We start from the raw sequence: 72,089 nt of genomic DNA, 5'->3' as shown, positions 1-72,089 counted from the left end.
GCATCTGGGCCCACTAGCGGCCACAGGACGCTTGTGGGGCCCATTGGAGCCACAGGACTCCTGAGGGGCCCACTAGCGGCCACAAGAATCTTGTGGGGCCCACTAGTGGCCACAGGACTCCTGTTAGGCCCACTAGCGGCCACAGGACGCGTGAGGGGCCCCACTAGCGGCCACAGGACGCGCGAGGGGCCCCACTAGCGGCCACGGGACGCGCGAGGGGGCCCACTACCAGCCACAGGCACGTGGGAGGCCCACTAGCGACCATAGGACGCGTCGGGAGACCACTAGCGGCCACAGGACGCGTGAAGGGGTCCACTAGTGGCCACAGGACGCGTGTGGGGCCCCACTAGCGGCCACAAGACGCGCGAGGGGCCCCACTAGCAGCCACAGGACGCGCGAGGGGCCCCACTAGCGGCCACAGGACGCGCGAGGGGGCCCACTAGCAGCCACAGGCACGTGGGAGGCCCACTAGCAGCCACAGAACTCCTGTGGGGCCCTCTAGCGGCCACAGAACTCCTGTGGGGCCCACTAGCGGCCACAGCACGCGTGAGGGGCCCACTACCGGCCACAGGACGCGTGAGGGGGTCCACTAGCGGCCACAGGACGCGTGTGTGGGCCCACTAACGGCCACAAGACGCGTGTGGGGGCCCACTAGCGGCCACAAGACGCGTGTGGGGGCCCACTAGCGGCCACAAGACGCGCGTGGGGGCCCACTAGCGGCCACAAGACGCGTGTGGGGGCCCACTAGCGGCCACAGGACGCGTGAGGGGCCCACTAGCGTCCACAGAACGCGTGAGGGGCTCACTAGCGGCCACAGGACGCGTGTGGGGCCCACTAGCGGCCACTGGACTTCTGTGGGTCCCACTAGCGCCACAGGACGCGTGAGGGGGGCCCTCTAGCTGCCACAGGACGCGTGAAAACGCCCACTAGCGGCCACAGGACGCGTGAGGGGGTCCACTAGCGGTTACAGGACGCGTGTGGGGGCCCACTAGCAGCCACAGGACGCGTGTGGGGGCCCACTAGCGGCCACAGGCCGCGTAAGGGGCCCACTAGCGGCAACAGGACGCGTGTGGGGCCCACTATCAGCCACAGGACGCGTGTGGGGCCCACTCGCGGCCACAGGACGCGTGTGGGGCCCACTCGCGGCCACAGGACGCGTGTGGGGCCCACTAGCGGCCACAGGCCGCGTGAGGGGCCCACTAGCGGCCACAGGCCGCGTGAGGGGCCCACTAGCGTCCACAGGACGCGTGAGGGGCCCACTAGCGGCCACAGGACGCGTGTGGGGCCCACTAGCGGCCACAGGACGCGTGAAGGGCCCACTAGCGGCCACAGGACGCGTGTGGGGCCCACTAGCGGCCAGAAGACGCGTGTGGGGGCCCACTAGCGGCCAGAAGACGCGTGTGGGGGTCCACTAGCGGCCACAGCACGCGTGTGGGGGCTCACTAGCATCCACAAGACGCGTGTGGGGACCACTAGCGTCCACAGGATGCGTGAGGGGGCCACTAGCGGCCACAGGACGCATGTGGGGCCCAATAGCGGCCACAGAACGCGTGTGGGGCCCGATAGCGGCCACAGGACGCGTGTGGGGCCCACTAGCGTCCACAGGATGCGTGAGGGGGCCACTATCGGCCACAGGACGCGTGTGGGGCCCAATAGCGGCCACAGGACGCGTGTGGGGCCCACTAGCGGCCACACGATGCGTGTGGGGGTCCACTAGCGGCCACAGGATCCGTGTGGGGCCCACTTGCGGCCACAGGACGCGTGTGGGGGCCCACTAGCAGCCACAAGGCGCGTGTGGGGCCCACTAACGGCCACAGGACGCGTGAGGGGTCCACTAGCAACCACAGGACGCGTGAGGGGGTCCACTAGCGGCCACACGACGCGTGTGGTGCCCACTTGCGGCCACAGGATGCTTGTGGGGCCCACTAGCAGCCACAAGACGCGTGTGGGGACCACTAGTGGCCACAGGACGCGTGTGGGGGCCCACTAGCAGCCACAAGACGTGTGTGGGGTCCACAAGACGTGTGTGGGGTCCACTAGCGGCCACAGGACGCATGTGGGGCCCATCTAGCAGCCACAGGACGCATGTGGGGGCCATCTAGCAGCCACAGGACGCGTGTGGGGCCCACTAGCGGCCACAGGACGCGTAAGGGGTCCACTAGCGGGCACAGGGCGCGTGTGGGGCCCACTAGCGGCCACAGGACGCGTGTGGGGGTCCACTAGCGGCCACAGGACGCGCGAGGGGTCCCACTAGCAGCCACAGGCACGTGGGAGGCCCACTAGCAGCCACAGAACTCCTGTGGGGCCCTCTAGCGGCCACAGAACTCCTGTGGGGCCCACTAGCGGCCACAGCACGCGTGAGGGGCCCACTACCGGCCACAGGACGCGTGAGGGGGTCCACTAGCGGCCACAGGACGCGTGTGTGGGCCCACTAACGGCCACAAGACGCGTGTGGGGGCCCACTAGCGGCCACAAGACGCGTGTGGGGGCCCACTAGCGGCCACAAGACGCGCGTGGGGGCCCACTAGCGGCCACAAGACGCGTGTGGGGGCCCACTAGCGGCCACAGGACGCGTGAGGGGCCCACTAGCGTCCACAGAACGCGTGAGGGGCCCACTAGCGGCCACAGGACGCGTGTGGGGCCCACTAGCGGCCACTGGACTTCTGTGGGTCCCACTAGCGCCACAGGACGCGTGAGGGGGGCCCTCTAGCTGCCACAGGACGCGTGAAAACGCCCACTAGCGGCCACAGGACGCGTGAGGGGGTCCACTAGCGGTTACAGGACGCGTGTGGGGGCCCACTAGCAGCCACAGGACGCGTGTGGGGGCCCACTAGCGGCCACAGGCCGCGTGAGGGGCCCACTAGCGGCAACAGGACGCGTGTGGGGCCCACTATCAGCCACAGGACGCGTGTGGGGCCCACTCGCGGCCACAGGACGCGTGTGGGGCCCACTCGCGGCCACAGGACGCGTGTGGGGCCCACTCGCGGCCACAGGCCGCGTGAGGGGCCCACTAGCGGCCACAGGCCGCGTGAGGGGCCCACTAGCGTCCACAGGACGCGTGAGGGGCCCACTAGCGGCCACAGGACGCGTGTGGGGCCCACTAGCGGCCACAGGACGCGTGAAGGGCCCACTAGCGGCCACAGGACGCGTGTGGGGCCCACTAGCGGCCAGAAGACGCGTGTGGGGGCCCACTAGCGGCCAGAAGACGCGTGTGGGGGTCCACTAGCGGCCACAGCACGCGTGTGGGGGCTCACTAGCATCCACAAGACGCGTGTGGGGACCACTAGCGTCCACAGGATGCGTGAGGGGGCCACTAGCGGCCACAGGACGCATGTGGGGCCCAATAGCGGCCACAGAACGCGTGTGGGGCCCGATAGCGGCCACAGGACGCGTGTGGGGCCCACTAGCGTCCACAGGATGCGTGAGGGGGCCACTATCGGCCACAGGACGCGTGTGGGGCCCAATAGCGGCCACAGGACGCGTGTGGGGCCCACTAGCGGCCACAGGATGCGTGTGGGGGTCCACTAGCGGCCACAGGATCCGTGTGGGGCCCACTTGCGGCCACAGGACGCGTGTGGGGGCCCACTAGCAGCCACAAGGCGCGTGTGGGGCCCACTAACGGCCACAGGACGCGTGAGGGGTCCACTAGCAACCACAGGACGCGTGAGGGGGTCCACTAGCGGCCACACGACGCGTGTGGTGCCCACTTGCGGCCACAGGATGCTTGTGGGGCCCACTAGCAGCCACAAGACGCGTGTGGGGACCACTAGTGGCCACAGGACGCGTGTGGGGGCCCACTAGCAGCCACAAGACGTGTGTGGGGTCCACTAGCGGCCACAGGACGCATGTGGGGGCCATCTAGCAGCCACAGGACGCATGTGGGGGCCATCTAGCAGCCACAGGACGCGTGTGGGGCCCACTAGCGGCCACAGGACGCGTAAGGGGTCCACTAGCGGGCACAGGGCGCGTGTGGGGCCCACTAGCGGCCACAGGACGCGTGTGGGGGTCCACTAGCGGCCACAGGACCCGTGTGGGGGTTCACTAGCGGCCACAGGACGCGTGTGGGGGTCCACTAGCGGCCACAGGACGCGTGTGGGGCCTCACTAGCCGCCACAGGACGCATGTGGGGCCTCACTAGCGGCCACAGGACGCATGTGGGGCCCACTAGTGGCCACAGTACGCATGCGGGGCCCTACTAGCGGCCACAGGACGCATGCGGGGCCCACTAGCGGCCACAAGACGCATGCGGGGCCCACTAGCGGCCACAGGACGCGTGGGGGGGCAACTAGCACCCACAGGACGCGTGTGGGGCCCACAGGACGCGTGGGGGGCCCACTAGCGGCCACAGGACGCATGTGGGGCCCACTAGCGGCCACAGGACGCGTGGGGGGCCCACTAGCGGCCACAGGACGCATGCGGGGCCCACTAGCGGCCACAAGACGCATGCGGGGCCCACTAGCGACGACAGGACGCGTGGGGGTCCACTAGTGCCCACAGAATGCGTGTGGGGCCCAGTAGCGGCCACAGGACGCATGCGGGGCCCACTAGCGGCAACAGGACGCGTGGGGGGCCCACTAGCACCCACAAGACGCGTGGGGGGCCCACTAGCGGCCACAGAACGCGTGTGGGGCCCACTAGCGGCCACAGGACGCGTGGGGGGCCCACAAGCGGCCACAGGACGCGTGGGGGGCCCACTAGCACCCACAGGACGCGTGGGGGGCCCACTAGCGGCCACAGGACGCATGCTGGGCTTACTAGCGGCCACAGGACCCGTGTGGGGCTCACTAGCGGCCACAGGACGCGTGGAGGGCCCACTAGCGGCCACAGGACCCGTATGGGGCCCACTAGCCGCCACAGGACCCGTGTGGGGCCCACTAGCGGCCACAGGACGCGTGGAGGGCCCAGTAGCACCCACAGGACGCGTGGGGAGCCCACCAGTGGCCACAGGACGCGTGTGGGGCCCCAATTTGGCCTTAGGATGCGTGGTGGGGCCCCACTAACGGCCACAGGACGCGTGTGGGGCCCAATAGCGGCTACTGGATGCGTGTGGAGCCTACTAGTGGCTACGGGTCCCGTGGGGGCCCACTTGAGGCCACAGGACGTGTGTGGGGCCCACTAGCGGCCATAAGACGTGTGGGGGGACCACTAGCGGCCACAGGACGCGTGTGGGGCCCACTAGTGGCCACAGGACGCATGCGGGGGCCCACTAGCAGCCACAAGAAGCTTGTAGGACCCATTAGTAGCCAAAGGACGTATGCTGGGCCCACTAGTGGCCACAAGACGCATGCAGGGCCCTCTCGCGGCCACAGGACGCATGTTGGGCCTACTACTGGCCACAGGACGCACGTTGGGCCCCACTTGCGGCCACAGGACGCTTGTGGGGCCCACTAACCACCACGGGACGCGTGTGGGGCCCACTAGCGGCCACAGAACGCGTGTGGGGCCCACTAGCGGCCACAGAACGCGTGTGGGGCCCACTAGCGGCCACAGAACGCGTGTGGGGCCCACTAGCGGCCACAGAACGCGTGTGGGGACCACTAGCGGCCACAGAACGCGTGTGGGGACCACTAGCGGCCACAGGACGCGTGTGGGGCCCACTAGCGGCCACAGAACGCGTGTGGGGACCACTAGCGGCCACAGGACGCGTGTGGGGCCCACTAGCGGCCACAGGACGCGTGTGGGGCCCACTAGCGGCCACAGGACGCGTGTGGGGACCACTTGCGGCCACAGGACGCGTGTGGGGCCCACTAGCGGCCACAGGACGCGTGTGGGGCCCACTAGCGGCCACAGAACGCGTGTGGGGCCCACTAGCGGCCACAGAACGCGTGTGGGGACCACTAGCGGCCACAGGACGCGTGTGGGGACCACTAGCGGCCACAGGACGCGTGTGGGGACCACTAGCGGCCACAGGACGCGTGTGGGGACCACTAGCGGCCACAGGACGCGTGTGGGGACCACTAGCGGCCACAGGACGCGTGTGGGGACCACTAGCGGCCACAGGACGCGTGTGGGGACCACTAGCGGCCACAGGACGCGTGTGGGGACCACTAGCGGCCACAGGACGCGTGTGGGGACCACTAGCGGCCACAGGACGCGTGTGGGGACCACTAGCGGCCACAGGACGCGTGTGGGGACCACTAGCGGCCACAGGACGCGTGTGGGGACCACTAGCGGCCACAGGACGCGTGTGGGGACCACTAGCGGCCACAGGACGCGTGTGGGGACCACTAGCGGCCACAGGACGCGTGTGGGGACCACTAGCGGCCACAGGACGCGTGTGGGGACCACTAGCGGCCACAGGACGCGTGTGGGGACCACTAGCGGCCACAGGACGCGTGTGGGGACCACTAGCGGCCACAGGACGCGTGTGGGGACCACTAGCGGCCACAGGACGCGTGTGGGGACCACTAGCGGCCACAGGACGCGTGTGGGGACCACTAGCGGCCACAGGACGCGTGTGGGGACCACTAGCGGCCACAGGACGCGTGTGGGGACCACTAGCGGCCACAGGACGCGTGTGGGGACCACTAGCGGCCACAGGACGCGTGTGGGGACCACTAGCGGCCACAGGACGCGTGTGGGGACCACTAGCGGCCACAGGACGCGTGTGGGGACCACTAGCGGCCACAGGACGCGTGTGGGGACCACTAGCGGCCACAGGACGCGTGTGGGGACCACTAGCGGCCACAGGACGCGTGTGGGGACCACTAGCGGCCACAGGACGCGTGTGGGGACCACTAGCGGCCACAGGACGCTGTGTGGGGACCACTAGCGGCCACAGGACGCGTGTGGGGACCACTAGCGGCCACAGGACGCGTGTGGGGACCACTAGCGGCCACAGGACGCGTGTGGGGACCACTAGCGGCCACAGCACGCGTGTGGGGACCACTAGCGGCCACAGCACGCGTGTGGGGACCACTAGCGGCCACAGGACGCGTGTGGGGACCACTAGCGGCCACAGGACGCGTGTGGGGACCACTAGCGGCCACAGGACGCGTGTGGGGACCACTAGCGGCCACAGCACGCGTGTGGGGACCACTAGCGGCCACAGGACGCGTGTGGGGACCACTTGCGGCCACAGGACGCGTGTGGGGACCACTAGCGGCCACAGAACGCGTGTGGGGACCACTAGCGGCCACAGAACGCGTGTGGGGACCACTTGCGGCCACAGGACGCGTGTGGGGACCACTAGCGGCCACAGAACGCGTGTGGGGACCACTAGCGGCCACAGAACGCGTGTGGGGACCACCTGCGGCCACAGGACGCGTGTGGGGACCACTTGCGGCCACAGAACGCGTGTGGGGACCACTAGCGGCCACAAGAAGCTTGTAGGACCCAATAGTGGCCACAGGACGTTTGCTGGGCCCACTAGTGGCCACAGGACGCATGTGGGGGCCCTCTAGCGGCCACAAAACGCACGTGGGGGCCTACTACTGGCCACAGAACGCACGTTGGGCTCCACTTGCGGCCACAGGACGCTTACAGGCCCACTAGTGGCCACAGGACTCTTGCGGGGCCCACTAACCACCACGGGACGCGTGTAGGGCCTCACTATGGGCCACAGGACGCGTGTAGGGCCTCACTATGGGCCACAGGACGCATGTGGGGCCCACTATCGGCCACAGGACGCGTGGGGGGCCCACTATCGGCCACAGGACGGGTGGGGGGCCCACTATCGGCCACAGGACGCGTGGGGGGCCCACTATCGGCCACAGGACGCGTGGGGGGCCCACTAGCGGCCACAGGACCCGTGTGGGGCCCACTAGAGGCCACAAGACACATGTGGGGCGCACTAGTGGCCATAGGATGCATATAGGGCCCACTAGCGGCCACAGGACGCGTGTGTGTGGCCCACTAGCGGCCACAGGACTCGTGTGGGGCCCACTAGCGGCCTCTGGACGCGTGTGGGGCCCCACTAGCGGCCACAGGACGCATGTGGGGCCCACTAGGAATCATAGGACTCGTGCGGGGTCCACTAGCGGCCACAGGACCCTTGTGGATCACCCACTCTCGGCCAAAAGACGCGTGAGGGGCCAACTATCGTTCATAGGACGCGTGTGGGGACCCACTAGCGCTCCCAGGACGGTTGTGGGGCCCACTAATGCCCAGAGGACGGGTGTTGGGGCCCACTAGCTCCCACAGGACGGTTGTGGGGCCCACTACCACACCACAATATAAACTATAGGAACAGACAAGCAAAACCTGGAGACGCAGATATAATTAAAGCTTCGTAGTCCATTAACAATGCTGTAATATTTTATCACAAAGACTATAGTAACTAATATTAACGTGCAAATATTTAAGAGAGAAAATAAATTATTAATTGATAATTAAAGTTATCAACTTATGAAACGACAAAATTTTAAGTGCAAGGTTTACAAAATTTTGTGAAATTGAGAGTCTAGTTAGTAACAAATTGGCAAATCGTAAATATTTTGAGTTTAGACTGATTTGTATGTATTTATGTATAACTTATACATAAACATATACATGTCTTATATATACATGTCTTACTTCCCTTAGTAAGCGAGAGGGGAAGACAATCTTAGACGTTTTGGTCAAAGTTGGGGTGGGGTAGGGGGGGGGGGAGGGGGGTCAAACCCACTCTCCAATATATGACTAAAATACCATCTGACGCCTGTAGAGGCCCCATCTAGCCTCTTTTATATATCACCCACATTGACCTACAGTGCCTATGATATTTAAACGCATCCAGTGAGTGGCAGTGAGGACCCATACCCATCCAACGGGTGGTGGTGGACCCCATACGAATGCTTTTGGGTTGTACTGGACCTCAAGCATTGAGTGACTGCGTGTGGACGTTATATCCATCCTATTTGTAGCAGTTTTCCCCGTGAACATTCCAACGTCATGTCGTTTTCTGTGAACGTTCCTACAATTCATTCTCTTTAAAGTTGTCAAAGCGTACACTATTGTAAATAATGTTTGGCGAACAAACCATTATTATATATAATAATTTATAGCGTGCTTATTACAATTTACTGAGAAGCACCAAGATTTCTCCTAAGTGCTAACCCTTTAACTAGATGCAGTGTAGAATAGTGGTTTAAATCATGGGTTGAGACATTGAGAAAGAATGGAGACTTTTGTCTGCCCGAAACGCTGCGCGTACTAGTGGCTTTACAAGATTGTAAATACTATGCTATGTATTCTCACAAACCCAATGTACCTTCTTGTATATAAATAAATATTATAATTTTAACTATTTTCAGTAAAGAGTAAACTAGTTTTAGTCATGAGTATCCATCCGTCAACAGCCATCATCTTCGCTGACGACTTCACTACAATCTTAATTAAGCCTTAAAATCATCCAAAACTCTAAAATAAGGAGCCATAGGTCGTAGCTACATATACCATTGGTGAAACCATCTGTGTGTGTACTTTTACCTGAATAAATATTTTGATTTTAACTATAAATCTTAATAATTGGAATTATTATTATTTAGTTAACTTTTGTCTCCAAGTCCAGTAGATGGTAATCAATTTCCTCCTTACCAGTAAATAATTTTATGCTAAATTTGGAGCACTGTGTTCAGTCCCACAAGGTCTAATTACTGACCATTCTCAAGATGCATGAACTGTATAATAAACTGATTACTGTAGTGGCACCATTACACCATTGCACCATTACTGTAACATCACTTGTATGTATATACCTTACCTGAATAAACATCTGAATCTGAATCTGAATCTGAATCTGATTGCTTTGGTAATTATTAATCGATATATTTTTCACATATATTGAAGTCAAGAATGATAAAAATCGTCTGAAATGATAATCTACTTTTAAGGCAATTTTACGAGTAATATTACGGCAAGACTTTATAATTAGCGTTGATTAGCAGAGACTAGCATCTGAATTTTACTTAAGGCGCGTTTGTCAAGCTTCCGACTGTCTTGTGTAGAGCCCCGGGAGCTGACACTTGCACCACTATGAACCGGTAGTTATTTATTTATTTATATATAGTTAAGTCAAGGTAACTATCGTTTAAATGCAATGGTCAGGACGAATTATTCCGTTCGAGGACAGAAGAAAATGTATATATGCTGGTTAGCATTGTAACTGTGTTGCCACGTCTGTGGTAGAAAATAATAATAAGAAAAAAAACTTGTTGTATTAGAGAACTTTCACTGAGTAATCATGAATGATACAAATCGACTGAAATGCTTCACTTCAAGGTAATTTTACGATTAATATATACAACAAGTTATATAATTAGCGTTGATGGTATAAAAAATAAAAACAGACCAACATCATGGATGAACATCCTAAAGATTAACATCCTGGTTCATGAGTTTTAGAAAATTTCACTAATTACCCATTACTAGAATTACATCTCTAGCCTGCTGAATTTAAGTAGTCATGTTATTTAAGCATGTTTTAAATTTAGTTTTGAATTTGTAGTTTTACTGTTTTAAATACTACTTTCCGTTAGTACACTTACAGGAATTTGTAATATATATTTAACCGAATTTTTAAGGTTGAAGGACAGACGTTAAGGGCTAGCCTCTCGCATGATACAAGTGGGGTAAGCGTCACAGGCCAGTTTGGGTCTGTTATAGTGCCACACGCAGCAGCATTATGCGCACTTAACCCAACCTTCAATTCGTCAAGGAAAATCTGAAATAAGGGTAGTTTTACCCACACACTTCACTAGTTCTAGTACGGGGAACTAGGGGAAAGGAAGGGGGGACGCAACAAGGGTAAAGGGAGGGGATCCTCCACTTTCAACTAACCTTCAAAAGACGAAGCTGGAACTGGATACCAAAAGTGAGGTAAAATATGCTGAAGTGCTTTTTGTCTCATCGTTCCTTATATAACCAGCAGCCAACTAAACCCAGCCGCTGATTGGTTGACACTCACCCTAAAACTCAACCCATTGGTTAACATTATGCGAGTTTGAGGTGTCAATCAGTGACCAACACAACCCGTTCTCACACTAGGCTGTTTAAAACAGCGGCCGTCCTCGCCAGACGCATTCATCAATTTTAACATACTGTGTATTAAAAATTGGTTTGTTCTCATATATAAATTAATATTCTTATACATAAAAATTGAATGTATAGTTTGGCGTAGGTTTGGTGTTTAGGTTCTGTTGGTAATTATTTGTATTTGAAGTACGTGGGTGAAGCATTTATAGAATTATGGTTCGAACAGAGGACGTGAGCGAAGCACTTGTTCCGGAAGTGTTCGGACGTCATCAGTTGAGTCATGTGTAAACCGCTTTTCATTCATAAACATGGGGATTAGCGGGTGCATGGAATCACTTTTGGGGCTTTGTTTGGAGGACGGGCTGCATTATTGGTTCATTAGAGACTCGTTCGGATTTGGGGAAAGTGAAGCAGCCCGTCCTACAAACAAAGACCCAAAAGTGATTCCATGCACCTGCTAAAGCCTATGTTTATGCAGCCCGTCCTCCAAACAAAGATCCAAAAGTGATTCCATGCACCCGCCAAACCCCCTGTTTATGAATGAAAAGCGGTTTACACACGACTCACAACTGCTGACGTTCGAACATATCCGGAACAAGTGTTTCACTGACGAATTTTGTTCGAATCACAACGCTGTAAATGCTTCACCCACGTACTACAAATACAAATAATCGCCAACAGAACCTAAACACCTAACCTAACCTATGCCTATATATGCACAATATGCTAATATATTATAATATTAATTTATACTTGAGAAAATTCCCGTTTTGAATGAACAGCACATTAAAATTTATGAATGCGTCTGTGGGGTCGACCGCTGGATGTAATGGACTTGAGTCGAGGACGGGTTGGTTTATGAATTAAAAACGGTTTACACACGACTCACAACTGATTTTGTTCGAACACTTCCGGAACAGGTGCTTCAGTGACGAATTTTGTTCGAACCACAACGTTGTAAATGCTTCACCTACGTACTACATACACAAATAATCGCCCACATAACCTAAACACCTAACTTAACCTATGCCTATATATGAACAATATGCTAATATATTACAATATTAATTTATATTTGAGAAAATTCCCGTTTTGGATGAACAGCATGTACAAATTTATGAATGCGTCTGTGGGGTCGACCACTGGATGGAATGGACTTGAGTCGAGGACGGGTTGAACGACAGAGAAGCAAAGTAACATGACAATCCTATGAAGGCATGACTTAACACTACATTTGTGCGCATTATCTACAGCATTTATTTTAAAGGCATATTAACAAAGAAATAGTTACGATATTATAGATATATATAAATACACACACATTTTCCATACTATAACAAAAGTATTCCTACACGTTTTGAAATCACAATGGTATCAACTGTACATGCAGATCACTTAATTTTTCAAGGGCTTGTAAGAGAAGTTCTGAAAGGTCACGAGTCTGGCCAGTGGGGAGTCGTATCTGCGACACTTTGTAGTCGCAGTGGAACCGGACGGGTGGCATGCCTGACTGGTTTTGTTGCTAGTGCTTGTTGCAGACTTTGCCGAGCAGGAGACCCTTGTTTGTGCTGGGTCCGACACCTCGCCATCCACGGAGGGTTGATGATGGGCTACGAAGCCTGGCTCGTCTGTGACGGAGCTTTGATGGACTTTTGTAGTTTCACCAATGTTAGCACTCTGGTGCGCTTTGGGTGTATCTTTAATGGAGCTAGAGCATGGGCCTGCATGGAGCGTAGCCTCGACAGGCGTGGAGCTAGAGCGTGGGCCTTCATGGGGCGTAGCCTCGACAGGCGTGGAGCTAGAGCGTGGGCCTGCATGGGGTGTAGCCTCATCAGGCGTGGAGCTAGACCGTGGGCCTTCATGGGGCGTAGCCTCGACAGGCGTGGAGCTAGAGCATGCTTGAGATTCTGTGAAACTTTTCTGTGCCTCGACATCTATCGAGCATGACGGGATTGATACGCTGCCTTGTTCAGATAAGAAATTTCTCTGACCAACCCAGCCAGGTAACGAACTTCGTCTTTGCTGTAGGCTGACACTTTCGGGAGAGTGTTCTCCATTTCCCAAGGTAAATACGCTGTCCTCCACTGGTGGTACTGTGGGTATTTCTGGAGAAATGTGTTCTCCTCTCGCTGTCTGCCCCCTGCATACCCGGCAGCAAACGGCTAACAGGAACATGACAACAACGACAGGTACAAACACTATGAAGCCAAGACTATCATCTCCGCCGATCCTGGTAACTCTGCTCATGTTGGTATGATAATGCCTGTACTGTGGCATTTTACGAGTGAAGAAGTACCAGAGTAACTTCAATGGTCACAGTTGTGCAGCTTCCTGGAAAAGAAATTAACTATAAGAAGTAAGGATTGATGATACAAGACCGAACCTAACTAGGACACTCAGCAGATATTACACAAGATAGCGCAATACAGGAACCCAAAGTAGCATGTTTACGAGTCAAGGCTCCGCCAAATTCCCCTCCACAAGTTTTAGAAGGATGCAGTTACATACAAGTACTTGAATTCAAGCCTAGTACTTTCAATTTCAACATTAGTTGGTACTTAAACTTTTAACCGTACTTTGCTAAATTAACTTTTAAGAGATTCAAGTAACTTTAAGCATCTACTAGCTGCTTTATACATTTTTACAATTTATAATCAAAATTTGGCAACACTCATATTTAAGTAAGTAATTATCAAAAGAAGGCACCAAACCGGGAAGGCTATGTAGCCCCATCAAATGTGTGGAATAATCAGAGGGCGCTAAATATCACCAAGGATGCCACTACGAGAACAGAAACGCATAAGGCGAACGATATCAAAAGTATCTGAATCACCAAGAATTCCATCGAGGGACAAGTGACCGTGAGGGACGGTCGGAAAGCAAGACACGCTCGTCCTGGAAGTCAGGACATTCAACAAGGATATGCACGACCATAAGAAGGACAATGCAATTTGGATAATAAGGAGAAGGGGGGCACTCCATTAAGTGACCGTGAGTTAAGGGTGTATGGCCAATACGTAACCTGGCCAGAGCCGTTTCCCATCGCCGATTACGGTGGTATGGGGAAAGCCATGGGGGGTGGGGAGGGGGACACTATGCTTAAGAGTATGCAGTTTGTTACCATCAACCCTGCCAACGGGCAAGGATGGAGGAATGAATAACTGGGTAAAAGTCAGAATAAGGTATACCTTTACTGGAGATGCAGAACGTGGCAAGTATATTATTTTACTCCTCTGATATACTTCATCCACACCGGAAGTACGGATCAAACTGAAAAACCTGACTTGACAACAGTTTACTGCACAGCTCCCTGCAGATACGTAACCACTGGTTGCTCCAGTAAATATTAGTTCTCCATGCAAAAGGAGATGCGAAAATTTACAGACAATCCTTGTCGAAAATCAGACACATACTAATACTGTACTATATACTAACATTGTAACCATCATAAGATGTAGTTAATTTATATTAGTTAGTCAACAAAAGTTTAAAGAGAATGGGAGATTTGGTATCTGTCATCACAATATATTTATACATAACGTATCCTGTGAAGCAACAGTCACCGACAGTCTCCGTGGTGTAGTGGTAAGACACTCGCCTGGCGTTCTGCGAGCGCTATGTCATGGGTTCGTATCCTGGCCGGGGAGGATTTACTTGGCGCAATTCCTTAACTGTAGCCTCTGTTTAACGCAACAGTAAAATGTGTACTTGGATGAAAAAACGATTCTTCGCGGCAGGGGATCGTATTCCAGGGACCATAGGATTAAGGACTTGCCCGAAACGCTACGCGTACTAGTGGCTGTACAAGAATGTAACAACTCTTGTATATATCTCCAAAAAAAAAAAAAAAAAAGTTTAGTAATTCAACTCAATAACAAAAACTGTTTTTTTATGCTTTAACTACATAAAATATACCGTAAACCTAAAGGTTTCCTCCTATTGTCAATATAAAGACAATATTGGAACCAATCCTAGAGAGACGCCTCTCCTGAGGCGAGCCAGTGTACCAGATTGTAAACACACGAGAGGGCTTCTTGTGGAGAATTTCGCGACACGCACAACCTCGTCAAAGACTCAAATTATAAGTCGACCAACCGAGAAATTGCCACAGCGACCCTTACACTAACAACGGGAAGTGCTAATTATATCCATACAGTGTACAAATGATTATTGAGCTCTTATTCATTATGTAGTATTGTTGATATGGTTAAGCAGCCTGCGAAGCCCCAAACCAGGGTAAGCCAGGTTTGCGATAAATAACGCTTCCTTGTACTATAACATATGCGCGGATGCAGTTAGTACTCTGTAGTCATTTCGCAGGTGTGGTTCAAGGGAGGTAAGTTACTGAGAGTTTGCCACCTGCAAGCACCACAGATGTTTATACATGCTTTGACTAACCCTCCCTCCCTTTGTAGAGGTCGGCCGAGCGGACAGCACGCTAGACTTGTGATCCTGTGGTCCCGGGTTCGATCCCGGGCGCCGGAGAGAAACAATGGGCAGTGTTTCTTTCACCTTATGCCCCTGTTATCTAGCAGTAAATAGGTACCTAGGTGTTAGTCAGCTGTCACGGGCTGCTTCCTGGGGGTGGAGGCCTGGTCGAGGACCGGGCCGCGGGGACACTAAAGCCCCGAAATCATCTCAAGATAACCCCAACAGACGCCATTTACATGACCAGAAGATCCACGTGTGGCTAACCCAAAGCTGATGTTTAGGGATCAGCTCTCTCTCCCACTGCCAAAACAGGCCATATTAACACTCACAGCCGAGAACCCAGTTAACTTTATACTAACACATGTATACAATATAATAATTTATAGTATTAACATATACTGTAGCCTATTCAAACAGTAAATGTGTATAGCTTATTTATACCCACCAATTGTGGTACAAACTATGTACATTTAACAAATCCCCACTTGTGTTCAGGTAAGATCTGGCAGGTTAAATTTTAAAACACAGTCCACTATTTGAAGTAATAATAAATATCAATATATTCAATATAAATAAACTAAAAAATCTATAAAAATAACAACACAATGCCTGCTAGGAATTTCCCCACAATCCTGATGCTAACCAACCTATGCTGATTACGAGATCACACCCTACCTCACCCTGTCATGTGCACCAGGAGAGCAATCAATCCCTTGGATTTCTGGAGCATGAGAACATCTAGCACAGTTAACCAGGGCTCCTAACAATGCATCTTCAGCATCAGTGGAGAGAGCTTTCAGCACTGGGGTGAGGACAAGGGTCCCACTATGCCCGGGTCCCCAGTTCCCAGAATACAGGACAATTTAACATTCATCTGAAGGTTCGGTATCTCTGGCGAGTCCCTGCTGAGCATAATCATGACGACGAATGATGGATGCCACGTGTCGAAGAGCTCTGCCAGACAAAAACACTCATAGTTTTGACCAGGGGCCAGATTCATGAAAGCACTTACGCAAGCACTTACGAACTGTACATCTTTCCTCAATCTTTGGCGGCTTTGTTTACAATTATTAAACAGTTAATGAGCTCGGAAGCACCAGGAGGCTGTTTATAACAATAACAACAGTTGATTGGCAAGTTTTCATGCTTGTAAACTGTTTAATAAATGTAACCAAAGCCGTCAAAGATTGAGGAAAGATGTACACGTTCGTAAGTGCTTGCGTAAGTGCTTTCATGAATCCGGCCCCAGAACATTATTTACAGAACCTTAATAGAAGATATAAGCTTCGTCCGAAAATTTTGAATAAATACATTTCCACGCGTATTGGGTCTGTCCTTTACCTTCATTTATGTTCTAATCACTGTGGTTTGTAGTCAAGTGTGCTTATTCACAGTCAATAGAGGTTTATCAGGAATGCTGTTGCTTGTTAAGCATCTCCCAAACATTTAACTACAGTATAGTTAAATAATTAACAAAATAATTACAAAAGCGTAGCCTACTACGCTTTGGTCATTATTTTCTTTGAATTTAAAAAATGTGAACCATGGCAATGTCGCACAAATAGTCTCAGAACACCTCTCCACCACCTTGACTTGACAGTTCAATTGATCTGAAGCCGTGAACACCGCTACTTGGATTGTTCAGCCATTTCTCTGACTGGGAAAAATAATCAGATGGGGTGCATGATAAATGAGCTAAACTAACTGCTATTGGAGATAAAAAAAAAAATGACGACACTACGAGACCGATCCATGGGGCTGGCCCACTCCCCCCCCCCTTTAGTTGTTGCCAAATGTAGCAAATTAGCTACAATGGCTCTGCAAGCGTCATTGCCCTTCCCAAAGATTATGGGAAGGGCTAAAGGCGCGCTTTCCATATCCGCCCTTCCTTACTAAAAATGAAGTAAATAAATTTAATTTAAGTAGTAAAAAAGTAAAATATTTAATAAAAAGCGAGGAGTGTTAGAAGGAAAAAGTTATTAGCCTATTTTTCTTTGGACAACAAAGCACTTTCAGCCTTCCCAACAATATTTTGAATATTACATCAAATGACAGTTTAATGAGCCATTGAAATAAGGATATATTTTCATTTAATGACTATAAAGTAATCTAGTTTCATAAATGGTTTTCAATAACTACTACAGTAAAAGTGACAATATTACTAGATAATTCAAATAGGAGAGGAATTTAGGAAACCAGGGATGGCAGAGTAATGTGACCTGGGACTGAGTGCCTGAACTCTATCTACACTTCACCGTAAAGAACAAATCCACAAGGGCCGTGACGAGGATTCGAACTTGCGTCCAAGAGCATCCCAGACGCTGCCTTAATCAACTGAACGTCTTATCCTTTCCGTAAGTTTCTGTACCAATATACAACATACGCTACCGTATGCCAAATACTCCTATACCTTGCTTTATTTCTTCAACACGTCACTAGTACGATATGATTCATTTTCATAATACATTACTAAAATGAATAATTTTTGAATTACATGTAATTACAATTAAGTGAAGTCCGCATCAGTAGCTGTACGAATTTGAATGTCTGTATTTATGCTGGCATTAAAGGTTATTTCACTTATATAACTATGTCAATACGAGTTGCTATGTTGCTTGAAGATTGAATTTTTGGCGAAAGTTTATATAGCTCTCCAAGCCTACTTTACCTAAACTGCTCTAGAGAGTTTTCGGGATCCCCATCCCACTCAAATGGCTGGGATGGGGTGAGGTGGGGTGGGGGGAGGTTGGAGGAAGACGGTGATATCGATTATATAATTATGAACCATTCCCATTATATATCAATTATACCAAAGACACTTTAATTGGGTTAAATTGCTATCATGTAAGCAATTTAACTCGCGTGGGGTAGCAACCCACGTGAATTTTGTTTTTAAATTCTACATTCTAAATGTCCATTACATCAATATGGACGATCGTCCACATAGTCACAAAGCATACTAACTAACCAGGAGGATTTATTGTATAACAAGAGCAGTATTGCGTATCACAACAACCACCATTACTTCAGGCGGCGCCAGCATTTGTTGTTCAAGATTTGCTACTTGGAACAAAAAAGTTCCAAATAGCACGGGCTATGGTGAGCCCATCAGTGGGGGGGGGGGGGGGGGTAGGGAACCATCACTGCACATTGGGTAAGGGAGCGTGGCTTAAGGCACTGTACTCAGCTCAAGTCAGAGTATTGGGCGATTTTTATTCCTGGTTAGGGGGAGGGATAATACAGAAAGATGTAATGGCCCACGGCGCAGGGCTGTGCCTTGTATACGAGGCAAGAACGAAAGGACCACCGGCTTTTATTTCCGTAATATGTAAATTGGGTTTAAAGTGGCGAGTGTGGGTGGATGAGAGGGGGGGAGGGTAAGGGAGTGGAGGTGTAGTAGGTGGATGAGAGGAGGGGGGATGGGGAGAGGAGCTGTACTGGGTGGATGAGAGGGGGAAGGGGTGGAGAGGTGGGTGGCTGGGGAGAATGTGGGTATATGTTTGGTCAGGGTGGAGGTGTGTTTATCCACCTTGGTTGGAGGGGGAAGGGGGGATTGAAAGTTGGTGGGGGGTGGGTTGGGATTGGTTGACGGATGGAATTATTTTCTTTATTCAATATTATACAATAAATATATTTACATCAATTTACAAGGGAAAATACTATTAATATATATATTTTATATAATACTCAGTAAACCAATTTTCCAAATCACCGAGGATGAGCCGTAAACCCCAAATGTTATACTTGATCCTACTTCGCAAGATCTTCAATAGTCTGTCGCAAATGGATGGTTTGGGGTTAGATTGTAGTGGGCCGTTTGTTGCTGGCGAGAGTGGGAATTAAATGAGGGGAAGGGGTTGAGATGGATGGATTAGGCGAGGGACGGATTAGGTTTGGGGCTAGAAATAGCCTAAGCTACTCTGTCCCTAAGATGTGTTTCTTTCTTGTCTCAATAAACATACTTGAACTTGAACGGATTAGGTGGAGTACAAATATACTATAAAATTTATGTTTTTTAAGTGTTATGGTTTGGCAGTAGGTGGAATGTTGGGAGTGAAACAGTTTGTTGTAGTCATGTTGGGTAATTTGCGTTTGAACCTAGATGGTTGGACATTAGATATCATGGAAAGGTTTACTACAAGGGGGAAAAAAAAGTTATGTTATCTTACGTAACTCCTACAATACCACCGTCAATAAGATAATTCATTGGTCTGACTTACCGTTGAAACATTATCTAACTCTCTTTATTTACAACTTGAATAAAACAAGTTGGAAAGATGAATAAATAGCAAACATACAACGTCTATAAAAAAAAGCCGATTATTAACATCAACTTCAGATTATAGTGTTAAGAATAAAAGGTAGCCGCTACCTCGTCAATAAGCATGCTGGAATATATTATCACACTCGCCTTAATTCTAGGCCAGGGAGGGTCTTGCACGGCACGTTGTACACAGCAGCAGTTGACAATTCTCTCTTAATAACAACTGCACACAGCGAGCTCTCGCGCGCAAATGTTCGTTCAGTCTACCAACCCGTTCTTCGGCTGGCTGGTTCAATTTGAAGCCGAACCCAAAGCCACAGTCCAAAATTTCAGCCCGTCCTCCAAACAAAGACCCAAAAGTGATTCTATGCACCCGCCAAACCCCCTGTTGAATGAAAAAATGAATGAAAAAACAGTTTACACACGACTCGACTGATTTCGTTCGAACACTTCCGGAATAAGTGCTTCACTGACGACTTTTGTTCGAACCACAATGCTGTAAATGCTTCACCCACGTACTACAAATACAAATAATCGCCAACAGAACCTAAACACCTAACCTAATCTATGCCTATATATGCACACTAGGCTAATATACTATAATATTAATTTATATATGAGAAAATTCCTGTTTTGAATGAACAGCATTGTTAAAATTTATGAATGCATCTGAGGGGTCGACCGCTGGATGTAATGGACTTCAGCCGAGGACGGGTTGCCAAAATTTTGTTCGTTATTGTGTAATAAAAAAAAATTATTTTTACACTATATATTTGTTTATTATTATATATTATACTTTTGAGAATAGTTATGGTGCTAAATAGTCTCCCCGGCTTGTTGCCTTCTTTTGTTAATTACTTATTTTGAGAATAGTTAGGCCTAGGGAATCTTAAATTGTACCTGGGGTACAAGCCTAACATGTACTGTATATATAACCTGACTTCCTGTCCCCCCGATACAATGAATTATTAATTATTATAACAAACATTCGGGTCACTTCGCTCAAATGGAATTTCCAAATAATCTAGGGGAAAAAGGTTTTCGATTTTAAGGTTGACTATTATAGAACATTGCAAGTTTTCAACTGAGCTGTATCTTTCTATACAGCCATGTATAGCTGTACAGAATGTATTCATTCTGAGCTATGAATGAGCATCATTCTATTACTCATTATACAAGGTGTTACTGCTAATTCAAATGAATTTTAAATTGCTTTCGACAACTTACCACCACTGGGTTAGGGGGAATTTTTGTTCTGATGGTAATTATTTGTATTTGAATATAATTTGATAAGATAATTATTCGGTATAAATTCTAGGCTTGTTAATTTTTCATTGAGTTATCTTGCTCATTATTATAATATACACTAAATATATTCGATTTTTTGTCAAACACTAAGACCAACAATATTAAATATGCAAATCCCCTTTCAGTTAGTATAATTTTTAAGTGATTTGATTTATATTTAACACTTGACTAGATATGTACAGAGCTATGCAACACATTAATAAAGACGAAGTTATATGAAAGTAATTATCAGAATAAAGAGTGAAAAAATATGTTTATTTAGTGCTTGGAAGGAATATGAGGACGGAGTGAAGTTGTGGTGACCAACCCCTTGGACCATTGGGGATCGAGCACCGACCCTGCAAGAAGTAAAGCCTTCGAGGTATCGACCAGTCTGAAAAAAAACGCAATTATAATTTACTGTCAGGGGACAGGAAGCCAGAGTGTATTCATACACGTTAGGCATTATTCTTGGTCCCTCTCCACCCCAGGGTCGAATTATTGACCCCGTCCAGAATGCAACCCCACAACAAGCTGACTAACTCCTTAGTACCTACTCCCTGCTAGGTGAACAGAGGCATTAGGTGAAAGGAGTAAACTTGCTAAACTCCAGGGAACTGAGGTAAAAACTGTGAATTTGGCTAAGAACATTGGAAAAGTGTTATAAAAACTAAGAACATTGGCAATGTTGAATAGAACTCAGGCAAAGTTGCACTTTTTCGTATTAAATTTGCATATTTATATTTTTTTAAGCGTATAAGGGCTATCAACAAGCTGAGTTATGATGAAATGTTATCCATTATTCTTTTTTTTATCAAGATAGTTATCTCGGGAGAAAGCTAAGACCATTAATATGTATAAGACTTTCTCTTAACTATTTGCTTGGCGACGTAGCCTAGTCTAATATTTAACTAACGGTCCGTCACATTATTTACGAAAATTAAAGCTAACAAATTTATTTACTTGTGCTTTCTTGCTATCCAAGAATTATGTAAAAAAAAAAAAACGAGGAGGTTTTTAAACATATAAGGGTGATACTTGATTTCGTTAATCTTTGTTAAATATAAGTTCTGTTAATAAATGTTTATGCTATGCAAGGAAGAGTAGTCATGAAACATCGATGGTGGTATTTAAGCTGTAAATAACACGGTATGGCCAATATGTTAACAAAATGGTACGTGCATGAATATATTGTTGATAAGGCACGTATGTCAGCCTCTGACATCCTTCCACTGAACCTGACGTCATGGGAATATCCCAAAAAATATTGCCTATGTTACGTTACTTTTAACTATACGAACCTCAAAGTTAAATATCTTTAACACAAGTTGAATACACATTCCAGAATATGTTAATCAACTTGTTTGAGGTTTGAATTTAGCAATTCATGACAGTAAACCAGTGGTGATACAAGGCAAAAATATCACCCGCCTAGTGTGGAGGAGCGAGAGTAGCCGCAAGCAACAGCCTGGGCAGTGTAGCCTGGCTGGTCGCGTGGGGTGGTGCTGATGCTCCGGCACCTGTGAGCTTTAAACCAGCACCTGTAAGCTGCGACGACATCTTCCATCGCTCAGTCTTGAAAGCAGTGTTCGATCAGGAAGTCCGTAATAAACGTTGTTAGGAGTGGAAGCTTCAGAAGCAGATAAATACACACACTCACACAAAAAAGGGGGGAATGTCGAGGTGTAGGGTTGAGATACTCTGCTTGTTGCTGGTGTTATGGCCTCGTTTCGCCACCATGATACTGGTCTGTCCGGTGGGGAGCCAAGATATTACTCTCACCGAGGGCGAAAAGGCCTTCTTTCGTTCAGATATATCAGACTCCACGCTTGTACTAAGTTCCGACTCGTGTGATTTATATAAGACTTACTTTGTGAACTTTACGGTGTATGAACAACTAGGAAAGAACGCGACGATGCAAGATTTAAGAGGTTGGCAATGGTACGAGGTTAGCTTTGACACTGAAGGTTTTACGTTTCACTTGACTTTAATGGGCACGAACACTATCAAATTTACATATTTATGGGACCCATTTGGTTGTAACTTAACAAGTGGAGTTCAAATTAGTGCTGATATTTTAACTGTCCTTGGAAAACCTGGCATAGAGTGCTTACTTGAGCCATTATCTTTTCCCGAAAGCGACAGTCCTTTTGGAGACGACAGGGTAATGAAGAATCTGAGTGAAATATATACCAAGACTTTCGGCTCCGAAACTCGGTATGCAAGTACTTACAGTTCCAGTACAAGCCATGTTATCTTCATCCCAGTGGGTGCCATACTTTTTTGCGTTAGTTTTTGCAGCTTTTACTGCCGTAGAAAGAATCGTAGAAGGAATGTCCAGGTAGTGAGGAATTCTACCTTCGTGAGAAGCGTGGTAGTGCCAATCCCTGCAGGCCCAACACCATCTAATAGAGACCTTCCTCCTGCCTATAGTGACCTCCAGAACGAAGCTCCTCCGCCATACTCGGAAATCGACAAGCAGGTCTCGAGCCCAGCTCCAGCAGAAGGAATCCCAGCGGAGTCGACTACTAGCGATGAGGCAGCAGGAGAAGACAGGAACGCCATGAAAGCCACTAACAGCAGCTCATCTGAGACCTGTCATTCAGCAAGCAGCACTTTCCTGTCAAGAATGCTTGCCTCGCGACCCAAGAATCAGTTTGATTTCAAGCCCCTTAAGAACAATGAATAATGAGCATCATTCAAAGGTTGTTACATACTATTTGTTGAACGTAAGTAAGATAAAATGATGATTATGAGAAATTTACCCTAAATAAATTTCTTGATCAAAATATAGTACCAGTAGGCCTAAGTTTGTTTTAAATATATTACTGTAATCGCATTACTGTTGTGTAGGTGTCTGCACCCTTGGTTAGATTAGGCTGTTTTTGCTTTGGTGTAAATAGGTAAACAGCATCGCCACTTTCATAGTTTATTATGGTTCTCCATACCTCCCAAGGTCGAACAACTGACCCTCCCAAAGATGCAACCCCATGACAGTTGCCTAACTGTCGGGTACCTAGTTACTGCTTGGTGAACGGAGGTATTAGCGTAGGTGAAAGCAAACGTGCCCAACTATTTCTGTCCCGCACGGAAATCGAACTAGGGGATCCCCGATTGCGAGTCGAAAATGAAGCCAACTGTACTACGAAACCCTGTCTCAAAATGCTTTTTCATTACACGATTTTTTTACATTTCAAAAGTTGAGGCTAGACTTTTAGACGCTACTTAGTCGCTATAATGATGTTAGGCTAAATGAGACATTGAAAACTACTTAGCTTAACATTTTAATAATAAGATTTAAATGGCTATATACGTATTTAATTAGATTTAGCCTAGAACGCAATGTTAACAAAAACTTTAGTTTTGCGCTAGTCCTAAATTAGTCAGATTTTATGCACTCTTTACGAACCTAACCAACCATCGGAAACATTACATAATCAACTATAAGCTGATGAACATTAGGCTTCATTACTGAAACTGTATGAGCATTGCGTCATCCACGACTCATTCCCGCGATGAAATTACATACTGCTTGATTAGCCCGTCCTCCTAAGGTTTCAAAACGTCAAGAAAACGGGTAATTTAACGTGTCCTCTCCTAACCTAACGGAATAAGCCAGAGGACCCAAAACAGAAAACGGTACAGTACGTCTCTTTCGCGAGCCGCTTCCATTTTCGAGTACGACAATTTTTGGCCTTAGTAACACATACGAGCGAAAAGCGACGTTCTTTGTAAGAGGACAAGGTTGGCTTGATGGCTCAGTCGTTGCCTTCCCTCTACATTAGTCTAGGCTTAATTCAAAAATGATAATTTCATAATTATATGAAAAAAATAGTTACAATCTGTCCTCTAGAACAGTACATCGCATTTTGACGTATAAATCATCAACGCCAAAATATGATGAACTATAAATCATAGCGGCTCGCAAAACTGACTGCTGTAAAATTGGCTGTACAGTATTTTATTCGTGGGTCCTCAGGTTAGGTTCTGGCAATTTAGGACATAATTTATGTGACGTGACAACTGTATTACGGGCTCACCATAGCCCGTGCTACATGGACACTTCGTTCCGAGTAGCTAAATCCGAAACAACAACAACAGACAACTGTAGAAAACAACTCACAGCACCGCTCCTGTGCCAGGTAAGTCCACTACGGGCTCACCATAGACCGTGATACTTACCCCGCTAATGTAATAACTAGAAAGAGTATCTGTATTTGTTCGTATGGCGAACGCTATATCTTCGCGACATGGCGAAGATATGACATTACTTTCATCACTGTAACCATCTTTACTACATACTATCTTGAGGTTATCTTGAGATGATTTCGGGGCTTAGCGTCCCCTCGGCCCGGTCCTCAACCAGGCCTTTTTTTTATTTTTGTTACACACCCTCAGGAAGCAGCCTGTAGCAGCTGTCTAACTCCCAGGTACCTATTTACTGGTAGGTAACAGGGGCATCAGGGTTAAAGAAACTGCCCAGAACCAGGAACGTCAGGACTATGAATCTGAAGTGCTGTCCACTCAGCTGCTAGGCCCTGGGGGGGGGGGGGGGTTACGCTTAATACGTTTTCTCTTAAAGGGTCCGAAGAATCTGTTTTCTGTAAGTTAAATTTTAGGGGATACTCAAATAGTTTTGAATATCATATATCACGTATTTGAGAATAATACACTATTAACGTAATGAAACCTAACTTAACCATAACCTAATGTAACCTTAACCAAACTTAATCATAGTTAGGGCGTAGGGAAGGGAACTATCAGGAGAAGCACCAAGCCATTACGACTGTATAGCATTGGAGGGGGTCATGATAAGGATTTGGGATGGGATGGGGGGGGGGAGGAATGGTGCCCAACCACTTGGACGGACGGGGATTGAACGCCGACCTGCATGAAGCGAGACCGTCGCTCTACTGTCCAGCCCAAGTTATTGGGCAGTGATAATGTTACTAATTAACCATCTTCACTACACACTATCTTTATCACTGTGACCAACTTTACTACACAATCATCATTACTGTATTAATTATCATTAAATGTGACCTTCAGCACTGTCTTTATTTCACACTCTTCCTCACTGTAACCATCTTAACTACTCACAACCATCAGCACTACACGCAACACTAATTATCTACACTACATACAACCATCCTCATCACTGTACACACACACTCTTGGGCTGGACGGTAGAGCGACGGTTTCGCTTCATGCAGGTCAGCGTTCGATCCCGGACCGTCAACAGGTGGTTGGACACCATTCCTTTCCCCCGTCCCATCCCAAATCCTTATCCTGACCCCTTAGAAGTGCTATATAACCGTAATGGCTTGACACTTTATTCCCTCCCTCCCTGTAACCATCTTCACTAAATATTGTCCTCACCTCTGTAGCCATAATCACTACCCGGGTACTGCGTTCCCCATCTGCAACCATCATCATCATCGTGTTACTTCCTTAATCTTCGTGACACTCTGGAATAAGCAAAACCGGCACGGAATCCATATACCTGAAAACAATGTCAAACAAGAAAATGTTCAAGTATATACAACAAGGCTCGTTCCTGAGCTGAGGAGCTGGATCATTATGCAACCCGTCCTCGACTCAAGTCCATTACATCCAGCGGTCGACCCCAAAGACGCATTCATAAATTTTAATCTGCTGTTCATTCAAAACGGGAATTTTCTCAAGTATAGATTAATATTATAATATATTAGCATATTGTGCATATATAGGCATAGGTTAGGTTAGGTTAGGTGTTTAGGTTCTGTTGGCGATTATTTGTATTTGTAGTACGTGGGTGAAGCATTTATAGCGTTGTGATTCGAACAAAATTCGTCAGTGAAACACTTGTTCCGGATATGTTCGAACGTCAGCAGTTGTGAGTCGTGTGTAAACCGTTTTTCATTCATAAACAGGGGTTTGGCGGGTGCATGGAATCACTTTTGGATCTTTGTTTGGAGGACGGGCTGCATTATGACACAGCCTGTCCTCCAAACAAAGACCCAAAAGTGATTCCATGCATCCGCCAAATCCCCTGTTTATGAATGAAAAACGGTTTATACACGACTCAACTGATTTCGTTCGAACACTTCCGGAACAAGTGCTTCACTGACGAATTTTCTTCGAACCACAACGCAGTAAATGCTTCACTCACGTACTACAAATACAAATAATCGCCAACAGAACTTAAACACCTAACCTAACCTATGACTATATATTCACAATATGCTAATATATTATAATATTAATTTATATTTGGGAAAATTCCCATTTTGAATGAACCGCGTGTTAAAATTTATGAATGCGTCTGTGGGGTCGACCGCTGGATGGAATGGACTTGGGTCGAGGACGGGTTGGTTGTATGACACTACTTGCAGCCTGTCCTCCAAACAAAGATCCAAAAGTGATGCCATGCAGCTGCCAAACCCCCTGTTTATGAATGAAAAGCGGTTTACACACGACTCACAACTGCTGACGTTCGAACATATCCGGAACAAGTGCTTCATTGACGAATTTTGTTCGAATCACAACGCAATAAATGCTTCACCTACGTACTACAAATTTAAATAATCGCCAACAGAACCTAAACACCTGACCTAACCTATCCTATGCCTATATATACACAATATGCTATTATAATATTAATTTATACTTGAGAAAATTCCCGTTTTGCATGAACAGCATGTTAAAATTTATGAATTCGTCTGTGGGGTCGACCGCTGAATGTAATGGACTTGAGTCGAGGACGGGTTGCTACTTGATAATGGTCCAGGATGGACCGAAACGTCGTCGTTTCTTCATTTTCTGATGTGTGATTTGGTCATCAAACCCTCTAGCAGTTGCTAGGCCTCAAGCACAACAACAAACACTCAACATTTTGTATGTTTCAGGGGGGGAATACCCTATTAGGCTCAAAGTAAAAAAAAAAAAAGTTTGGCTAACTCGTCCTCCTTTATTTTCCAGAGATGCACTTGCGGAGAAGAAACGTCAGCATAGGGGCCGGCAGATTTTCAAGATGCATACATCATTAGTTTAAGAGATAGCGGAGCATTATAGTTTGGCTTCAGATGGCTTTACAAGTTACTGATTAGAACATCAGGAGGTTGACTACTCTACTTCCGCAAAGTCTTGGTTCGACACAGCTTTAAAAATGTCCTGACCGCAATACAAGATTATCAATTATTCTGACTCATAATCAAATCAAAGGACCAACGAATTCACGATGTGCATGCAAAAAAAAATTATTTCAGTCGGTGTCATTCCGTGTTCATTTAATATGATTGTTCGTAGCTATGACCCAAGACGTACTTCGTTCACTTACTGTTCGAGGCTATGACCCAAGACGTGCTTCGTTCACTTGCTGTTCGAGGCTATGACCCAAGACGTGCTTCGTTCACTTGCTGTTCGAAGCTATGACCCACAGCCCGTCCTCCATAGATCCAAAAGTGATTCCATGCACCCGCCAAACCCCCTGTTTATTAATGAAAAACGGTTTACACACGACCCACAACTGATTTCGTTCCAACACTTCCGGAACAAGTGCTTCACTGACGAATTTTGTTCGAACCACAAAGCTGTAAATGATCAGCCCGTCCTCCAAACAAAGATCCAAAAGTAATTCCATGCACCCGCCAAACCCCCTGTTTATGAATGAAAAGCGGTTTACACACGACTCACAACTGCTAACGTTCGAACATATCAGGAACAAGTGCTTCACTGACGAATTTTGTTCGAATCACAACGGTATAAATGCTTCACCCACGTACTACAAATACAAATAATCGCCAACAGAACCTACACACCTAACCTAACCTAACCTATGCCTATATATGCACAATATGCTAATATATTATAATATTAATTTATACTTGAGAAAATTCCCGTTTTGATTGAACAGCAGATTAAAATTTATGAATGCGTCTGTGGGGTCGACCGCTGGATGTAATGGACTTGAGTCGAGGACGGGTTGAAATGATTCACCCACGAACTACAAATATAAATAATCGCCAACAGAACTTAAACACCTAACCTAACCAATGCTTAAATGTGCACATTATGCTAATTTATAATAATATTCATTTATATTTGAGAAAATTGTTGTTGATGAACAGCATTTTAAAATTGACGAATGAGTCTTTGGGGTTGACCGCTGGATGGAATAGACTTGATCTGAGGACGGGTTGCAGCACACACTCCAAATTTTGAAAATGAAACCACCTTACCTAACCTATCCTTTCGAGGCCTAATTATGCATAAACTCTCAATATATAATGAAGTTAATTTATATTTAATAGAAGAAACTATTAAGCTGTATATAAGATTTATCTTACATTCAAGATGTATGTGAAATATTGACTGAATATTGTGTGACAGTATCTGTTCTATTGTCTGAGAGGTGGAGGAAGATTTGGAATATCCCTATTTATATTCAAAATTTCTTTACAAATTAGATGCCATTAAACCTAGGCAAGGGGGGCTCAAAGTTGAATTACGAATATATCAATATAGTAATAGTTTTATTTATAACTAATTTATTTCAAACAAATGAGTCGTGTAAAATATTAGAAAGATTAAGTTCAATGAAAGATAATAATCTAAGTTTGACTAAATGTTTCATCTGTCTATACTGATGCAGTACAAGGCATGTATGATGTATTGAAGTTTATCCTTGATGCAGTATGAGGCATGTATGATGTATTGAAGTTTATCCTTGATGCAGTATGAGGCATGTATGATGTATTGAAGTTTATCCTTGATGCAGTATGAGGCATGTATGGTATATTGAAGTTTATCCTTGATGCAGTATGAGGCATGTATGGTATATTGAAGTTTATCCTTGATGCAGTATGAGGCATGTATGGTATATTGAAGTTTATCCTTGATGCAGTATAAGGCATGTATGGTATATTGAAGTTTATCCTTGATGCAGTATAAGGCATGTATGGTATATTGAAGTTTATCCTTGATGCAGTATGAGGCATGTATGATGTATTGAAGTTTATCCTTGATGCAGTATAAGGCATGTATGGTATATTGAAGTTTATCCTTGATGCAGTATGAGGCATGTATGATGTATTGAAGTTTATCCTTGATGCAGTATGAGGCATGTATGGTATATTGAAGTTTATTCTTGATGCAGTATAAGGCATGTATCAAATTATAGTTTATCATAATGCTCAGAATTCGCAAATTTTGATATAGCCATTAATAAATCTTATTCAAATAATTTCTGAATAGTTAATGCATTAAATGATAACATCAGATGGTATAAAAGACATTTGTAAATCGTTAATTAATTTCTGTTCAAGCCTAGCTTTAAAAAAATGATGATATTTTTGTGATTATATATTTGATGTGAACTGCAGTACTTAATACGCTTAGTCTTGCGTAAACATTATAATTATAGTTTTTTTAAGGATTGCACTTGATATATAATGATTTTGTTGAAGGTTTGAATAATTATTATTTTATTATTATTTTGATTTTGTTATTATTTTGAATAATAAACATATATGAATATGGCGGAGAAGTGTAAATGTTTTGAATGGTGTATGGAGATCATTTTTCAGACATGTTTTGAATATGACATTGTTAATTTCATCGTGAAACTATTTTCTGTCCTGCTTTGCGTTATGTGTGCATTCGCCTAATTGTGCTTGCGGAGGTTTAGCTTCAGCTCTTTGCATCTGAAGATGAAGAATATTTGTATCCTTTCAATAGATTGATGTACATGTTCGTTGTGTCTTTGAGGCACTGTCATATCTATTTTTGTACCTGTGAGAAATGACTTCATCCATCATTTCTCTTTTTAGTGCTTTCCATACACTCAGTAGCCTATTTTGACTTTCAAATTTTCTAAGGGCATGTCTCGAGCCCATTGTTGATATGATGTGCATTAAATTTTGTAACTAGCTCATCAAGACTGTAACTTGCTTAGCTATATGAATTTTAGGGTTCAGTCCCTGACCGCCATTATGTGCCTCTGTAACCCTTTCCACTATCGCCCACAGGAAAGGTATGGGGTGCATAATAAATGAACTAAACCTTAAAAAATTTGACTCATTTGGACACTTAGTTTTAACCACTGTCCCCTTGCTCGTGTACCGGCAAGTAAATAATACGGTTCAGAACATAAACCAGCTTCGTTAAATTACTTTTAAGGAGAGTAGAGCAGAGCCCCAAGCTGGTACAGCATATTCCGGATAGATTCTGACTGGTATGATATATGTGGTACACAAGGTCATGAATGACTTCCTATTCAGATTTCTAAATGTAGTTTTTATGTTGATCAGTCTTGCAAATATAATGTAGTCTAATGGTAAAGTACACTTTTTTTTCAAACTGTAAGCTAAATACTACTCTCTTTATGCCAAAAATGTAAGTTTGATTTAACTTGCTGTACACCAGTTTAGTTCAGCAATTACTGCAGTGATTTGTATAAGTTGTTACGAATAAAGTTTCTGTTATTCTGTGTCTGTTTCTTTCAGTCTTACACTATATGTCTTCCTAACAATTTTTGCCTTCCGAAAATATTGCAAAGAAGTTTCATGTCTTGGAGACCACGTACAATCCAGTAGTCCCCCCAACCTTTTTAAACTCGCGGCTAATTATCTAATACTCAAAAAACCTGCGATCCCCCGCCTTACTTTTATAATTGAAAAAAATGCCCTAATCATGATACTCACCACTTGCTAATTCTTGATGATTCAGATGTACTAGTATTCAGCATTTAGGTTCCGCCATAAAACATTTGTCATTCTCCTGTTGGGCACCAATGATGTACATAGATTACGATCCTAGCTCTGATTTCAGTGGCACCCTACTGGTTATATCTGTGCGCGCCCATGTCACCGGACAACTTATCCTCCTTAAATTATAGTACTGCCCGAAATGCTATGCGTGCTAGTGGCTTTACAAGAATGTTAAAACATTAATACTATGTACTCTCTCATAAGACCCAATGTAATTTCTTGTATATAAATAAATAAATAAATGAAATTATGACAACTATTTGATCACACGTCTCAATGTGCTCTGTTGGACCCACAAAAGTTAATTTTTTGTATTACTGAATTTGGCCCAAATGACATTCTATAAAGTTAGAAATGCATCTAAAGAACCTAGCCTTATCTGTCTTAAGGAATACTAATCCTAAAATACGCTATCTTAGACCTAATGTAGTACATATATGTGCTATACTAGGCCTAGGAAAGTTAATATAGATTTTAGATTTTTATCGGGTTTCTAAAAAAATTAACTTTTGCAAAAATTAATCCTTTTACAAAAAGTTCTATTTTGGGGGGTTCAACAGTATATATTGGTCGACCAAATAGTTGGTCTAAGTACTGGTACTAGCAATTTACAAGGATGGGTGCGACTCGAGCACGTTCCATGTATCTCATGCGCCTGTTTCTCCAACTTGTTCACTAATCTCATGTTGAGTACTGAATCGAAGGCTTTCTGCCAACTCAAAAGTATGTATCTGATCACCCTTCTTTGCCTTGTCTGATTTCTGTCGCCCGATCATGTAATTCTAATTAAGTTTGAAAGGCAAGATTTTCTGTTCCTGAATCCAAGTGTTGTGTTATAGATGATCTTGTTTCTAGGTGTTCTACTAGCCTCTTACGGATTTCGTCATGTTGCATGTTAAACATTCACGTGAAACTGGACTGAAGTTTTGTGCTTCATGTCTGCCTTCCACCTTGTGGAAGGCAGACGGTGGTCTGAGTGGTGGTCTGATAAATGGTGGTCTGAGAATGATCGCCCCCTGGTGAATAATCGTCCCTGGGGTAAGATCGCCCATAGGGAATGATACCCACTGCGAATATCCACTGGACAAGTCGGGATTAAACGTAACCCTTCCAAGAAAATACGCATTTGGTCTGGATTTCGGAAGGTAAGAATGTCGGAGTTGCAGTAAGAAACTGCCTCTCGTAAGGTCAGCTTCAGCACGATAATAAATTATAAATAAATAAATATATAAATAAATATTATATATATATATATATATATATATATATATATATATATATATATATATATATATATATATATATATATATATGTCGTACCTAGTAGCCAGAACGTACTTCTCAGCCTACTATGCAAGGCCCGATTTGCCTAATAAGCCAAGTTTTCATGAATTAATTGTTTTTCGACTACCTAACCTACCTAACCTAACCTAACCTAACTTTTTCGGCTACCTAACCAAACCTAACCTATAAAGATAGGTTAGGTTAGGTAGGGTTGGTTAGGTTCGGTCATATATCTACGTTAATTTTAACTCCAATAAAAAAAAATTGACCTCATACATAATGAAATGGGCAGCTTTATCATTTCATAAGAAAAAAATTAGAAAAAATATAATAATTCAGGAAAACTTGGCTTATTAGGCAAATCGGGCCTTGAATAGTAGGCCAAAAAGTGAGTTCTAGCTACTAGGTACGACATATATATATATATATATATATATATATATATATATATATATATATATATATATATATATATAAGCTTATACTTGCATAAACCACAAGTGAAGATTAACAATCTTTGGACAACACCCACCAGTGGGCCTCGAACCCAGAAAGCACAACTACCTTCCAGTAGCTGCCATAACTAGTACGCCTTAAATGTTAAGGCGTACTAGTTATGGCAGCTACTGGAAGGTAGTTGTGCTTTCTGGGTTCGAGACCCACTGGTGGGTGTTGTCCAAAGATTATATATATATATATATATATATATATATATATATATATATATATATATATATATATATATATATATATATATATATATATATATATATATATATATATATGTATATGTATATATATATATTTCTTGTAAACCTATGTTGTTGAATATGACCGAAAGGGTAAGATTAATGATTCTAACACGAATGTTCTCAATATTTCTTATGTTTTTTTTCCTTCTCGAGGCAAGTTGAAAAATTAACTTTCCAAAGTTCACGTTCGCACATTTATTATGGTCCGACGTCTAGGGATGCATTTCGCAAGGTACTCCTTACATTCTCAGTACTGGGCGGCCAGGAACCAAAAACATTGTTTCAGGTTTGTGTCAATAGGCTCCGTTACCATTCAAGAACTAAAGTGCACATTTATCCGGGTAAATGTGCATATTCGTTGTTTCTACGAGCGTTATTTTATCATCACTGGTGACTAGTTTTGTAACTAGCGTCAAAAGATTGTTATTTACTTAGCTAAACGATCTAGAGGGTTCAGTTCCTGAACCGATTATGTGCCTCTGTAAGGCTTTACACTACCGCCCATGGGATGGGTATGTGGTGCATAATAAAGAAATTGAATTGGTGACTAGTGCGACCGTCAGCATATATTAAGGGTCAGGTGATCATTAGTGGCCTACAGATTAAGGAAGTTGATGTTAAAGTTTAATATATTTATTAATGATATTCGCCTTCAATTCATATCACATTAAAGGTTAACTTTATGAATTGCAGATTGAGTACGTTCATTAGGATGGTAAACACGGGGATGTTGCATACTCACCAAGTTGTGCTTGCGGGGGTTGAGCTCTGGCTCTTTGGTCCCGCCTCTCAACTGTCAATAAACTAGTGTTCAGATTCCTGAGCCTACTGGGCTCTATCATATCTACATTTGCGACTGTGTATGGAGTCAGCCTCCACCACATCACTGCCTAATGCATTCCATCTATTAACTACTCTGACACTGAAAAAGTTCTTTCTAACGTCCCTGTGGCTCATTTGGGTACTCAGTTTTCACCTGTGTCTCCTTGTTCGCGTACCACCCATGTGTGTGTGTTAACACCTATCTGTGCCTGCAGGATTGAGCTATTAGTCCTTGGATGCCGTCTTTCTATCAGTCAATCTACTACATCTCTCTCTCTCTCACACACACACACATCCTCATGATGCATCCCACAACAGCTATCTAACTCACAGGTACCTATTTATTGGTAGGTGGAGAGGCATCAGGTGAAATAAATTCTGCTCATTTGTTTTCACCTCGACAGAGAATTGAACCCGGGCTCGTGGGCTGTGGACTCTGCTCGGCCGCGAGGACGTTGTGTGAGTGTGTAATTACTTAAGTGTAGTTACAGGAAGAGAGCTACGCTCGTGGTGTTCCGTCTTCCCAGCACTCTTTGTCATAAAATGCTATGAAACTACTGACGGTCTTGGCCTCCACCACCTTTTCACCTAACTTGTTCCAACCGTCTACCACTCTGTTTGCGAAAGTGAATTTTCTTATATTTCTTCGACATCTTTGTTTAGCTAGTTTAAATCTATGACCTCTTGTTCTTGAAGTTCCAGGTCTCAGGAAATCTTCCCTATCGATTTTATCAATTCCTGTTACTATTTTGTACGTAGTGATCATATCACTGTGTGTGTGTGTGTGTGTGTGTGTGTGTGTGTTTCTGTGTGTGTGCGTGCGTGTGTGTGTTTGTGGCTGGCATGTACGTGTTTTGAGGAAGGGGGCGTGTCTACAAATATGACCTTGATGTAATGGCGCAGCGGATAATGTACGCATCACCCAATTAATATGGTTAAGCACCGTTCGGTTTAACCAGCAACTGGATGAGTGACTCCTTAATAGCTAAGGGGGACCTCGATAAGTCCACCTGGCTTTCTCTTCGCGAGAATTGTATACCAGAAACGAGGAATAACACAATTACTACAAATCGATTAATAATTTACCTGAGTTTACTCGAGGACTACTACTCTCAAGTGTCCTTGATGGGGACAGGAAGCCGGTGGCTTGTCAAAAGTACGACAGGGGTACCCCTGTCGTCCACATACCCGTCTGAGTTTTTTTTTCCCAACTTGTTTTTAGTGGAGAACAGTCTTAATATTTCAACCCATTCTCTTGTTTAGATAGTAGTTTTTGAAACTATGTGCCCCCCTCATAGTACAAACATTGACGTACTAAACAATTAGATAGTACAATTTGCTACTATTCACTTTATAGCGTGGGACAAAAATGAAGCTAAAAAAACAAACTTAAATTTTCCTAGGTCTAGTATAGCACACATATGTACTATATTACCCCTCAGATATCGTGTATTAGGGTTAGGTTAGGTTACTTTGTCTTTGCAACGTAAATAGAAAATCTTTTCCGGTTTGTCCAAATTCAATAGTACCGATTTCCATTTTCTAATTGCTTTGTACGTCGGTATACGTACTATGGTCCTCATCTTACTATAAGTACTATCAAAACAGAAGGATGGGCTGGATATTTAGGCTTGAGCGGTTCCATGAGTTCAGTATCCCGAGTGAAAAAAATATCTATTGTTGTCTGTCTGGCATTGTGGCTTGCTAGGCTAGCGTTGCCTCTTGTGGGAGCTGCAATGAAACATTTATGGTGTTCCGAGTTAATGTATTCGTTTTTGCGTGTAATTACGTAGATTGTGTGTGTGTGTGTGTGTGTGTACTCGCCTATTTGTGCTTGCGGGGGTTAAGCTTTGGCTCTTTGGTCCCGCCTCTCAACTGTCAATCAAGTGGTGTACAGATTCCTGAGCCTACTTGGCTCTATCATATCTACATTTGAAATTGTGTATGGAGTCAGCCTCCACCACATCACTGCCTAATGCATTCCATTTGTCAACTACTCTGACACTAAAAAAATTCTTTCTAATATCTCTGTAGCTCATTTGGGCACTCAGTTTCCACCTGTGTCCCCTAGTGCGTGTGCACTAGGGGACACAGGTGGACACAGGTGTGTGTGTGTGTGTGTGTGTACTCACCTAATTGCGCTTGCGGGGGTTGAGCTTTGGCTCTTTGGTCCCGCCTCTCTACTGGTGTACAGATTCCTGAACTTACGGTTCCTGCTTCCGTAGGTTCCCGATTCCTGAGCCTACGGAGCCTCCTGATTCCTGAACCGGTGTGTGTGTTTGCTTGCCCATTAATAACCCATTCAGTTCACGAATTACTGCGGGCATCAGCTCAGTATATACACTGCGTAGGTACTTGGACTAAACATCTGCCGTTTTACTTGCCTCAGGTAAATAACACACCTGTTGACCTTCAGACGAGGCTAAAGCCCGCGTCTAGCACCCATGGGGCAGGGGTAATAAGGGGTACCCTTGCCCATGGGGTACCCCTGTCGTCCACATACCCGTCTGAGGTCTACCCTCTTTCCACCCAAGCTTAAGTTTACCTTCATTTAGTTGATTTACGTATCATGTTTTTCAGCTTTGTGTGGTATGGCGTGTACATTTTCACTGCCAGTGACAGAGTAACTTGATAGAATTTGACTGGGTCTGATCTTAGTGAGAAAATGTTGCCAAAATAATGAAGATAATGTTGTAAACATCCTTCATGCACCCCTAGAGAATAGGTACATATGGAAGTCTCTACTGTTATTATCTTTTTTGTTGCACTCTCACTCTACATGGGATGTAAGTGGGCTGCCTCGTTTATTGCAGGCAAAAAAACTCGAACCTCACACCCTACACAACCCATCCATCGCCTTCCCCCTCCCTCTATCCTATACACCCCCTCTCCTACCTCCTGACACAACCTCTCTTCAACTCTTCAACTTCTCTCTCTTCAACTATCTCCTATCCACTCCTCAAATTGTACCCCTTCAACTTCCACCAAAACCTCTGTGTCTGCGTACCTTCTGAATCTTTGCCGCGTATTTAAGTGTCATTCGAGCTGTAAATAAATCTCAGAAAAAATGAAGATTCATGAAAACAAATGTAAACAAGTATGGGAGACAGAAGAGGAAGAACGCAGTTGTTTCAGCCAAGGTGCGGAGTTGCAGAATCTGTGGTGGAGAAAGACGGACATCGCCTTGACCACTATGTGAATGTGAACATCTAAGAGACATTAGAAACGCGTGTAAAATATTAAACCCTCACATTGCATTTTCTTAATCATGCACGTTGTTTGTATTCTTAATCATGCACAAACCACATTGTTTGAATTAGGAAAACACTATTTGTCAAATAAAGATACAGTTCTTAAAAAGATCTCCCCATTTTGCAGTTCAAGTACGTTTATTGAGGCAGTAAGATACATATCAAAAGGATAGAGTAGCTTTGTCTGTCTCAACCCTCTTTTTCTCCATTTTGCACTCGCAAGATAACCTCAAATTTCGGGGTTGGCTAATCTACTTGTTTGATAATTTGTTGTTGTTTTAGATTCAGCTAATCGAAACAAAAATTTGCAAGCAGCACGGGCTACGGTGATCCCGTCGTTCTCACCTGGCACAGGAAATGTGCGTTATTTGAGAAGCTGTTCACTTGACACGGTTAATTTAAGCAAGTCCCGGTTGTGTCTGGGTCCAAGTTACAGGATGAACAACCCAGCGGGTTTTCTTCCTATTAGGGAGTGTTGTACATGCTGCTACGGCGGTGTGTCTACTCAAAGGATGAGTGACACTGCCTAATGAACTCGCCCTTCGAGTCAAAATTAAAAATGAATAAAGATCGCAATATAAAGAAAAACTATTTAACTCACCGAGATTTTGCTAAGTAAACGGGACACGCGCGTGTGTTTACCTGGGTGTGCGTGCGATTGCGAATGTGCTCGTGAATGTTTTGTAAACGGCGAGGACCTGATTGTATCAGTTGGCGGAAGCTGAAATGGGAACGCTAACCAATGCAGTCGTAAATAGGCTATAATAGGAATGCTAAGAAAATGAGCTGTAAATAAGCTAAAATATTTTCATTAAGCAACACAGTCGAAAAATAAGCTAGAACTCTGAACAAAGGCTCGGCAGCATAACAATAGGCTATTAACTTGAAATTTTCCCTAAACCTATTGTTCAGTCCGCGAGTGCATTCCTAGCTAGATGTACTGATTGGAGGGGTGCGTTAGGGGGTAATTATGAGTGTCAGAGAGCATCATCTCCTCGATTCCTTAAGCTTGGATTAACCCCGAGATATCCAAGATCTTTAAGGTAAACAGGAAACATGGAGTCTAGGATGGACCGAGTCCCTACTTTTCCTAGTATAAAACAAGCTTGTACAGTTTGAGTGCCGACAATCTTAAAAAAAAAAAACTTACTGCACACAGTATCGCTGTTTAGATTTATACGGAGAAACTTTGATTAAATTCAGCCATTAAGGAGGGGGAAATTTACAGCAACAGGAACGTTTCTGATTGCGTTGGGAAAACCCCACAGCATTGTGTCCAAGACTTGCAACATGTTGAATAAGTTGCCAGAGGGCTTTCCTTGAAAATTTTTACTTGCCTCAGCCTGTTGTGTTGTTTCTTTATAATACTCTACAATACCGGTCAAATAATCCCTGTACCACAATTAAAGAAAATAGATACTACGTATACATATGTACATGTATGTTTGAGTATGTGTACATGTATATATAACATTAATAATTTTGTAATTAGCGTCAAAATTTTTTTATTTGTTTAGCTAAACGAACTAGAGGGTTCAGTTCCTGAACCGATTATGTGCCTCTGTGATCCTTTACACCACCTCCCACGGGATGGGTATGGGGTGTATAATAAAGAAACTGAATTGAATTAAATGCCATAGATCCAGTTCTGTTAGGGTTCTGAATAATGTTTTCGACTTTTGTTTACAAACAGACTTATGGTGCAGTCTTACAAATAATAATACTAATAATAAATATTTTATTTGTATACAAATATTACACAGGGTCTGATTACATAGCGTGTATGTATATATATATATATATATATATATATATATATATATATATATATATATATATATATATATATATATATATATATGTCGTACCTAATAGCCAGAACGCACTTCTCAGCCTACTATTCAAGGCCCGATTTGCCTAATAAGCCAAGTTTTCATGAATTAATATTTTTTCGTCTACCTAACCTACCTAACCTAACCTAACCTAGCTTTTTTTGGCTACCTAACCTAACCTTACCTATAAATATAGGTTAGGTTAGGTTAGGTAGGGTTGGTTAGGTTCGGTCATATATCTACGTTAATTTTAACTCCAATAAAAAAAAATTGACCTCATACATAGAGAAAAGGGTTGCTTTATCATTTCATACGAAAAAAATTATAGTAAATATATTAATTCAGGAAAACTTGGCTTATTAGGCAAATCGGGCCTTGAATAGTAGGCTGAGAAGTGAGTTCTGGCTACTAGGTACGACATATATATATATATATATATATATATATATATATATATATATATATATATATATATATATATATATATATATATATAATTTCAATAAAACTATTAATGAAGGCAGCGTTTTTGCCAAAAATACACTACCTTTTATTAATTAATAACCATTCTGTCCTTTTCCTCACATTCCTGCCAAGTGTTATAGTCATACTGGTTTAGCACTTTATCCTGATATTAAACAAAAGTTGAGTTTATATCATATTGTAACTAACTATAGTACACCACAACTGTAAACTCTTTGGATTTAGAAAACATTGTGGTCGAGTTCCTCAGCCCATTATGTGACTAACTTGTGTATACTTGCATGTCGGAAGACTGAAATTCGTTATGCAAGCCTATCAAAATGCTGTAAAATGTATATTTTGTTAACTTCGATACAATCATACTGTATTTACGCTTTGTCCTAATATTTACCCAGCCTTCAATTATAATTTAATGACTAGCGGTTTTATTCATTTTAAACTTCTATATAATTTTCAACATAAATTTGTTTTTAAACAGGGATCAAAGAGGACGAAGACCTCTTTGAGGCAGCAAGAAGTACTAGTACACACAGTCTGGGAAATGCAGTCCAGAACGGGTTAATAAGACTGCTTTACACGGCTTAGGTTCACAGCCTTGAGGTCAAGGATTCTTCTATTTGCCACCACAACAACTGGTTCTACCATCTGCCACCACAACAACTGGTTCTACCATCTGCCACCACAACAACTGGTTCTACCATCTGCCACCACTACAACTGGTTCTACCATCTGCCACCACAACAACTGGTTCTACCATCTGCCACCACTACAACTGGTTCTACCATCTGCTACCACTACAACTGGTTCTACCATCTGCTACCACAACAACTGGTTCTACCATCTGCCACCACTACACCTGCTTCTAACATCTGCCACCACTACACCTGCTTCTAACATCTGCCACCACTACACCTGCTTCTAACATCTGCCACCACTACACCTGCTTCTAACATCTGCCACCACTACACCTGCTTCTAACATCTGCCACCACTACACCTGCTTCTAACATCTGCCACCACTACACCTGCTTCTAACATCTGCCACCACTACACCTGCTTCTAACATCTGCCACCACTACACCTGCTTCTACCATCTGCCTCCACTACACCTGCTTCTAACATCTGCCTCCACTACACCTGCTTCTAACATCTGCCACCACTACACCTGCTTCTAACATCTGCCACCACTACACCTGCTTCTACCATCTGCCTCCACTACACCTGCTTCTAACATCTGCCTCCACTACACCTGCTTCTAACATCTGCCACCACAACCGCTTCTACCGTATCCCACAACCGGTTACTGTGTGTTTAGCTCAGTTAATACACGATGTTATCGAAGTACACAATACCCATAATGTTATCGAAAGTGCAAAGGTTACCGCGGCCCACAGCAATGGACTCACCACTCTGATAGAGGCTCGCGAAATTGACATAATATCCCTTTTATCTCTCTTCGTGGGTCTTCTTGGTAGGTTAGGACAGGGCACTTTAATACGCCAGTTTCTTGACGTTGGGAACGCTCGCCGTGAACGGGCTGTTCACCCAGCAAAAGCATGACGTTGTGGCAACGGTTACAATGCTGTAGTTAAGCCGTGTATGCTTGTTGGGCAGGACCTCAATGCTGATGTGTTGATGTATCATCAAATACATCAACATATGTTACAAAGGTGATTGTACAGTGTTAGAGTCACCTTTGTACCTTAGATCATACTTCAAATCGTAACCTTAGTGAAGATCGTGTAAATTTCTTCCCCCCTAGGCTACACTTATCATTCTTGTTTATGGTATCTTATGTTATTAGTGTATGGGTCCAGCGTTCAAAACACACATATATATATATATTAATATTCAAGCTTTATCTCTAGTAATAACAGTAGATAATGATAAACGGGAAGAATGCCAAAAGCAGAGGATATTCAATGACGTCATCTGACGAAAACAAAAGGGTTTCCATGACTCGCTAGATAAATAGGTTATTATTCCTCTCCTGTCTTACAGGTGTTTACATACACCTGTGTATGTAAGACAGGTGTATGTAACACAGGCAGATAAAACTGCAAAGTATAATAAACTGTTTCACTGTAAAATGCTCAATGTGTTTGAGAACAAGAACGTGTTTATCAGGTAAAAACAGCGTTCGAAATTAACGACATGGTCACATAAGGGTTGGCGCAGGGGAAGCAATTGTAGATAATTCACAAGATAGATGTTTGCTTGAAAACATCCTGCTTTTAAACAACACACAACAAACATCCTCCGTTTTCACCCAACACAACACAAACATCCTCCGTTTTCACCTAACACAACACAAACATCCTCCGTTTTCACCCAACACAACACAAACATCCTCGGTTTTCACCCAACATAACACAAACATCCTCCGTTGTCACCCAACACAACACATCCTCCGTTGTCACCCAACACAACACATCCTCCGTTGTCACCCAACACAACACATCCTCCGTTGTCACCCAACACAACACATCCTCCGTTGTCACCCAACACAACACATCCTCCGTTGTCACCCAACACAACACATCCTCTGTTGTCACCAAACACAACACATCCTCCGTTGTCACCCAACACAACACAAACATCCTCCGTTATCACCCAACACAACATAACATCCTTCGTTTTCATCCAACAACACAAACATCCTCCGTTTTCACCCAACACAACACAAACATCCTCCGTTTTCACCCAACACAACACAAACATCCCCCGTTTTCATCCAACACAACACAAACATCCCCCGTTTTCACCCAACACAACACAAACATCCCCCGTTTTCATGCAACACAACACAAACATCCCTCGTTTTCACCCAACACAACACAAGCATCCTCCGTTGTCACCCAACACAACACAAACATCCTCCGTTGTCACCCAACACAGCACAAACATCCTCCGTTTTCACCCAACACAACACAAACATCCTTCGTTTTCACCCAACACAACACAAACATCCTCCGTTTTCACCCAACACAACACAAACATCCCCCGTTTTCACCCAACACAACACAAATATCCCCCGTTTTCACCCAACACAACACAAACATCCTCCGTTTTCACATAACACAACACATCCTCCGTTGTCACCCAACACAACACATCCTCCGTTGTCACCCAACACAACACAAACATCCTCCGTTTTCAGCCTAACAGCTTGTTTTGCGTGTTCTAGGAGATGCTGTCAGGTCTCGCAATTTGTAAAACCGTCATGCCCCCTGGAGCTGGTTCGCGATTCGTCAAGCACTAAAAGTATTCAGTTACGAAACTTGTTGATCTTTCTGCAATCCTGGCGGGGTTAACTTGCATTTAATAAACAGTTTAAGAGTTCCGAAGCGCTACGAGGTTGTCCATAAACGTAATAACCTTGGGTGGCAAATTTGGGGAGCACCTAAACTGCCTAAGAAATACAGACTAAGCCGTCATGATCGAGGAAAGATGAATACAGTTCGTAAGTGCTTGCGTATATGACTGATTAATCCTGGGGGGCATGATTCAACAACCATATCTACTTAGAAAACTACACATCTTTTCAAAATATGTGGCGGCTTTGTTTACATTTATGAAACAGTCTAATCGAAATTTCCTAATCAAAGGGGTGAAGTGTTATAAACAGCCTCCTAGTGCTTCTGAGCTCATAAACTGTTTTAATATATGTAAACAAAGCCGCTAAAGATTGAGAGAAGATGTAAGTACTTGTCTAACTGCTTAATGAATCCTGGTCCTGGTCAAGAATCTGAAATTAGCGTTTACAGTCAGTTGACCAGCACAGGGGCCAGATTCACGAAGCAGTTACGCAAGTAATTACGAACGTGTACATCTTTCCTCAATCTTTGACGGCTTTGTTTACATTTATTAAACAGTATACAAGCATGAAAACTTTCCAATCAACTGTTGTTATTCTTATAAATAGCCTCCTGGTGCTTCGGAGCTTATTAACTGTTTAATAATTGTAAACAAAGCCGTCAAAGATTGAGGAAAGATGTACACGTTCGTAGGTACTTGCGTAACTGTTTCGTGAATCTGGCCCCAGGTTCTCTGTACTCTGCTCCGTCATGGCCAATACAGTAGCCTGATCTCACGATCTGGCGTATCAAATTTTAAATAGTTTAGCCAAATCAGAATCGTACGACCGTAAGCAGACTACCGAACTTATCGGCAGCGTTGTTGATTCAGTCTATCCTCTCAAATAATACATCTTAATACAGAAAATGAGAAATAAGAAACTAAAAACGCACAGTATAGAGCTCATTAGTACAACGAAATTACATCCACACCCTCTGCTTGAATAATATCCACATCCTCTACTTGAATAATATCCACATCCTCTTGTTGTATATTATCCTCAATTACAGAATGTGGATTACATCCACACCCTGTAATTGTAAAACAATCATTTACATCCACACCCCATATTTGCACAGCGTATATCATCAGATTACACCACAACATGCCTAGATCTTACCTAAAGAGTGTTTCGGGAGTTCTACCCCGACCCCGGCCTGGGGACAGTCCAACACTGTTCCTTGGAGCAGACCGCAGGCCCGCGTATCCACTACAACCAGGTTGGTCCGGCACTTCATGGGGGAACCTATCTAATAGCCCTTGGAAAAAGTCAACCATCATTCCGGCAATATTTCTAATGCTAATGCTTGTTAGGAGAGTACTGAACAGCCACCTCTGATGTTTATACAATTCTCTTTTATTGTACCTATTGCACTTCTACTCCTCATTGGTTCCATTTTGCATTTCCTCCCTTAATTTTTGCTCCAGTATCTTGTTATTCTACTGTGAAAATTTGGAACCTAGCCTTCCAGTATCTTCATGTATATATTATTTTATCTCTTTCTCGTCTTCTTTCGAGAGTACATTTTGAAAGCTTTGAGACGGTCCCAATAATTTAGGTGACTTATTGCGTCTATGCGTACCGTATATGTATTCGCTCTATTTCAGAAATCTCTCCTGCTTTGAAAGGGAAAGTGAATGCTGAGCAGTACTCAAGACGGGACAGCACAAGTGATTTAAACAGAATTATCGTTGCTGTGGGATTTCTGGATTCTCATAATCCATCCTATCATTTAATGGCCGCCGCTATATTTGCTTGGTTATGTTTACTAAATGTCAGGTCGTCAGACATCATAATTCCCAGAATTTTTACATGTTCTTTTCCTTCTATGAGTAGGTCTGATTGCGTCTTGTTCCCTGTATTTCGTTTAAGCTCATCATTTCCACCATACCTAAGTACTTGGAAATTATCGCTGTTAAACACGTTATTTTCCGTGGCCTCAATCGAAGATTTGATTAACATCGGCTTGTCGTTTTTCAGTGTTTTTAGCATAGGAAATTTTCATGCTGATTTTTGTATCATCTGCAAAAGATGAATCGAAACTGTCAATTGTATTTTCGCTTATATCTGATATAAGAATAAGAAAAAAAACACTGGTACAAGGACTGCGCCCTGGAATACGGAGTTTTTCGCTGCACTTGGACTGGGTCTTATTTGATTGACTGTTACTCTTTGCGTTCTGTTTGACAGAACATTTTAAATCCAACATTTTACCCGTTATTCCTATTGATCTCATGTTATGGGCTATAACTCAATGGTCACACTTATCAAATGCCTTTACAAAGTCTATCTATACAACATCTGCATATACATCTATGTATACAACATCTATACAATACTTAGTATTTGTATAGCGCATATCATCAGATTACACCACACCTTGTATTACATAGCGTATATAAGATTACATTCACACTACCCATATAAATTAAATAAAATTGAATCCATACACAGTAATTATAAAATGTGTAACAAAGGAATACATAAGATGTAAAATTGTTTGAGTATTCTTGTAGTTCACAAAGCATATAAGTTAACCTTTCTAGAATATGAAGTAGTCACAACCAGGTTACAAATAATCAGCTTTAAAACTGGAAATATATAATATAATGTAATTACATAACAAGTGTAAATAATTATGTAAAGTCGTAAGAAAGCAAATACGAAATGAATACATTCTTGACCTCAGAATAAAATTAACTTTCCAAATTATGAGAAATTTACATATAGCAGAATATCTGCTATAAATATAGATTACATTTATGAGTTTGTTTATGTTTTATATCATGACATCACAGTTCATATATATATATATATATATATATATATATATATATATATATATATATATATGTCGTACCTAGTAGCCAGAACGCACTTCTCAGCCTACTATGCAAGGCCCAATTTGCATAGTAAGCTAAGTTTTCACGAATTAATTGTTTTTCGACTACCTAACCTACCTAACCTAACCTAACCTAACTTTTTCGGCTACCTAACCTAACCTAACCTAACCTATAGAGATAGATTAGGTTAGGTTAGGTAGGGTTGGTCATATATCTACGTTAATTTTAACTCCAATAAAAAAAAATCGACCTCATACATAATGAAATGGATAGCTTTATCATTTCATAAGAGAAAAATTAGAGAAAATATATTAATTCATGAAAACTTGGCTTATTAGGCAAATCGGGCCTTGCATAGTAGGCTGAGAAGTGCGTTCTGGCTACTAGGTACGACATATATATATATATGTATATATATATATATATATATATATATATATATATATATATACACACACAAATATACCAAAAGAATAGGGGTGGTAGAAGAAAATATCAAAGTGTTCAGTGAGGATCCACAAGGTCGTCTCTGGGTACTCATTTTTTTCTTCTCCGAGGCTATGGGTCCCTACACTTGCACCAGAGGTGGTACCAATTATATATATATATATATATATATATATATATATATATATATATATATATATATATATATATATATATATATGTCGTACCTAGTAGCCAGAACTCACTTCTCAGCCTACTATTCAAGGCCCGATTTGCCTAACAAGCCAAGTTTTCCTGAATTAATATATTTACTATAATTTTTTTCTTATGAAATGATAAAGCAACCCTTTTCTCTATGTATGAGGTCAATTTTTTTTTATTGGAGTTAAAATTAACGTAGATATATGACCGAACCTAACCAACCCTACCTAACCTAACCTAACCTATATTTATAGGTAAGGTTAGGATAGGTAGCCAAAAAAAGCTAGGTTAGGTTAGGTTAGGTAGGTTAGGTAGACGAAAAAACATTAATTCATGAAAACTTGGCTTATTAGGCAAATCGGGCCTTGAATAGTAGGCTGAGAAGTGCGTTCTGGCTATTAGGTACGACATATATATATATATATATATATATATATATATATATATATATATATATATATATATATATATATATATGTCGTACCTAGTAGCCAGAACGCACTTCTCAGCCTACAATGCAAGGCCCGATTTGCCTAATAAGCCAAGTTTCATGAATTAATATATTTTCTCTATTTTTTTTCTTATGAAATGATAAAGCTACCCATTTCATTATGTATGAGGTCAATTTTTTTTAATTGGAGTTAACATTAACGTAGCTATATGACCGAACCTAACCAACCCTACTTAACCTAACCTAACCTATCTTTATAGGTTAGGTTAGGTTAGGTAGCCGAAAAAGTTAAGTTAGGTTAGGTTAGGTAGTCGAAAAACAATTAATTCATGAATACTTGGCTTATTAGGCAAATCGGGCCTTGCATAGTAGGCTGAGAAGTGCGTTCTGGCTACTAGGTACGACATATATATATATATATATATATATATATATATATATATATATATATATATATATATATATATATATATTCTGTTTCAGACTCAAACATAGTTACACCAACATCTTTGATCATACTTCTCAGATTACAAGCGTCAATTAATTATCAAAATAAAGCATTAGGCTAGAATGGCAAGAGATTACCGCATGTGTTGCAGAAGACTCAAGAGTTCGTAAAAACCATTCAGAATTCCAATACCAGAGTAGGCATATAGTCCGAGCTAATTCAGAGTTTCAGATTTACCGATGATCTGATTAAAGGACAAATGACTCAAAGGAACAAAATGATTTTTGAGGTGTAACTCCATACTTCTGTCCGTTCCATCCATAGTCACTGCTCTAATTTTTGGGTAATAGGTAAGCGAATTACAATCATATTGAATATCACAACATTTTACGATGGGAAAAAGGTCACTGAATGTGAAATTGGTACAAGAGATATATATGTCAGAATAACATGAAACCTGCAGAAACAAAACCTATTTTACCATTATTCCCCCATTATTTCTGCATCTACAAGATGCAGAAATTTTAGTATATTTCAGTTTCAGATTTCTGCCCATTTCTTTAAAGCATCACTAAACGTAGGGTTAAACCCTGCCTAAAATGTCCGTGTCTTATACTTCCGTTATTAAATACGGGCAGCGTCGCATGGGGCCAGTACGAGCTGCCTCGCATGGGGCCAGTACGAGCTGCCTCGCATGGGGCCAGTACGAGCTGCCTCGCATGGGGCCAGTACGAGCTGCCTCGCATGGGGCCAGTACGAGCTGCCTCGCATGGGGCCAGTACGAGCTGCCTCGCATGGCGCCAGTACGAGCTGCCTCGCATGGGGCCAGTACGAGCTGCCTCGCATGAGGCCAGTACGAGCTGCCTCGCATGGGTCAAAAGCGCGCATACAGTTTTCTTGTAATTGTGGTCATATTTAGCAAATTACCCATAATATTGTCTTCTTGAGTCATTGATGACACCTGACCATAAACATCTTATTAAATCAATTGCATATAATTCTCTCACTAGAACTCAGCCTTCAGGAACTCCTAAGAAATAATTTTAAGATAAATTCAGGCGGAGCAGATCGCCATGCAGAAATATTATACAATTAAAAAAAATGTTAGCGAATCATTTAGAACCGGGTAAATATAATTGGCCTTGTTAATACAATTGGTAATACAGTATACGGATTTTTTCGGGGGTGGGGGTGGGGGATTCAAAGTGACTAGGTTTTTTTTTGTTTGCTAACCGGGGCATAACAAAACACCTGTACTGTGAACACCTGTAAGAACTTGGTGGTCATGTGCACCGGAAGTGGTTCTGCAAGATGAACATAGCGTCGGTGCCCCCACATATGTAGTATGTCCCCACATATTTCGTATCAGGCACCGTGTTGTTGGGGAGCCGGTCGGCCGAGCGGACAGCACGCTGGACTTGTGATCCTGTGGTCCTGGGTTCGATTCCAGGCGCCGGCGAGAAACAATGGGCAGAGTTTCTTTCACCCTATGCCCCTGTTACCTAGCAGTAAAATAGGTACCTGGGAGTTAGTCAGCTGTCACGGGCTGCTTCCTGGGGGTGGAGGCCTGGTTGAGGACCGGGCCGCGGGGACACTAAAAGCCCCGAAATCATCTCAAGATAAGATAACCGTGTAATATAGAATTATACAGCTGATAGGACTAGGCTTATTTTTGTAAGCCTTCGGTCCACCACCCCCACTCCCCTTCTTCCCCCCTTTTAGAGGGGATTTTTAGGCTTCCTCCCCCCTTTTAGAGGGATTTTTAGGCTTCCTCTCCCCTTTTTACAGGGGATTTTTAGGCTTCATCCCCAATCACGGTTAACATCACATATTTTTTACAAGTCTACATTCCTCATTAAAAATAAATCTGAATATAAAAACACTACTTTCAGGCTACAGACACTTCTCTAGAGCACAACCTTCAATTGACTTTGTAATTACAGAGTATACATAGTATACATAGTATAGCAATGGATTAATGTTATTAACAAAATACATAACACTTGCACTATGTTATGTATTGTTCCATGTTGGCTCTCCTCAGTTTAATCACCTGTCCAGAGGAGTTCCATGTTTAATGTGAACACCTTTCTTCTGTTTAACTATTATGTACATTGAGTAGAATAAAAATGCGTGGTACACAGGTCCACATGACTACAGCTACATGGTCCACATGGCTACAGCTACATGGAACACACGGCTACAGCTGCATGGTACCCACAACTACAGCAGCAGCATGGTTCACATAGTTACAGCAGCACGGTACAAATGATTACACCTACATGGTACACATAGCTACAGCTGTGCCACATAACCAATCACAATGTAGAGGTATAATATAATTCAATCACAATCATGTTTAATTGTAATCCAATATTTTAAGTGCAAGTGTTTTTCTAAAGTGACTTAGACACAATGTCTCTGACACGTTACAGACATCAGGACACAGTGCCACTTACACTCTAAACACTATTAAAACAATCACATATGTAATGACAAAATAAAAGTCAGTGTTTGTAGAATAAACTTAATATACAAACTGTTATTCACTGAAGTCGCGAAATTGGCAAGGAAAACTAGGCTAATGCAGAGTAATAGAGCTTATGTGAGGATATAATACAAATATTCACTGTTATCAACATGAAAAATAAGGTATTCTCCATGATATCAACTTAAGAGAGGTCTCCATGATATCAACTTAAGAGAGGTCTCCATGATATCAACTTAAGAGAGGTCTATATTCAGAATGCCCCATTTGGCGTTTCAATAAGTCCCGGCGACATTAAAATACTGTACGTTAATGTTACCAAAAAATTAACACAAAGACTTTGGTATTATTGAAGTTTCAAAACATGATAATTCACCAGTGATTGGTCTTTAAATGTTAATGAACAAATCATATATTTCTCCTACGAGTAACTCGAAGCATAAGAATACAACTATTGTTGAGAAGGGGTTTGAAGGCAATAATACAACTTGTTCCTTGAGTTTGTGAGGGCTTCGGTAATTCAGTTGTTATTGATTATCTGGTTTAGATACACATAGAAATGTGTATAAATAAACCCGTAATGGGATCTCTGCGCACGTCACTGCTTGTAGGGCACAGTGAAGCAAACCATGTGTCAAGCACTGTTTCTATTTTCATGTGGCCATGTTCTTCATGAAGTCACCTGCCGATGTGTACCTGTAAAATAAGTCACATATTAGAAGAACTTTGTTATGAAAGTTTCATGTGTACAAATATTATAATTATTAATTCATTGTATCTGGGGACCGGTAGCCAGAGTGTCAATGAGCAGGCATTATGAACTGGAAATTGATGTCAAAAGTTGTCATCTTGACCTGAAGGCAATACGCACGAACTGTTAGAAGCAGAAACAGGAAACGGGAAACAGCAGAAAGCCTATTAGAATCTGTTCTCATTTATACCCACCCACATTCGTTCATATATGTTTAACCTACACCTGAAACAATCCAGTAATAAAACGTTTATTATTTTTTGTTCCATAAATCAACAGATCTATTTTCAAACCAGAATGTATGAATTATCAAAAGACGGCACCAAGCCGGAAAGAGAATTTATGAAAGAATTGTCTGATTCTAAAACCTATTCTATTTAGCAAATGTTTCATGTTCAATTCTCGGTTATATTTAGTACTCTATTAATATCTAATATCCTCCCTATTATATTTATTATAAACATTTGCATGAGAAGGTAACCAGGATCAACCATTAAGGTGGGAAAACATCTAGGTAATGGTTAGAGGAAGCAACAGCAGATTCAGAAGCGACGGTAAATTTTAAGATATGTTAGTGTTTAAACTAATGGGAAATAGAGGTTTGATTATGCAGCCTTCTCGGAGGACAGTTGAATATGTAATGCAGTGATGAATGAACTGCACGACGTTCAATAATACAATGGTGGGTTGGAGTAATACAACAGAGGATGGGAGTAATACAACAGAGGATGGGAGTAATATAACAGTGGATTCAAGTGGCACAAGTGGGTGGGAGTAATAAAGTAGTGAGTGGGGGTAATATAGCATCGGGGGGAGTGATATTAAGTGGGTGGCAGTAATAAAATAGTCGGTGGGCTGTAAGTGACGAATCTCCAGATTCTGAGCCCCCCTCCAAGTGTAAACTATGTGATCAGGGCTCATGATCTTACACACACTTCAGACCTACCGGAATGAGGCACTCGGAGCTTTGCAATTGCGTTATCCACGCTCATGTTCTTGAAGATATCCTCGTAATGCATTCAAAGTTTTCCAGTATAGTACGGGCTATTTATCACCTGGCCATGTATGACTATCTTGCGGGATGGGGATTTTATGTATCACATAGCTCTTCACACAAATTATGTAACCCTTCACATAATCTATGGTAGCTGCATAAATAACCGATTACTTGCGCTAAAAAATGAAGCTGGTAGGCACCCAAAATTTTTAAATTATGTCTCCTCTCGCCTTCACAGGTAAATGTATAATACTGTATTTTTTTTCTCAATATTCCCCCTCCATTCTCGGTCTCTTTAGCTTTTCATATTCTCCCTTGTAAATGCAACGAATATATAATCTATACAATATATTACCCTGAGCTTAGTTTTAAGGGTACACATATATATTACCTTCAGAGTAACCGAAGTGATTAAAATTCTACTCGTCTTCGAATCGGGTCCATCCAGTTCTGAGACTTGTGGTGCCAGACTGGGCTTCTGAGGAAGCGCTGTCATCTGCTGCAGGTTCGTTTGTAGAGTTAGAGTCGGGGAGGGGTGACTCTACACTCTTGCAGCCGTCTTCTGCTGAGCCTTCCTCAGTTTTGGAGCTCGGTTGTGTTGTTAATGAAGTCTCGACAAACGTCGGGCTGAAGTCCGGTTGTGGCGGATCAGATTTCTTGATTTCTTTCATTTCTTCCTGTGACGGAGAAGTGTCTTCGGTATTCACTCGTTCTGAACGCATTTCACTCAAAAGCCTCTGCAAACGTTCAACTTCGGAGTATGGAGGCGGTGAAGCGCTTTGATTTACGTCATTATAAGCTGGAGGGAGGTCTCGTTGCTGCTGCTGCTGCTGCCGCTGCTGATTGGTGTAGACAAGCGGTACGCCGCTTTCAGATTCAGGTAAGGGAATTCCTCGGGCAATACTGACTCTCCTCACGTACTGCAGCGCTATCTTCCTTGGGTTCCAGATGAACTTGAGACACCACAATAGTCCCAAAAGAGGGATGAACAGTGCAACAAATCCCAGGAAATCGTGGCTAATAAACTTGGGGCTACTAGTATGTGTACTAACATGAGTATTCATATATTTCTTTTCCTTTGCAGATAATGTTTCTATGAAATCAAGTTTACTTATAATTGTATCAATATTTAGTTCAGATTCGTTTCTCTTTTTAGTTCCCATGACCAGGGCGGCCACTAGTGTCGAGGAATAGCTACTGAGGATAGTGTCAGTGCTACTGAAAGTTAGAGTAAAAGTCTTTTCTTTACACGTTCTAGCAGCTTTCCATTTGCGCTGTATAAGATGCATTTTTCTGCCGTTTAGTTTGATCCAAAAGCTGATCTCAGTGGTGTAGAGACTAATCTCGTACCACTGCCGCCTACTGCTGTCTTGTAACTCTGGATTTTTTCCCGAAGATTGACTTGCATTCACAGCGTAATATTCATTTATCCAGCATCCTTGCTTGCGAGACCTCACAGTAAATTTCATATAATCCCGATCATTGTGGCAGAGAATAATTTCCGACTCGTTCAATCTGACGGTTCTGCCACTTATGGGGTACAGCTGTGGCATAGAAACTGCCCAGTGGAAACCAGATAATAATATCATTACCGGTAAGAAATACCCAGACGTAAGCCTTAGGCACGTTGCCCCCCTCGGGCCGACGTGACACTGACCAGCACCCATCACTCGAGTATCTACGCTCCTTAGCTTGGAGTTCTCTCGATTGAGAACACCAAAATACGGGGCCCTCACTTCCGCTAAATATCACTACTAAAGATGATCTGCACTACCGCTCTGCAGGCGAGCCAATATCCAGCAACGACAACGTCGCCACCCGGGCTCCCGCCATGGCCAGACTACGAGCGCATGTGCATTTAAGCATTTAAAACAAAAAGGTCTATGCAATCCGGTGTCATACAGATGTGTATCTATCTCTTAAAATTATACACACATCATTCTTACATATCAAGGTAGACTTGTCCAAAGCAAGGCTCACTATCCTTGGAAGTTTATCCGGATTACGAGATCTGGCATCTGCCGACGCTGACGTCAATAGCATGTGATGCAAAGTTTAGCATAAAGTCAGGAAGCGTTTGTTTTATGGCGGTTTTTTTGAGAGCTTAGACTAATTTACACAAAATTAACGAATATAGTTGTGAGGTGTTTCAGGAGATCCATACTCTTATGTCTTAAGAATCATGATAACGTAATCATTTTAAGCAAATAAGTTTCGAACGAGGATATTTTAATACGTAAACATAAGCCTATAAGTGCTACGTTAGGGCTTAGGTTAGGTTAGACCTAGATAATGTTATCATCCATGTCATTTTGTTGCAGCCGTATTATTATTATTATTATTATGTCTTGTGCTAATAGAATAATTTGAGTACCGTTTAGCGAGCATAAACTATATGCTAGGCAACTGCCGGTCTCTGTACTCTCTCTAGTAAGTACTATGTCTACTATGTAAGTTCCATAGTACTTACATTAATCAGGGTATTAGACTACTCAGTAGTCTAATACTACCCAGTGTTAGACTAGCCAGTAGTCTAATACTACCCAGTGTTAGACTACCCTATAGTCTAATACTACCCAGTGTTAGACTAGCCAGTAGTCTAATACTACCCAGTGTTAGACTACCCTATAGTCTAATACTACCCAGTGTTAGACTAACACATATCAGGTCGCCCTTCATTGCTCCTGCGTATGAAATCACCTATTTACATATTATACATTTACATACTCTAGTATATACAAATACAATGAAATTACCGAAAAAATATTTTTTTTTTACATTAAATGCACTCCAGATTTTCATGAAGCACTTATACATTTATTTACGAAATCTGTACATCTTTCCTTAATCATGGCAACTTTTTCTACATTCGTTAAATATTTTACGAGCTTGGAGTATTGTTATAAACAACCTCGTAGTGCTTCCAAGTTCATAAGCTGTCTAATAAATATAAACAATGCCTCCATGAGTGTTGAAAGATGTACAGGCTTCGTAACAAGTTGCGTAAACATTAGAAAACTCGCGGGACAATTTTTTTCACAGTGGGGTAAACAACCATAACATTAAATACATTCTTAACGGGACCGTTAAGCTAAAAAAAAAAAAAAAGATGACCGGTGACAGTTAGGCAATCTTGGTTTAACTTGTCCCACGGTCCAGTTAGTTGTACCAGTTTTAATTATTACTATTATGCCTGAAGCTCTTACATTCTTAAGTGTCTGCTCTCTCTCTCTCCCCCTGAGGGTGTGTTCTCCAGCCCCTCTCCAGGGTGTGTTCTCCCTTTGTCTCATCAAGGAGTGCTCGCTTCCCCTCTCTGCCTCGCTAGGGTGTGCCTTCTGTTTCCTTTCAGTCTGTAACGCTTCCTGCCCGTCACGTGAACAATTGGAACCCTTAGATCTTTCTTTCTTTCACCCATCCACATCTCAGACATATGTGCTAATAAATACCCCCAGACTCCTAGAATCCGCCACTTAGACTGGTCAGTACAACAAACGCCTCGTTTCTTGCAGGTCGGCGTTCGATCTCCAATGGTTCAAGTGGTTGGCCATGGTTCCCTCAATGTCCCTCTATCCTAGATTCTATCCTGAACTCCTATTCCTTTTATATGTCATGTAGTCATCCTGGGTTAGAGCTGTCCAGTGCTGTTACTATGGCGGTTTGTTTACTCACAGGATGAGTGGCGCATCCCATTAAACTTCATCTCCGGGACAAATAAAATAAAAAAATTGCGATAGATGAGCGATATCTGTAATTTTAGTGTTGATAATATTTTTTTAACGTAAAAAATAGGTACTAACATTGCAATAAGGCTGAAAAGGAATGCATTATATATTAGGAACGAGAATTTCTGAGTTGCAAATTGGATAAGAAATTGAGATAGAGTGCATTGATGAGACGCATCCTAATGATACAATCTACTGCGAAAAAATTATAAACAATAACACTAATTCATTGCAAACAAATCTCGCAGCTGGGATACACACTTACCCGACGCAAGACAGTTGAAGATCACACTACTCTTCCTCTCGCAATGGCCTGAAGGCATACTGCGACTTCAGGACGCGAGGTGAAGCCAACACTCGGACCAGAGGGGAGGAACTGCTCCCAGAGGCTTGCGAATCCAGCGGAGCCTCAGTGACGAGAGAGGAAACTGTGGTAAACTCAGTGATGCTATGGTCCTCTTTTGCCTCCTCCTCGGGGTTGCGGTTTCTCGATGGCGTATCTTCTGTGGGAGTCGAATCTGTTTTGATTTCAGAGCAGACTGGAGGTATGAGTTCATTCTGAATGTCCGAGTATGCTGGCGGGAGATCCATGGATGGACTGGTGGGGAGCTCGTTGACAACGTCTGCATATGACGGTGGGGGATCAAGATGTTCCTGCGGTGTCTCCTCAAGGTCAGCACCCGCCATGAGGTCTGTTGGGTGAATGTTTCTAATGACTGTAACAGCTGCGAGGCGTCGCACTCTATCCCTAGGGCGTCGAAGACACACACGGAACCAAAGGCTAATTATAAAAGCAAGAACACCTACTAATATAAGCGTAAAGGTTTCCCCGCTGAAGTTAATGTAGCGGTAGTCATTGTCTCTGGTCGAGTAGTCGATGTCATCCTCATACGAGGGAGGAGGGCTGTAAGTTGCAAAAGCAAAATTATCATCATTTAAGCCACTAAACAGTTTATCAAGATCGGTCTTCGTTTGGAAAGGTTCTAGCGCAAGGCCGCCAAGGTCAGGTTGACGATCAAGCTTGGGTAGTGTGAAGACGCCAAAGTCATCCTTATGATCAAGACTGGGAAATGTGAGGCTGCCAAGATCAGGATGACGATTAGGACCTAAGGCCACCTCGACCGATGGTGCATAGATCACTGACAAACATAGATCTTGAGACAGAGCGAGTTTACCTTCTTTGCAACCCCTGCCCAAGACTGTAGACCTATCAAAGCTGAATTCAATTTCATTTAAATCACAAATATTTGGCTTATTTGTATATTTTAGTTTCAGATGGATGAGCTTGAATCCAATTTTCACGAAAACCTTACCACAATTAATCAAACTCATTTCGTGCCAATGTCTATGTTTATTTGCCTCATGGAAAGCCACGCGGCCTGTAGTCACTTCAGTCATGTTTACTGAATACATAGTGGACACGCCACACGACGGAGCCGTCATTGTGATCTGCAGCGTTTGGGCATCAGTGCGGAAGAATACCGTACCCGGGGCCTTGAGTGTGGCCACACTCTCCGGTATGTGACACACTTGTAACGCGGAGGCGAGCTGGCCCACAGCAGCAGCAGCAGACACCAGCAGCAGCAGAATCAGCTGCGGATGGGGAAGCGAGCCCTTCATCTTTTAGGGGGCTCCCCTGTCTAGATCCTCCAAGGGCTAGTTATACTCCTGTAACAGTCCGCAAGCTTCCCCAGATTATCAGCGCAGCCTCAGAAGTGTGTATTAGTCCCGGCCTGTAGTTTACCGCTTGACACAGGGAAGCACAACCACAACAAACACTCCCGTAAACTCTCAACATGTGCAACTGGGTAGGTTGTAGACAGCTGTGGGTGGCCTCGCCAGATGAGTTGTTGAGTCGTATATTTTCTTCTGAATTTGTGTACAAACGTCCAGGTTTATAATTAGTTATTCATATGAAAATTGTGCTTATTGATATAAATATTTTTAGAATAGTTATAACATATATGGTGAAAAGATTTATATACAAAAACACATATTACAGGCAAGAAAAGGATGGCATCTGGTGTGTGACGTCAACACTACCCACCCTGAGGGTTGCGACGTTCTTGTCGCGAATTCGGATTTGTAAACATAACTCTTCCCCGACTCCTAATCCTCATTACTCGCTCTAAATAACGTGCAATTAAGCTAACATGTTTGTTTCTGAGGCCAGAAAGAGAGATACTTATGTATGACACTGTCAGACCACGAAGGAAGGATTAAGACAGGAATTTTCTTAAGTACCTTCGTATTTAATAGAGCATCTTTAACAGGATCCTTCTGAAGATGTATTATTAAATACGAAAGTACTTAAGGAAATTCCTGTCTTAATCCTTCCTTCGTGGTCTGAAATTGTTACATTTTTCATCACGTGTTAATTTCTTCATGATTTACACACATACTTAGGTATATCTATTAAAGGAATTGGGATCAAAACAGTCCGGATCACGTTAGATAATTTCTTTTCTTGGGGGACAGGAAGCCTGTGTGTGTGAATATATATATATATATATATATATATATATATATATATATATATATATTGATATATATATATATATTGAAATGGGGGGACAAATTGATCAGCGCTGCAAAAGATCAGAGAGCAAAAAGTTTCTTGTTCCAGCGCCTCAGTGTTGTGATTCAGAGGGGAAATGCCTGTTGCGTCTTGGGCACTAGTCCAACTTCAGAGGAATTCGAAGAAGTGTTTGACTTGCAACAATGATCGAACCCGTCTGTGACATTCATCAATGTTTCCCATTGTCGTGTTTTTCAAGAGATCCATAACCTTTAAGCACCTTTTTGTATTATTATTTTTGTATCAACCCATGTATATCTTGTAACCATCAAATATATATATATATATATATATATATATATATATATATATATATATATATATATATATATATATATATATATATATATATATATATACACATACACTTTAGACTTGTATCGAGTTTCTCCAAGGTCGAACTGCTGACCTTTCCCCAAGATGCAACCCCACAACCGTTACCTAACATCTCGGTACCTAGTACCTGCTAGGTGAACAGATGCATCACGTGAAAGGAAACATGCCTAACCATTGTTGTGCCTCCTGGGAATCGAACCCGGGATCCTCAAACATGAAGGTCTAGCTCCTATAGAACATTAAAATCAAACAAATCTTAAAAAAAATCAGAATTTTAAGATTTTGAAGATAGTAGTTTAAACGGGAACTTTAGAAGATCTATAGCCTATGACCTATATCAAGCAAAACACTTTGTATGGAGCTAAGTAACAAAATCAGTAGAGTTGTTGATGTTGTCTCAGTTTAAATGCGACTTATAGATACGAAAATACTATAGGAAATTTACATTTGAGTTTGTTAGGCTTACATTTTTATTTCTAAGTGCCTATAAACCAGCCAAAACTTAGTCTCAAAATACAGTCAAAAGTGTCTGCTTTACCTACAGTAGACAAACGTAATTAATATATATAATTTTTGGATACAGTATTTGGGTATTTCTTGAGTATTAGTAACAGAGTTTGTTATCTCTCCTACTTGCTATGACTCGTGTTTCTTGAGGCTGTCTCCAACTTCTTATCGGTCTGTTCCCTCATTTAAAATAACTGGGAAGAGTTAATTGAGTAAAATGGAAACACCAGCATAATCTGTTGAAGGATACAAAATACACAAAATATAGGTCATGACACAATCTCCTAAATCACTAGGCATTAAAAGAAAAAAATAATATTATACAGACAGGGGGGTAGAAATAGCCTAAACTACTCTATCCCTTTGAGATGTATTTTTTTCTTGTCTCAATAAACATACTTGAACTTGAAATTGAACTTGACAATGACTGAACTTATTCAGGTCACTTAACTCGGCACACTCCTTCATGATCTTAACACATCTATGTATTCAGACAGAACTTGTTCACAATTCTAACTTTAAACAAACACAAGTTGCAGTCCTCGTGGTAAAACACTCGCTCGGTGTTTCGCGAGAGCATTGGCCTGGGTTCGTATCCTGGCCGGGGAGGATTTACTGGGCGCTAATCCTTAACTCCGAGACATAGGCTAGCTACTTAAGGCCTATAAGCACCGCACGCAATTTGAAGTGAACGGTTTTCTTAATTTTCTGTAATATTTTATTTTGATATCCCAAACTCAGAACGAATTTGATTGAAAATGACATTTCACTTGTGAGGGCTTTCCAAAGTTGATGGTGTTACTATTGAAATACCTTAAACATCGGTGCTTTTACTGCAAATTATACAAATGTACAAGAGTTAGGGCTATTTAGGATTACGTTTTCTGTAGCTCAAGGACAAATTTTGAAAGAAAACGGACACCACCAGAAAATAGTTTGATATACTATTCAATTCTCACATGAACCCCCTGGCTTGATTGCTCAGAGCGGGTACAGAAAGCCTGTTTGGCTTATCGATACCCCTCCTATGCCAACTATTTGGTTATATAGGATAAGTTAAGTTAGGTTAGATTCGAATAGGACAGGTTAAGCTAGATTAGGATTGGTTAGAACTGAATCATTAACGGAGAACTATTGACGAAACATGGCCACTAGAGAGATAGTGACCTTCAGGTAAATTCAAGTAAATACAAGAGACAACAATTTCAAGCTCAACAAGACACAATGAAAGACAGAAAACAGATGCCTTTTCACCCATAGGGTTGCAAACCCTTGGAATAGGTGAATTCGCCATAGACCAGTCTCCGTGGTGTTGTGGTAAGACACTCGCCTGGCGTTCCGCGAGCGCTATGTCATGGGTTCGTATCCTGGCCGGGGAGGATTTACTGGGTTCAATTCCTTAGTTGTAGCCTCTGTTTAACGCAACAGTAAAATGTGTACTTGGATGAAAAAACGATTCTTCGCGGCAGGGGATCGTATTCCAGGGACCTGCCCGAAACGCTACGCGTACTAGTGGCTGTACAAGAATGTAACAACTCTTGTATATATCTCAAAAAAAAATAAAATAAAATATTATTTTACTTGAAAATTCAGTTGAAAAAATCCAGAGGAACAATTGGAAGTGGAGGAATCTTTGACAAGTCTCCGGCTTCATGTCCCTCTCCAGGGCCACTAGAGATGGTGGCCCTCAAGTGAATCCAGCGAAATTCATGGACCCTACTCGAAGAAAAAACAAGTGCCGGAGAAGTGTGTAATTATTGAACGGTTCCAAAAAGAGGGCTGAATATAGTATTTCTATGTCATATCTGTTCGTAGCACAGTTGGCTTCGTTCTCGACACGCAGTCAGGGATCTCGGGTTTGATATCTGACTGCACATCAGTTTTTTTTTTTGCGCACTTTCCTTTCACCTAATGCGGCTATTTACCTAGCAGCAATTAAATAGGTAACAAAGATTTAGTCAACTATTGTGGGGTTGCTTCCTGTGGAGGGTCACTAGTTCGACCTTGAAGAGACCTCAATACAAGCCTGAAGTGTATATATATGTGTATATATATATATATATATATATATATATATATATATATATATATAAATATATATATATATATATATATATATATATATATATATATATATATATATATATATATATATATATATATATATATATATATATATATATATATATATATATGTACATATGCAAACAAGCCTGAATGGTCCCCAGGACTATATACAACTGAATATATATAAATATATATATATATATATATATATATATATATATATATATATATATATATATATATATACATATGTTTCTTATCCCTGACAACGGGAATTATTTGGCTGGCTTAAAGTAAATGGGGGAAGAAGAGATATAGCCTTTTACTGTTCTAATTGTCACATAATCTTGTGTCTTTTTGGAAACAGAATGATTAATCGTCTCATAAATTATATAACACGTCGTATGTATCATGATTAATATTGATCCAAGTCATCCTCAGCATTTTACTCCCAAAGCACAGAGAGAGAGAGAGAGAGAGAGAGAGAGAGAGAGAGAGAGAGAGAGAGAGAGAGAGAGAGAGAGAGAGAGAGAGAGAGAGAGAGAGAGAGAGAGAGAGAGAGAGAGAGAGAGTAGGTGGGATGGAAGGAGGGAGGGAGGGAGGGAGGGGTGGGTGACATCTTTAGCCTCCTGTGACAAGTACTACGACCCTGTTCCTGAAAGTTTAATTACTTAGAGAGTCATTAGTTCGTCAGTAGATTCCAATTACAGATTAGCCCTGATGGGTCGGGGTACAAGGGGGAAAGGGGGGGGGGGAGACCCACTGTAGCTGTTGTGTATGCGTAGAAGTGTACTCACCTATTTATACTCACCTATTTGTGCTTGCGGGGGGTTGAGCTCTGGCTCTTTGGTCCCGCCTCTCAACTGTCAATCAACTGGTGTACAGGTTCCTGAGCCTACTGGACTCTATCATATCTACACTTAAAACCACAAGTGTGTGTGTGTGTGTGTGTGTGTGTGTGTGTGTGTGTGTGTGTGTGTGTGTGTGTGTGTGTGTGTGTGTGTGTGTGTGTGTATTTACTATTTGTGCCTGTAAAATCGAGCTATTAGCTCCTGGACCCCTGGACCAGACCAGTCGATTTACGTTGCCTATACAAGGTCTTTCTGTGCAAATATATTTATAATATTACACACAATCTAGGTGTTTCTGAATTCCCTTTTAGGAAGATTTCCCCAGATATTTAGCAGACAGAACGACCAGAGCGTAACTCCATATAATAATTATCAGGGGGGAAAGCGCCAAGCCATTACGACTTTATATCACTGGGAAGGGGGTCAGGATACGAATTTGGAATGGGACGGGGGTGGGAAGGAACGGTGCCCAACCACTTATGGACGGTCGGGGGGTGGGGTGGGGGGGGGGGATTAAACGCGGACCTGCATGAAGCGAGACCGTCGCTCTACCGTCCAGCCCAAGTGGTTGGGTCCGCAATCTCCCGAGACTGATGGAGGCCTCCTGGTTGATACCTGGTTGATACCTGGTTGATACCTGGTTGATTCCTGGTTCCTACTAACGTGATAAATCCCCAGGAGTACATGATATTCAAACCCACGGTGGTAGGGCCACCGATCTTTCATCTCCCTTGGGATCCGGTCGGCCGAGCGGACAGCACACTGGACTTGTGATCCTGTGGTCCCGGGTTCGATCCCGAGCGCCGGCGAGAAACAATGGGGCAGAGTTTCTTTCACCCTATGCCCCTGTTACCTAGCAGTAAAATAGGTACCTGGGTGTTAGTCAGCTGTCACGGGCTGCTTCCTGGGGGTGGAGGCCTGGTCGAGGACCGGGCCGCGGGGAAACTAAAGCCCCGAAATCATCTCAAGATAACCTCAAGATAACCTCAAGATAACCTCCCCCTCTTCACCTCGTCTCCAGTTCCTGGCTCAAGATTTCTGCATCCTCGTAGGGGTCTGGTAGCCTGGTGGATAGCGCGCAGGACTCGTAATTCTGTGGCGCGGGTTCGATTCCCGCACGAGGCAGAAACAAATGGGCAAAGTTTCTTTCACCCTAAATGCCCCTGTTACCTAGCAGTAAATAGGTAGATAGGCTGCTTCCGGGGGGTGGAGGCCTGGTCGAGGACCGGGCCGCGGGGACACTAACGCCCCGAAATCATCTCAAGATAACCTCAAGATCCTCGCCCTGTTCTTCCAGCCCCTGCTTGCCAGCTTTTTGGGCATTTTTACCTTTATCTTACATGATAGTGACACTACCCAGCAGGGGCACCAGTCCTAGCCTAGATGAAGGTGAGCATGATACAAAGTTAACAGTATATACGAGGTAAGTCAAGTGACTATCACGTCGGGCTAGATAGACTAGACGTGATAGACTAGACTATTAAGAATGATCATGTTTTATCATCTTCCTGCATAAGGTCAAGTACTCTAGCGCGTAATAAAGCAGTTCACGTCAATAATGACGTGATATTCTCCTCCCTATCTTCTTGAGGTTATCTTGAGATGATTTCGGGGCTTTTTAGTGTCCCCGCGGCCCGGTCCTCGACCAGGCCTCCACCCCCAGGAAGCAGCCCGTGACAGCTGACTAACACCCAGGTACCTATTTTACTGCTAGGTAACAGGGGCATAGGGTGAAAGAAACTCTGCCCATTGTTTCTCGCCGGCGCCTGGGATCGAACCCAGGACCACAGGATCACAAGTCCAGCGTGCTGTCCGCTCGGCCGACCGGCTCCCTAACGTGAAAACAATGTTTAGGAATACAAAAGATTAGGGAATCTGAAGCTACTAGTATTTTCAATCATCCTGTTCTGTTGAATTAGTACCTTATACAAAAACTTAATTCTTTTTTTAACCTACCCACAAATTAACATATAAACTCATGCAACCCACCTAACCTACCTGGTGCGATTCATAGAAAACGTGAATATTTCTCAGTCGCTACTTTGTTTTAATACACGACGTTTGTTACGACAAAGTAAAAAAAAAACGCGACCTAATAGTTGTAATAACAGGGTTGTATAGATAGTGATCGCCGGAGATCGAATTATACTACATGTCCTCCATACACCATACGACATACGACATACACCATACAACATACGACATACACCATACAACATACCAGACCCCACTCCCAGTACCGGCAGCTTGCGAACTAGTAAGCACCAGCAAATGCTTATTTCTCCTCCTTGTCAGAAAATATTTTAGTCAACAAACACTCCCCAATCCCTCCCTCCCTTCCCTTTTCCTCCCCAATTCACAAACACCGGGATAAAATCCTGCTTTACCTGGCCATCGTCCGAGGGAGGAGGAAAGCCCGCGTGTCCTACAGCAGTAGTCTGTCCTCCCACATATTCTACGGGCGGAGAACGCAGACGTCTGCACCAAGGGGATGTCCTCGTCCGTCATGCCTTAGTGTCTCTTTACGACTCCAATGTGTGGGGGACTGAGGTATTTTTTTTTAGAAAGGGGAGGAGAAGGAGGTAGAGTGAGGGGGGGGGGCAAGAAGGATGAGAGAGAGAGAGAGAGAGAGAGAGAGAGAGAGAGAGAGAGAGAGAGAGAGAGAGAGAGAGAGAGAGAGAGAGAGAGAGAGAGAGAGAGAGAGAGAGAGAGAGAGAGAGAAAGAGAGAGAGAGAGAGAGAGAGAGAGAGAGAGAAGGAAAGGGTCTAATAGAGACGGAATTATCAGTGGAAAACACAAAGCTATTACGACTATATAACACTGGGAAGGGATCAGGATAAGGATTTGGGATGGCATGGCGGGGGAAGAAATGGTGCCCATCCCCTTAGACGATCGGGGGGATTGAACGCCGATCTGCATGAAGCGAGACCGTTGCTCTACCGTCCAGTCCAAGTGGTTGGACAAAGATATTAAAAAAATGTAACAATTCAAGTATCCGCCTGGGTGCTTAAAGAATGTAAAGAAGTGCTTAGTTATCCCCCCTTATCTTCTACGTGTCTCTTGCGTGGGATAACTCCTGATATCAGTAATTAAACACATAATTTATTTCACATATTAAACAATCTTATTGCTCAGTGTTCGGCAATAATTATTACGTTTTGTTCTTGTATAAATTAATAATTTAATTTAAATTGTTGTAAATCGTGTTATTTGTAAATGTGCAATCATTTTATGAATTAAAATGTCTTGAGTAAATGTAAACACATATTTTTGTAAATGTAAACACATAAACACCCCACATATGGTAGGGTGTAAACACCCCAACCACTATTTCCACCACCTCACCACAAACTACCACCACCCCACCACAAACTACCACCACCTCACCACAAACTACCACCACCCCACCACAAACTACCACCACCTCACCACAAACTACCACCACCCCACCACAAACTACCACCACCCCACCACAAACCCCCACCACCCCACCACAAACTACCACCACCCCACCACAAACCCCCACCACCCCACCACAAACTACCACCACCTCACCACAAACTACCACCACCCCACCACAAACTACTACCACCCCACCACAAACTACCACCACCCCAGCACAAACTACCACCACCCCACCACAAACCCCCACCACCCCACCACAAACCCCCACCACCCCACCACAAACTACCACCACCCCACCACAAACTACCACCACCCCACCACAAACTACCACCACCCCAGCACAAACTACCACCACCCCACCACAAACCCCCACCACCCCACCACAAACCCCCACCACCCCACCACAAACTACCACCACCCCACCACAAACTACCACCACCCCACCACAAACTACTACCACCCCACCACAAACTACCACCACCCCACCACAAACTACCACCACCCCACCACAAACTCCCACCACAAACTACTACCACCCCACCACAAACTACCACCACCCCACCACAAACTACTACCACCCCACCACAAACCCCCACCACCCCACCACAAACTACCACCACCCCACCACAACCACGTACACACACCAAACCACCCAACCAAAGAAGACTTCCGGTTCATCCAAACTCAATTTCCTATCTTAAGAGTTCCCTGAGCAGAGGAAATTCTGGTCAGTCTCAGAGCGCGCCGTGCCGCCTGGGCGGGAAGGTCTTCACTTTGTAATACCAGCAGCATTTCTCACATCTATGTCTGTCTGTCTCACAATTGTATCTATCTCTTTCTATGTCTCTCTCTCTCTCTCTGCAACAACTGTGTGTGTCTCATTGTCCCCCCCTTCCCCTCCCTTGTTTCGCTATCTCTATGGTTCTCGTGTTGTCTCTGTGTCTCTATGTCTCCCGTTTTCTTTGTCCGAAAAAGCTTTACGAGAAGTCGATCAATGAAACCAAATTCTCTTCCCTATAGACACACTTGACACAACCTCCTCCCCCCCTATTGTTATATTCCATGTTACAACTATTTACAAACGTTGTTACAATCTATTATTTGAGTTCTTATGACGTGTTAGAAAGTTGTTCAAACGTTAAAAAGTGTTTCAACAACTTGTTCGAACGTTGTAGCGACGTCGTAGTTTCGTAGTGTACTTGGGAGGTTTAAAGACTATATTGACATTGTACAGAATTACGTAATCTGAACGTTTAAATTTTTTTCCTGTAACATTGGATAGGGAAGAATGCACTGATATTGTATCCTGTCTTTAATATACAAGAATTAAGGGCCACTGCAATGATTGATCAATGCAGACAAAAATGTATAATAAATTTAAACATATTGAAGTTAGTCTGCGATGTTTGTATAGCTTTGCATCTTATACACAGTTTACAATGTATACAGCTATACATTTTATATGAAGACAATGATTCATATACTGTGTTTTGAGCCACAGTAAATGTGAAATAAATTGAACAGGGTAACACAGAAGTGAATTATATAGGACTCCATCCTATATCGATAGTCACTAAAATAGCACTATATAGGATTCCATCCTATATCGATAGTCACAAAAATAGGACTATATAGCACTCCATCCTATATCGATAGTCATAAAAACACTATATAGGACTCCATCCTACATCGATTGCCACAAAAATAGACCAATATAGGACTCCATTCTATATCGATAGTCATAAAAATAACACTATATAGGACTCCATCCTATATCGATAGTCACAAAAATAGCCCTATATAGGACTCCATCCTATATCGATAGTCACAAAAATAGGACTATATAGCACTCCATCCTATATCGATAGTCACAAAAAACACTATATAGGACTCCATCCTATATCGATTGTCACAAAAATAGGACTATATAGCACTCCATCCTATATCGATCGATGATTAGTATTGTCGGTAACGCAGAAGGCATCAACTTGCTGTTGCTTCTACGCTTGCAGCAACATTTATGGCAAACGATCATTTGTTGCAATGGTCATTTCTTTATGCGTCTCTGGACAGAAACCAGAAGATCTCATGGAATGTGGACCTCACTTGGAAGAGATGTGATTAAGGCTCTGGGGGCAGGACGGAGGGATGGAATGGTGCCCAACCGTTTGGACCGTCGGCGTATCGACCAGTGCAAGTGGGTGTGGAGTGGGCCAGTGCGTCGTGCATTAGCGAGTGCGTTAGCGAGAGCATTAGCGAGTGCGTTAGCGAGAGCATTAACGAATGCGTTCGTAATGATTCCGTATACGAGACTAAGTGGCATAACGGTAAGATTTTTTTTATCTTTATTTAATAAAATACAATATAAATCATTTATATACATAAATTTTACTAGGCAATACTACATTACATATACAGTAGTCAAATTCTCAGTAAACAATTGTTTCAGTATCACAGAGCATGAACTTTAAACCCCTAAATGTTATACTTATTTTTCTTTAAATGATTTACAATATTGGAGATTATATTTACATTCATTTACAAGGGAAATTATTACATTCACACCCCTGCCCACTGGATGTTGGGGGGGGGGGCGGTGTGCAGGACAAACATATCAATTGTGACACTAGGCTCTCCACATATGTCAGTTGCTTAATTTAGAAACTGTTTAGAAACTGCCCGAAACGCTTTGCGTAATAGTGGCTTTAGGCATTGTATGTACTAGCTCTATCTATCAATTTTTGTATAACCTCTTGTATGTATGTACTTTACCTAAATAAACATTTGAATTTTGAATTTTGAATTTTTTGTACTTGTGGTCATTCTCGAACCCAATGGTGATGTGACGATGTGTATTGAATTTTGTAACTAGCTCATCAAGATTGCAACTTGCTTAGCTAAATGAATTGTGAGGGTTCAGTCCCTGAGCCCATTATGTGCCTCTGTAACCCTATCCACTACCGCCCACAGGATGGGTATGGGGTGCATAATAAGTGAACTAAACTAAACTAATAGGATACAATCTAGTTTCTGAGCACACGGATGTGATTGATAGGTTAGGGGGGATGCTTGGGTTTGTATATTTCTAATTAGGTTATAAGGTTATATTTTTGACGGAATGGCAAATCAACAGAAGAAGTTAGTGTTGATGTGCATTTTCCCCACAATATAGTACCGAAAAATTTTCTTTTTTTTTTTTTACCTATATATGAACACATTTTTTTCACGTGAATTTACAGTTTTTTTTTCCCTCGGTACAGTTGATCGCTCACTGCAATATTGCAAGGTTAGATTCCATATTCAACAGCGTGGCAAATCTAATTCTGGCACTTGCTGTCAACGGGAGGTTGGATCTGAGAATTGATTGGACATGGGCTGTAATCAAGGGATTTGGTCAGGCAGTGGAGGCAGAGCCTAATCTACATAGCGATTGGCCAGTTAGTCGTTTGCAAAGGCGGAAATAATACTGAACAAGTTTGAACACTTGTTCTCAACAAGTTGACAAAGTGAATTAAATTTACAGTTTAAATATAAAACATTTGTAATTGAATTCCAGATGCAGTGGAATACAACTGCATTTGCAAGTGGAGTAATTCCACTTGGTATTCCAGTTGTAATGGACTTTGTATTTCAGATGCAATGGACTTTACATTTCAGTTGCAATGGACTTTGTATACCAGTTGCAATGGACTTTGTATACCAGTTGCAATGGACTTTGTATTCCAGTTGCAATGGACTTTGCATACCAGTTGCAATGGACTTTGTATACCAGTTGCAATGGACTTTGTATACCAGTTGCAATGGATTTTGTATTCCAGTTGCAATGGACTTTGTATTCTAGTTGCAAGAAATTTTCTAGTCCAGTTGCAATGCACTTGAGATTTCAGTTGCAATGGACTTTGTATTCTAGTTGCAATTCAATTTGTATTCCAGTTGCACAACATTTTGTATTTGCAGCTTCACTACACTTTAACTATTGCGTCCAAGCAAACACACAACGCATCCACTACGTTTTTTTAAACGTTACAACGTTTACAGAGTTGTAGGTTAAGTTGTCCCAATGGGTACAATATTCAAGAGTGACGTCGGTCGAGTCGACGTCGAATTGACGTTGTTCCTGGATATTGTTGATGTTGGGTTGTGTTTGCGGGTGTGTGTGACGGGTTGAAAGACTTGGTTAGGTCAGGATTTACAGCTGTGTGGGACGTCACTTAAAGCTGAGAGCGAGGACGACATTCGTATGTGTTGATTTCGTTCACAGAGGTGATGACATGGACGAGAATGGTGGTGGTGGTGGTGGTGTGTTTACGCGCGAGGAGCAAAGATTGTTGTTTTGAACAGCACCACCACGACTCACCCCACGACGACCCACCACCAGCACGACTACAACCCCTCACGAATAACCACCACGACTCCTAGCCACCACCACCACCACCACCACGACCTTTCGTGATATTATAACCTTCTGCCTCTCACCACCCAAACACAATTCTTCAGCAACTAGCGTCTCTCCCCCACCTCTCTGTCTCTCTCTCTCTCCCACAGTCTTCCATTCCACTCCCCCTCTCCCTATTCCTGCCCTTCTACGTGTCCCCCCCCCCCACTCCCCCTACGACCCATCAGAGCCTCCAGCACGTGATCCATTACCTCTCCAGCGCCTGAGCGCGCCCAGGCTACTTACACCGTAATGTCTGAACGTTCCGTGAGCCATCAGAAGAGGGGGAATGGATCTTGGTCTGCAGGGAGTGGTGCTGCGATGGCTAGGTGTGGAGGGGAGGGAGGGAGGGAGGGACAGGTGCTGGGGTGGGAGGGGACGAGGAATCATGGGATAGGTAGAGGGAAGGGGGGGGGGGGTGGAGGGAGAGAAATGGGAAAAAAAGGGGGACCTTTCATCCCGTACTTGTGTGGAATGTGTGGAGAGAATGCGAGAGTGTTTGTGCTCTAAACAACAGGTTAGTGTCTCATCGACTTTACTGCTCTTTACTCACTCTTTACTCACTCTTTACTCACTCTTTACTCACTCTTTACTCTGGTGTGAGATCGAGTTTTTTTATATACAACTCTGGCATGGGACACGCATCAGAAAAAAGCCTAAAAAAACTAAAATAAAACTATTAAAAAGGCGCAGCGAAATTCGTCAAGGATGGTTCTCGAGCTGATGGGCTTGAGCTACGAGGAATGACTGAGGGATCTGAACCTCACTACGCTAAAGGTGACGAGGAATAGGGCAGAGCCATGATGACAACATATAAGATCCAAAAAAGAAATTGACAAAGCATTCCAAGCACCGGATCGAGATGGGCACCGGGTAGATACGGATACAGACACACACACACACGCCCACACACACACACACACACACACACGCCCACACACTAATAGCCAATGACGCAGCATAACACGTTTAATTCTCCCCCCTGTAATTATCTCTCCACACGCATTTTCTCTCTAAATTTCCTTTCCCTGTAATTTAGCAAACATGCATGCCGAAGCTATACAAATTTTCTATGCATATACTGACTGTGGCATGAATGTTTAGAGTATATTTATATGGCCTCCCAACATTCATTGTTCCCCGAGGAACTTCTCACTACTTTAGCCACTGCTCCCACTTCAGCTCCAGCTCCAGCTTCTGGCATCACTGTCTCCATCTGCATCTCCTAAACATCAGTTATTGCCCCACTAAATTTCACATGAAATAAGATATTCTCAACGCTCAATAATTATCTAACAAACCATATATATATATATATTCCAAACTTCTAATTGCGACTTTTTCTTATTAAAAGGCCAACGTTAAAATAATTCTGAACGGATTTTAATGATAAGAGAAGTAAAAAAAAAAAAGTTTTACCACTCGTTACAATAAAAATTCTTGACAGAACTTACACACAATTAGACCATGTCGTTAAAATATTTTTATCTTGCTGGAAATGTAATAATATTTTGGTGGAATAATGTCCTAAGCTCTGGAGGCGAACCAGAAAACCCGCTTGTATTCACACATAAGAACGTGGATGATATTCCAGCATTCACACTCAGAAATGTGGATGATATTCCACTATTCACACACAGGAATGTGGATGATATTCCAGCATTCTCACACAGGAATGTGGATGATATTCCAGCCTTTACACACAGGAATGTGGATGATATTCCAGTATTCATACACTGGAACGTGGATGATATTCCAGCATTCTCACACAGGAATGTGGATGATATTCCAGCCTTTACACACAGGAATGCGGATGATATTCCAGTATTCACACACTGGAACGTGGATGATATTCCAGCATTCTCACACAGGAATGTGGATGATATTCCAGCATTCACACACAGGAATGCGGATGATATTCCAGTATTCACACACTGGAACGTGGATGATATTCCAGCATTCTCACACAGGAATGTGGATGATATTCCAGCATTCTCACACAGGAATGTGGATGATATTCCAGCATTCACACACAGGAATGCGGATGATATTCCAGTATTCACACATTGGAATGTGGATGATATTCCAGTATTCACAC

At 43.4% G+C, this 72,089-nt stretch overlaps 2 protein-coding genes and 1 long non-coding RNA gene across 6 annotated transcripts; 1 reads left to right on the top strand and 2 right to left on the bottom strand.

The window, feature by feature from the left end:
* Window positions 1-12,186: 12,186 nt before the first annotated feature.
* Window positions 12,187-47,348, bottom strand: LOC123755565 (uncharacterized). Its single transcript, XR_011229177.1, has 3 exons — window positions 44,584-47,348; window positions 26,315-26,438; window positions 12,187-13,284 (listed from the first exon to the last, which is right to left on the bottom strand). It is a non-coding gene; the product is annotated as an uncharacterized lncRNA (long non-coding RNA).
* Window positions 22,366-31,401, top strand: LOC138366603 (uncharacterized). Of its 3 annotated transcripts, XR_011229176.1 has the most exons (3): window positions 22,383-23,664; window positions 27,896-28,221; window positions 28,262-31,401. XR_011229176.1 is itself a non-coding variant. In XM_069327641.1 (2 exons), the coding sequence occupies exon 1, from the start codon at window positions 22,611-22,613 to the stop codon at window positions 23,622-23,624; it is 1,014 nt and encodes a 337-aa protein (XP_069183742.1). In that variant the 5' UTR covers window positions 22,366-22,610; the 3' UTR covers window positions 23,625-23,640; window positions 27,896-31,401. The 3 variants fall into 3 exon arrangements, 2 of the variants coding, with proteins under 2 accessions (XP_069183742.1, XP_069183741.1); XM_069327641.1 differs by having other exon boundaries at window positions 22,366-23,640; window positions 27,896-31,401; XM_069327640.1 differs by having other exon boundaries at window positions 27,896-31,401.
* An 876-nt stretch (window positions 47,349-48,224) lies between the features above and the next one.
* LOC123755370 (uncharacterized) lies at window positions 48,225-57,625 on the bottom strand. Of its 2 annotated transcripts, none has more exons than XM_045737929.2 (2): window positions 56,078-57,625; window positions 48,225-51,038 (listed from the first exon to the last, which is right to left on the bottom strand). In XM_045737929.2, exon 1 carries the CDS (start codon window positions 57,430-57,432, stop codon window positions 56,104-56,106), a length of 1,329 nt encoding a protein of 442 aa, XP_045593885.1. In that variant the 5' UTR covers window positions 57,433-57,625; the 3' UTR covers window positions 48,225-51,038; window positions 56,078-56,103. The 2 variants fall into 2 exon arrangements, with proteins under 2 accessions (XP_045593885.1, XP_045593886.1); XM_045737930.2 differs by lacking the exon at window positions 56,078-57,625 and adding an exon at window positions 52,482-54,768.
* Between the last annotated feature and the right edge of the window lie 14,464 nt (window positions 57,626-72,089).

Source organism: Procambarus clarkii, chromosome 20 (genome assembly GCF_040958095.1).
Source record: "Procambarus clarkii isolate CNS0578487 chromosome 20, FALCON_Pclarkii_2.0, whole genome shotgun sequence".
NCBI lineage: Eukaryota > Metazoa > Arthropoda > Malacostraca > Decapoda > Cambaridae > Procambarus > Procambarus clarkii.
The sequence above is the reverse complement of the archived record's forward strand: the minus strand, read 5'-3'. Positions and strand labels throughout refer to the sequence as shown.

Coding starts and splice junctions, on each gene's coding strand:
- LOC138366603 (XM_069327641.1), top strand. CDS start 22,611: ATGTCGAGGTGTAGGGTTGAGATACTCTGCTTGTTGCTGGTGTTATGG.
- LOC123755370 (XM_045737929.2), bottom strand. CDS start 57,432: ATGAAGGGCTCGCTTCCCCATCCGCAGCTGATTCTGCTGCTGCTGGTG.